A 72089-nucleotide genomic window follows, 5' to 3' on the forward strand; every position below is an offset into this window, starting at 1 on the left:
TCATACCTGATATGCTCAAAGGTAATTGTTTACATTGGCCATGCTACCCTCAGGTACCTAATTGAGAAAAGGGAGTCAAAGCTGCACCTAATTCAATGGGTGCTACTGCTAAAAGAGTTCGACTTGGAAATCCGGGACCAAAAGGGAACAGAAAACCAAGTTGTTGATCATTTGTCCATGCTTAAAGGAGCGGAAAAGAAGGTTGAGGTGGAAGAGATCATGGAGACTTTCCCAGATGAACAACTCTTAGCAATGAGCCTCGAGGCTACACCATGGTATGCAGATATTGCAAATTACCTGGCAAGCGATATTGTTCCTTATGACTTGTCTTCCGTGCAAAAGAAAAAGTTTTTTCGTGATTGTCGCATGTATTTCTGGGATGAACCATATTTGTTCAGGATTTGTCTTGATAACATGATCCGGAGATGCATTCCCGAGATAGATCAATCTTCTGTTTTGCAATCATGTCATGCTTCACCATATGAAGGACATTTTGGAGGTGTAAGGACAACGACTAAAGTGTTGGAGTTAGGTTTTTATTGGTCGACGTTGTTTAAAGATGCACACTTCTGGGTGAAAAGTTGTGATGAGTGCCAACGGACAGGGAATATTTCCCGTCGACATGAGATGCACATGTACCCAATTCAAGAGGTGGAAGTATTCGATGTATGGGGAATAGACTTTATGGGACCATTTGTCAGCTCATATAATAACAAGTACATACTTGTAGCGGTGGACTATGTCTCGAAATGGGTAGAAGCCGTGGCACTTCCAACAAATGACGCGAAGGCAGTTATTGGTTTCCTGAGAAAGAACATCTTCACCCGATTTGGAACTTCAAGAGCTATCATCAGTGATGGGGGCACCTACTTCTGCAATCGAGTCTTTGCAAAGTTGTTGGAGAAATATGGTGTTCGCCATAAAGTTGCTACTCCGTATCACCCACAAAAAAGTGGGCAAGTCGAGGTGTCAAACAGAGAAATCAAGAGTGTTTTGACCAAAATTATAAATGCTACTTGGACTGATTGGGCGAGAAAATTGGATGATGCGCTATGGGCTTACCGCACTGCATTCAAAACTCTGATTGGTATGTCGCTGTATAAATTGGTGTTTGGAAAGGCATGTCACTTGCCGGTGGAGTTAGAGCATAAAGCCTTCTGGGTGTTGCAACAATTAAATCTGGTTGTGGAGGCCGCTGGAACTAGTAGAGTCACAGTGCTGTATGAACTTGACGAGTTTCGGTACCATGCTTTTGAGAGTACGAGGTTATACAAGGAAAGAATGAAGCTGGTGCACGATAAAAACATTCTTGAGTGAAATTTTAAGCCGGGAGACAGGGTATTATTATTCAATTCGAGATTGAGGTTGTTTCCGGGAAAATTGAAGTCAAGATGGTCAAGACCATTTCGTGTGCTAGAGATTCATCCCACCAGAGTCGTAGAGATTGCTTCAGAAGATGGCTCTCACAAGTTCAGAGTCAATGGGCACATGTTAAAATATTATTTAGGCATGGATAACATGAAAGTAGTGTCGGTGACTCATTTGCTAGAGCCACCAATGTTGAGCGATCCTTAAGTCGATTGCTTGCGTCATGCCACAATGTTAAATCAGGCTCTTCATGGGAGGTAACCCATTGTAATGTTGTATTCGTCATGCCGTGACATTAACTAAAGCGCTTGTTGGGAGGCAACCCAAGTCGTAGTTGATTTTTAGTATAGTTAGAATTCTTCTTTTCGTTTTTAGGTACTAACATGTTTGCAGGTAATTTCAGCAAGTCGTACAGTGCACTGCGCGTCGCCTGGTCCCCAGCGAGTTGGGCCAGACATTAGGTCTCGCGTCGCCTGATAGAAAGCTCACGTTGGAGCTCGCCTCGCGAGGGAAAAAACGAGGTGCGTCTAGCATGGGATCTCACCTCGCGAGGGATAAAGCGAGGGGCATCTGGCGTTAGGTCTCGCGCCGCAAGCCCAAGAGCTCGCGTTGGAGCTCGCCTCGCGAGGGGTAAAGCGAGGAAGCAACCTCGCGTCATCAGGTAAGTGCATTTTTCGATTATTTTAATTATTTTTTCCCTTATTTCTTTTAACCCCCTCCCTTAAAAATCTAACCTAAACTCCCAAACCTCATTGCTCACAAAACACACTCAAGAACTCTGCCAAAACCCTTCCCTCACAACCCCATTGAAGACAAGTAGTCTCCTGCTATTTCCTTCACTTGCAACAACAATTCAAAGGCAAATCCCTCCTCTTAAATATCTAAGGTATGATTTCTATCTCCTTTCTTTGGGCAATTTCGAATTGGGTGAATGCATGACATTAGACACAAAATTTGGGGTTGTTCTTCATTGTAACAATGTGTTTGTGTGCCCCAACCCCATGAACCCCATATGAATAATGTTGTTATTGTGTGAACAAGTAGTAGTACGGAACTCCCAAGCGGATTTGGGAGGGTGAGGCAATCCCTCACCCCTATAAGCACTCCCGTGGCACTAGTGCATGCTAAGTGTTTGTTATAATGCCTCAAAGGCATTCTTTGTCCCCATTGGAGCCCGAATCTCCGGGATTATCAGACTAGTGCTATGTAGTCATGCACCACTTTAAAATCTTAAGTGTGGGGTGGCTCACCGATAGCCTGATGCTTCAAAATTGGAGGAAGCATCCATGTGTCATTGCTTGATTCTCATGCTAAGAAAATATGAGGTGACGTATGAGTAACCTCGGAAATTGTTGAAAATCATGTGTTAAACTCTTAAGTGTGGGGTGGCAAGACCATGTTGTGACATGTTGCAATGAAACTTAAATTGATTCATGCTCACTTGTGTAGGTACGAATATGCCTCCAAGAAAAGACAACGGTAAAGGCAAAGCCACATCCACGGCTCCGTCTAAATCTAAGGCTACCTCCGTACCTCCCCCGAAGAAGAGAAAAGGGGGGGGAAGCTACTTCCAGTCAAGGTGAAGGACTTCAAGTCGTGGAAGCTATAGCAGCCACTCATCCACAACCTCAAGGACAACGGGATTTTGGACTCAAAAGCATACCCCCACACACTAAGGATTGGTACATGCGTTGTAGGCCAAACACATGTACATCCAGAAGCTGTTATTCATGAGCGTCGCATGCAAGCCAAGTACCAAGAGATTTGGAGAGACATCTATGAGTTGGGGTTTAGTTATGTGTTCAAAAATTCAGGGGATATAAATCTCAATCTGGTTCGGAAATTCTATGCCGGGTTTGATCCAAAGGATCCTGAACAGCTGGTGCCGATTCGTGGACAATTGATAGATTTTCCAACCACGGAAATATGTAATTTCTTAGGTGCTATGGATGTTCCTCAGGAGCCACTGGACTACTTCATCGCCCGTCCTACATATCGAGAGCTGATACATACTCTTTGTGGTGTCAATTCTGTGGCAGCTTGGGTTCGAGAAAAGAAAACAAATCGGCACAGGAAATTCCCCAAGAAAAAGATGAGGGCAAAGGCTCAAGTATGGCTAAAATTGATTAATACACGGTTATTACCTTGAAATCATGACACGCTTATTAGTCGTGAGAGGACGTGTGTGCTATATTTCCTCATGACGAGTCAGAGGGTGAATGTGGGTCATTTGATCCGCTACCAGATGTCTCTAGTAAGAACTAGTAAGAGGATCAATCGAATGCCATTTGTAAATATGTTAACTCAGTTCTTGAGACACGAAGAGGTTGAGGAGGAAAAAGCTTTCGATCACATCATTGATCATCCCCTACGACTAATGGACATTACAAGTATTCGATTTAAGGAAGAGACTGTGATGCCAACACTGACAGGTGTCGAGCGCAATGCTCGCAATGACAGCTTTATGGCCCATTTATATGGGATGATGGACTTGCAACTTCGAATTGGGGGACGGACGGCCACTACAGAGGAGAGGGCCATATTGGATCAAGGATTCCCGCTCAATGCTCATGCTCAGCAGCTGGTTGAGCTTGGTGATGGATACATACTCCCAGACGATGAGGATATCAGCACACCTTAGCAGTCCGAGGCCGAGTCGGAGCAGTCAGATAATGAGGATGATGAGGAGGATGAGGAGGAAGCACAAGATGAGGAGCGGGAAGCCTCAAAGGAGGAAGGCAATGACACGGCTTGATCAAGGAGTTTTCCTACACCCTACTCATTTTTTTCTTATTTTGTCAGTTTATGTACGTACTGAGGACATTGCATAAAAAATAAGTGTGGGGTGGTAACTTATAAATATTAGTCTTGTTTTAGTTAATTTTTGTTGTTGTTATAATGTACTAATTTTGTTTTAGTTAGTGTCGTCTTAGCCTTTTTAAAAAAATAAAAAATGATAAAAATGTGTAGTGTCGTCTTGCTAAGTAAAAAAGAAAATTGGACTCTTCCTGACGATGGATCTCTTAGACAGTTTTCTTGAGGGAATTAAGTCTAAAAAAAAAGATTTTCTTGTAGGTAGTGTAGTAATTCCCCCTTGGTTTTTCTTTGGGCCGCGGTTCTTTTCCAAGGGTTTTTAGTTGAACCGGGTGTAATTAGTTTTAATTTTTAGGAGTAGAAACTACTGGGCTATGAATTGAATTGCAGCAATATCTCTTGACTGTGTTATGCCTTGAGAATAGTGAGTACTCTGGTTGTGACGCTTAGGCTCAGTTTTTGACCCTAGTATAAGTACCTTAAATCGTAGATTCTTAAATTTGCTTAACTGCTTTGACTGGAGTGTCATGATAAAATCAATCATGAGTGAGTTGTGTTCCATGTGCGTGTGGGGTTTGTATGTATTCTGTGCATTGCATTTGATATCTAGAACTTGTCCCGTGTGTGTGCAAAGCGAAATAGTAGTCTTGTTCAGTCTGGAAAATGATATAGGCGTTTCTTTGTTGAGCCAAATATATATATAGTTTACCCGCCTAAATATTATGTAACGTAGTTAACCCCTTTGAGCCTATAATCCTGCTTCTTTGGTAACCACATTACAAGCTTTACCCCTTTATTTGAATCGACTATATATTTGAACCTTATCACCTCTCATGAGCACTTGAATTGTGATGAATTATGTAAAAGTTAAAGTGTGGGGTGGTGGTTTGACTTTTGAGTGGAACAAATGAAATAAGGATAAAGGTGCACCGTTTGAAAAAAAAATTATCAATAAAAAAATAATATATATATATAGTTGTATTGTATAAAAAATAATTCTTGATGGTGGTGGCTAGTGATGTACTTGTGCTTAAAGAAGTATGGGGTATTATACTTGGATGTGAAGGTGTAATTTTGGTTTGACATAAGTATAGGCTGTAGTATTAGAGTATATGTATTAAAGTGCTTAAGAGAGGTATAGTCACTCATATCCAAATGTATCCTACCCGACCCGCAGCCTACATTACAACCAATTAAAGTCCTATTTGATCCTAGACTGAATGAGATCGATTAGTAGAGTATTACACTGCGAGCAAGCCTATGGTGCATCATTTGTGGCATATGAATGTTATTTCTGAGAGCGAGTGAATTTTTCCTATCTTGAGTTCCTACGTTCTTAAAATTCATTGTGTGTGGAACTAAGCTATTTGTTGGGTGAGGGCACGTGATTCATAAAGGAAAGGTAATGTCATTGACCTCCATGTTAGAGTACGTAAGTGAATTGTGAATAAGACATGGTATTTATGAGTCAAATCCTGAGGTGAGGATGTTACACCTTTGTGCTTAGTCTATTTGAAAGATTCATAGTGTGATGAGTTAAGGGAATTGCTTAAAAAGGTCGTGTCTATAAGTGTAGTTTGATTGCTCGAGGACGAGCAATGTTTAAGTGGGGGGTATTGATGTGTGGCTATAATTTCATATTTTAGTACATTAAATACTTTGCATTTTATGTGCTTTAATGTTAAACTATACTTTATTTGCGTGTAATGGAGTCTATTTTATGTGTATGTTAATTGGAGATGAAATTATAGCAAAAAGAATATTTAAAGAATAAAGTGTGCTCGAAAACTGTGGAAAGAAGAAAGAATGCATTAAGCGGTGAAAAGATGAAGAAGCTCGCGAGGCGACCCTTTGATCTCGCGTGGAAGCTGGCGACGCAAGCCTCTGAGCTCGCATAGGAGCATGCGTCACGAAGGGTGAGGCGAGCTCGAGCTCGCGTGGGAGCTGGCACCGCACAATGTTAGGCGAGGTTCATGTCGCGTGGAGCCTCGGGAGGCATGGTCTGAGGCGCGCTTACTCTAGATTTTGAAGGCTTATTTCGTCTCCTGGTTTGACTAGGACTTGACCTATGTCGTTTAAGTCTTTTCCTACACATACAAATAGACATAAAACACCACTTTTGAAGTAGTTCTTGCGACCAGAGGCAAGAATAACTCGTGGAACACCAGTTAGGAGATAGAATCATCAATTTCTACATTCCTTCATCTTTATTTTGTAATTTATTTATGAAAAATACTTGGGATGTTATTACTATGAGTATGAGTAGCTAAACTCCTAATCTAGGGTTTTGATGGAACTTATTGGAGGATAATTTTCCTGTTACGTTAATATAGATTTGCCGTATTTCACTCAGGTGAAAGCTAGACCACCAACTTTTATTGCATTTATGGGCGGAAAAACCCAGCTCTCAAAGACAGATATGAGGTTCCTAACTAGATCTTTGAAGGAAAACTTCGACTTGGGTGGGATACCAGTCCGGATATTGCAACGAACTGTTGAAAGAAATGGTAGGACTAAAGCCAGAAGCAAGAACGAGCAATCAACTAATAGAGCGGTGGAAAGGGTGGTCTCCGACAAAAGAACCATCCTTGTTGTGGAAAACAGCAACATCACTTGAATTATGTAAACTTTAGCTTGTAGATGATCATAACTTAATTCGGAAGAAGATAGAAATATAGTATTTTTGGTCTTTGCGAAGGTAGGTATCTATCCATTTGGGTTGGGTGCCCGACAGTGGGCTTCTGAATTGCCTTTTAATTCACTCTTCTGCATGTCTCAATTCTTTCTCTTCATTTTATTCTATCATAGATGATAACTACCTTTATTTTATACTTCTGTAAATATGTCTAGGAAGTCAAGTTTTCTTTTTATTTGGAAAAAGGGGAATATGCAAACATGTACATAAGTGTGTTTCTCTACTTGGTCCATATTTTAGCGAATACATTTTATGTTACACTCATGTGTGTGAGTAATGAACTTAAAATGAGTGAAGACAGATCATGACATTTTGCTGATTCTCAGCTTTGTCAATCCTGAAATAAGGAGTACTATTAGTTTTTTCAATTCCATTGACCTGCCAAATCAATCTACTAGCTTGTGAAACGTAGTCCCAAATCATATTGGATCCAACACTCACGTCATTAATGTACTACAATGAGTAGCGAATGTAATGTTACTGTGCATCTTTTGACTTTAAAATTTTAGATCTGTCTGGTCAGAGGCCAGAGTTGCATAAGAAACAGAAGAAATTTCGTGTGATTGTTTCATTCATATCTTTAGCTCTTTTCATCTCCAGTACTCCCTTTAGATCTCAAAAAAATGACATGCATCTGACATCCAGAAAAGAGTAAATTTTATGTACAAGTAAATATTATTTTATAAATAAACTTGTGTTAGACCCCATTTGATTGAAATTTTAAGAAAAAAGAATTTTTGAAGTTGAAGTTGTTTCCCGTAAGTGTTTGGACATGGAAAAAAAGTTGAAGTTTGTGAATGAAAACTTGAAATAGTGGACCATGAGAGCATTGGAATTATATACATTATGCATTTTACACCAAAATGACATGTACATTTTACGCATACACATTCTATAACTTCAGTTTTCCTTCTAAACATCTACTGTCATTTCTCTCCAAATGGCCAGTAGGAACTGTATCTCTGCATATTGGAAAAACTTCTAAACCAGATTCCACTTAACCATGCCTGAGATCTTTGTTCTGCCTCATGGAGGTTGAAGAGCTCTCAATCGACTGTGTCTATTTAGTGTATATTACTCGGAAGAGAGTACATATTTAGGTAATTGTTGAACAACATCACTCCTAAAGTATATGAGGGATCAATACGGAGGGTTTAAAGGTGGGATTAGGAATAACGAAACCTTGATGCTATCCGAGTGAGCCGTAACTTAGTGCTAGCTAGCGTAATTCAAAAGAATATGTCTAGTAAATTGTGGTAGTTACTCGGGAGAGAATTACGACACTCAGAGAGCTCATTATCAGTAGAGAAAACTTAGGCAAATTTATAGGAAATGTAGCGGAAATGCTTCCGACAATAAGGGAAATCAGAACCTTAGATCATTCCAATTCTTGTCTACAACCTGTTCATAGTTAGTTATTAAGTATTGTATTTTTATTACGTGTTATTTAGTTAGTAAACATCCAACTTGTTATTTTAATATTTCTGAATATTGATTGCGTGAATTTGTGTGAGTCTAGTAGCTGTGCTTAATAGGTTAATTCCCTGTGGGATTCGACTCCGGACTTGTTAACCGGAATATATTTGCAACGACCGCTTAATTCTTTTTATAAGTCATAGTTGGGCGTGATCAGCTATTACACGACAAATTAAATTTAAGACATTTGAACACATGTATCTTGCTGAAATTTTCATGAAACCTGAGACTACTATGGAACTATGCCCTGATAAATATTTTATGGAGAATGTGAATGGCATTCCAACAAATGAAATTCTTCCAGAAGAAATGATGCCTGATGATAAGCATGAGAAATCTAATGTGGAATTTAATGATCACCATAAACCGAGACAGTTTTCATTTGATCTTGGTGCTAATTTTCTTAATGTCACCATTTCCTTAACTACAACGGATCTTTGTGTATGGGATCCGGGAATCAGTCCCGAGTTCATGGCTCTAACAGGTTCTATAGAGAACATGAAGGCCCATGCACTTTTTGAAGAAGTTCGAAAAGGGAGTTGTTTGTTTGAAAAGCTGTATGATTGGGAGCATGTAGGTAGAGCTGAAATGAGTGTTGAATGCAGTTGTAGTTTTAAAAATTCTTGTGCATCATACAAGCTACTGGGTGAGTCGATAGCACATTCATTTATGTATTCTTTTGATGGTGCTCCAACTCACCTTGAGGCGCAATACATGATTACTCAGTTGAGGTATTTTAGAAGTGGAAGGATGTGGTGTCACTATGAGATTGCTTATATAGTTGTGGTGATGCATTGACTACTAATGGAACTCATTTGTTATGAAGAAGACACAACTCGCTACAGGTGCATAGACTTCGTCTATAAGATTTTAGTTCGGATTCACTGTTATGTCGGTTTTGCTAATTTTGCAGTACTAAAGTTGTACGAACCTAGTATTGTCTTGGCTTTATATACTAATAAAAAAGGAAGGAACAACAAAGTTCAAGCAAAATTTTTAAAACTTGAGAAAGGACTGCAGTTTCTTAACTTAATGGAAGAGTCTAAGTTTGCACACATCAATGCACAATATGTCATCATTGTAGATATGCTTGGTCGATCAAGCCAATTTGTTCATGCTGGAAAGTATATGTCTGAAGTTGCAGAATTCAAGGACTTGGACTTACTGGATGTTGGGCTTAACATGAATCCACCTAGAGGACTTGCCTAGGTGGTGTTCCATATCGCCATAAATTTTGTGCAATGTTATTCCTCTTTCGAAGAAGATTAGTTGTTTATCTCGAGTTTGCAAATCTTCCTTTTGATCTGGGTATACATGATATCCCGATAACCTGTGTTATCAACCTAAATACGTTTACAAACAGTAGTATTTTTCTTCTTATAATCCAATAGCTACAATATGGGGTGATTGGATTTATAGTGAGGGGAAGTCGACATCATGTGTTGGCTTTATTCTTGCAATGTGTCAAGATGCAGGAATGTTTGGGTAGGTTGTTGCGACCTAACACTTCGACCTTTACCCCTATGATCCAGAATCCATGTTCTGTGACCTAATGCCTACAATCCTATATGTATGGAGAGAGTTGTTGCCAATTTTCTGTTTGGTGGTGGTTGCACTAATGCAGGAGTAATGAGCCAGTACTTTAAGCTTGTTGTTATTGCTTTTTTGGTTACCCTAAGGTATGGCATAAGGTATAAGGTTGAGGATCCCTTTGATTGTTATCGCTCTTATTGATGACAGCTGGTTATTCTCATCGCTATGTTATTATGCCTCAAAATAGTTGCGAAGATATTGCTCTATATTGCTTGCTCTCTGTTGACAATGTCAAGCAGATATTGCTACAACTTCTGCTATGCTCGAATCTTGAGGACAATATTCTTTTTGAGGCGAGAGGTATTGTTGTGAACTCTGTGAGTGACTCGGTGGAGGGCATATTTGGGAATTTGAATAATTATGTGTGGGACCCAGGTTGATTGCAGGCATGTGCTAAGTTCGTGAAAGGGCAGCGTAGAAAAAGACGGTTATAAATATAGCAAAGGGCGTAGAGTATTCTTTATGCTAAAATTGTCAAGTGTTAACTCTATTTTCCCATCTATGTTCTTCTTCTGATACTTCTCATCCCTTTCTGGTTATCCCTCATTTATCCCTTTACTTTCCAGCTGATTGTTGTTCTTCTTTCCGTAAATATTTTCCATTTTGTGTAATTCAGTTTAGTGAGTATATAATATATAAGTCTGTTTGTGTTGAGAATTTGTTTTGTTTCAAATCGCGATTCGCGAATAACAAACTTTACTTTAAAAAAAAATGCCTTATTTTATCAAATATTCTTATTGCATTGTTTTGACTGATTCAAATTTGTTTCGAGTAATTTCAAGCAGAGCCGACGCCGAGCTACTTCTACCTTTTTCATTCAAACAGGAATGACTCCACTCCTAGTCCAGTGTGGCTTAGACTATTAGAAGGTGTAAGGATGCTAGACCGCGTATAATATTGTAAATCAAATTTGCTGCAATAAAAATTTTAATTCAAACTCATCTCGTGCTTCCTCACAAAAAGTTGCCTATTTCCAAGTTTCACACCCAACACCTCCGTTTAGAGATGGAGTCTGTGGAAAAAATTTTACTTATCACCTCCGCGTAGAGATGGAGTCTGTGGAAAAAATGTCACTTATCATAACACTCGGTGATATTTAATCAAGTATATAGATTTAGATAGCTTTTTTTTTTGGTAAGAGGGGAAACTCGCAGCCGCTACAACCTCTGCCCTTCGGGTGAGCACTATGTGGTGAGTACTGGGTAAACTTCGCTCTATGTAATAGCCCGCAAACCACACAGAGGATGAAAACCACTAGGCAAACCCTGTGCAACAGGCTCAACCCAGACGACATTGAGGGGGGAATCGATCCCAGGTCACCTGTGCGACAAGCTCAACTCATAAGTCATTGAGGGAGGAATCGATCCAGGTCATCCGTATAGATAACCACCCTCCAAACCAACTGGACATCCCGAAGGTTAGATAGCTATATAATCACTTATATAGAGTTATGGATTCAATTAATACGAAAAATAATTTAAACCAAATCCAATAAACAGGCATTAAGATTTAGGAGTACTTCACATCTTTTTCTTCCAATAGGAGAACTTTGAGAAGTAAAAACAAGCCCTCCTTTTTCCTTTACTTGACATAAACACCCCCTTCCCTCCCAAACTTATAATTTTTTTTCTTCTCCTCCTAAAACCTCTCCTCTCCTCTTCCCCTTTTTTTCTCATGGCTTCCGTTACCGTCGATTCTTCCTCCGTCACCGTCACCGACGGCCCACTTCATGCAGAATCAATCCCCACCGTCGATCTACGCCTCCTTTCTCAATCTGAACTCTACTCCCTCTCCCTCTGTACCCCTTCCGCTTTCAACCCTCGCCGTGATGACGACGTCATTGTCCCTAAAATCGACCGTTCTGTTTTCAACGAATCCGCTGGGTCCCGCAAACAAACTTATTCCCGTCTCCGCCTTGCCCCCGCCTCCTCTTCCTCCTCCTCCGCCCTCCGTAGCCGTACCCCTCACCTCCGTAATTCTCTTCACAACCCATCATCTTTTAACAACGACCCGGAGAATTCCCAAATCGTTTCCCTTCTTAAACAGCTATTCGGGTCGGGTACCAAAACGAATCCCAATCCCTCCGATTTGATACATATTCGGGTCGATTATTCGGATTCGTTATCCGTGCCCTTACCCTTGACCGTGCGCGTGCCCGAGTCGTCCAATGTGGGTTCAATTGGGCAGAAAAGAAAACGGGGTCGGCCTAGGAAGAATGAGAATGAGAACGAGAAGGTTGGGGTGGGTGGAGGTGGGGGTGGGGTTGATAAAGGGACTGATGTGGCAATAAAGGACATTGTAGTTTATCAAAATGTGGATGATAATAGGGATAGGGATGATAAGGAGATGTTGAATAAGGATGGTGAACCGGTTGATTTGGCGGTTCTGGGGACGTTGGAGGATCCATTTGGCGAAGAGCTGAGGCGGAGGACGGAGGGATTGGGGAGTTCAGAGGAGCTGTTAAGGTTTCTGGGGAGATTGAATGGGCAATGGGGGAGTACTAGGAAGAAGAGAAGGATTGTGGATGCAGGTGAGTTTGGGAATGTGCTGCCAAAAGGTTGGAAGCTTTTGCTTTCTATTAAGAGGAAAGAAGGTCGTGTATGGTTGCATTGTCGACGCTACATAAGGTTTTTTTGTTGGAATGTTGTTTCTCTTATTGCTTATTGTTGTTACCTTGTTGATTTTCTTGCCAAGATTGTTTTGGTAGATAGAATCAACGCTTGTAAGGAGTCCTATTAAAACCAAGAAATATATGCCTGCCTGCCATCCACACCAGAATAAATAGAGTTTTCCGAAAAAACCTGCTAGTGGAGGAAGACCTCCTAGGGATAAGAGACATAGGTGTTAAAGAGTGAGCCAAAGAAGGATCTTTTGTGTTAATCATGCATAATCTCGAATGTTAACAATTCCGGTACACAGACCAAATAATAATGGTTAGGGATATTAGAGAACCCTAATTTGCCTTAACCATAATCTTTTAATATTGAGTAAATGCACTTGAATAAAATGGAAGGAATATAGAAGATTTCATAGAGCCGAATCTAACTAATTTAAGATTGAGGCATAGTTGATTGATTGATCATTTATGGTAGGCTATTGGATCTTGATTTCTCTAGGGGGATGATTCCCATCAAAGCTTAACATAAATGATATGAAAATAAATGATATGAAAATAAATGAAGTGGTCCGGTAGTGACTTTTCATCGGGAGGTTGAGTTATACAACTAGCATTTGTTTCTGATCATATTTATCTGGGTAATATGTTTCTCGATGATAGAATTCATTGGTTTGTGTATAGACTCCTTCACTTGTGCCTAGTGCTACTTTACGAAAGTTACTCCCTCCATTTCATTTAATGCGTTTTAGTTTGACTGGGCACGAAGCGCAAGAATGTAAAGAAAACATCTGAATCTTATTAAAGATATATATAACATACCAAAAAAACCCTTTGAATTTTGTTTTCTTACACATGCCACATCATTTCTACAAATTGTCATTAAGGATAAGATGAGAATGTTGGAATTATAAACTTATTTGATATAGAAAGGTTGCATTCTTTTTTAAACAGACTTAAAGGGAAAGTAAGACATATAAATAGAAAGAAAGGGAGTATTTGCTTTGAGATAGGATCATGATACTATTTTGTGTACAAATTTAAAAACTGAAATTTCTACATATGAAATGAAAACAAATCGTAAATTCCATCCCTGCAAATAAGAGGAAATATTTGTCTAACCAGCAGGTAGAACATTGTCCATTTATCTGCACTTCTTGAATATTAATTATTTTCTCTAACAGTCCAAAATTTATCATTTGCCAATAAGCTCACATAACTTTATTTTTTTTACTAAGGCATGCCTCTTTTGTTGGTGGTCTAACTGGTATCATCGATGTTCTGTTTAGTTTTGCTTAGCTCTCAATTTAAACAACAAGTTTGTCAATATAGGCTGAGTATATGTTTAGTGCTCTTAGTGCCCATATCCCCGATGCTGGATGTATCTCTTATGCATGTGACTTTCCCTTTTTTTCAACAATAACCTTGTTAAGTTTGTTCTCTTTGATATCTGCAAGGACATTTAGTTATACTAGTCTTTAGGATACGCGTGTTGCGCGACCTTAGGTTAATGAGTACAAAATTTACAAAGAATTACATAAATTGAAAATTGAAAATTGTGTTTGAGTTTTTATTAAAAGAGTTAAAGAAAATAGTACAAGTTTCTGAAAATAATGATCTTTCAGTATTTTCCTATGCATATGCGGTATTTCCTTATTTTTAATTTGTGCACGAGTATACTTTTAGTTTAGGACCCCTATATTAAATATATTTTAGCTACAATTTTTATTTATGTTTCCTCATTTAATTATATAAGTATTATGTATCATTTAACGATTATTATCGTTTCATTTGGTTTTATGTATCTAATTAGGGTAACTTGTGTAAAAGTTCATATATTTAGTTAATGTTCAATTATATGTGTTCATTCCACAATTGAACAGGTAAAATCTAAATTTTAGGATTTTTTATTTACTTCAAATAAGGAAGGGTTCAAAAATAAATTTTAGTTGATCTCAAATTCCTAAAAATTAGGCAAACAATTAAATGACTATTTTGTCCAATGTGAACTCTATTTTAAAGGGTAAGAAAGACGGACGATATTTCGCTAAGGGGCTTCGTACTTTTAATATAGTATAGATTATAGACATGTTCTGTTGAGCGAAAAATAGACTGTTCATGAAGGTTAACTGTATTTGACGTCGCATATTGATCCTAACTGTTCTTGGTTCGGGTTTCAAGTTGTTTGGAGGTTTTTCGGAATAGTGTGACCGATTGGAACTTGGAAAAGTTTCTGGGCTTTATTAGGAAATAATTTACTTATTTCTTTATGAAGGTTTGAGCTCATGAAATTTGCAACAAGAATTTAAATGTTCAAAATGTGACACAATTTGTTTGGCCTACTAGACGTTTTTGTGTAATTTAAATATTTAGTAAGGAGAAGAATGGAGAGTAAAGGGACTATGCTCTTGAGATTTCACATCGGTAGATCTCATGCTGCTGTTTAGGCGTGGATCATATAAGGGTATCCAACTAGAATTCAGGATCATCTAGGTTACCGGGAAAAGTTTATTATTACAGGAATCTTGTTTAAGAAAAATTTAAACCCTATGAGGATCAGCTTTTTGTATTAAGTTAGATTCATCTTTCAAGATAATGTTGGTTTCCTTTGTAAGTAAAGTCTACTAGAAGTTACTTGATCTAGTCACTCCCATGACATGGCTTTCTCTCTCTTTTTATTCCTTGAAAACCAAGAACTACCCTAGAAGACCAGCTTGAAACCACGTTAAATATGTGTGCAGGGCGTGCGTGTACTATATATATGTATTATATGCACATACATTGGCTTCCTTTCAGGATCTTCTTGACCTGCATCATGTTACTGGATTTACTTATAACATCTTAAAGATTCTTTTCCCGTGATCATCCTGGCCTTCATTTTCTCTAATGGGGTCTTATTATCACAGTTTGCAATTGCTGAATTTGTAGCTTGAAAAAAAGTCGAGCTTATCTAATGGTTTACCATATGATTTTGAATTATTACTATGATGTTTGTATGCTCCTCTGCCTGTGTTATATGTGTCCAATTTAGATGGCTTAAGACTCAATTGATTTTCTCAGCCCTAGTGGACGGCAATTTGAGACATGCAAGGAAGTCTCTTCATATTTGCTCTTTCTTCATGGTGAACGAAATGAAAATCTTCCAACATATGCTAAGAGTAGTGGAACTGTTGAGATCACTAATACATGTGCTTTAGTTAGTGTAAGTTTAAAACCCTTTTTTTTGGCTATATTTTTTCTCTTCCTCCTTTTTTCCCCCTTCTAGACAGAGATTTGATTCATCAAATATGTTTCAGACTTCAGACCTTCAGGATGGCAGCAACAATGAAGGCCCTCTTTTTCACAACTCATCCCCTGCTGTTGATCATGGGGAGTTGCAAGTTTTATTGAATTTTGGGGAACTGTCAGAGGTCCAAGTAGGAGATCTTTTGCACTGTGACAAATGCAATGTGACCTTTAATGATAAGGATGATTTATTGCAGCACCAGTTATCTCATCGGCGAAGGAGATCTAGAAATGGTCAATCCATTACTGATGGGGTAATAATTAAAGACGGAAAGTTTGAATGTCAGTTCTGCCATAAGACATTTGAAGAAAGGCATCGGTACAATGGTCATGTTGGGGCCCATGTTAAGAACCAGGTAAAGACTGCAGATGGATCTGTTTCAGTCAATGCGGGAGAGTTTGTTGAACCTGTGGCGTCTAGTGGAGCCATGCTGAGGGAGTCCATGATGCTTGATTCAGTTGTTTCACTGAGGAACCTGTCAGAAATTGCTGATGTAAGTGCAGATTATGGTAGGAAATTTGCACCTCCTGGTAAAATCCAGGAGGATGATCACATGGAGATTGACGATAAACTAGAAGGTTTGAGTGAGGCTTTGAATACTGCCCCAAATAAAACTAACATGTGTTTAAGTTCTGAAGCGATTACATGTAATAACATGGGTAGTATTTATTGTGAAACACCTTGTGACTCACTGATTGCTGACGTTGTAGCTGAAGGAACCAATAAGGGTTGTCATAACCAGGAAGGGAATTCTGAGAGCTGTTCCCCTATTTCATTGAATGAACAAACATGTGTGAATACAAGCAAAGTCATTGACTGTTCCACCATAGAAGAGCCTGAACAGGAAGGTTTACTTTGTTCAAATGGCATTGTTGATTCGTGTGGTGTTAGTGTGGAAGATGGCAAGTTTTCCCCTGCGGTGGAAGAGAGCAAAGTAGAGAGTGATAGGTTTGTGGATAATGAGTCAACAACTGCTTTATGCAGTAATGTCAGTGTGCTGGATGAGAACAGTTTGACAAATGCCAAACAAGTTCCATGCACCGAAGATCACTCAGGGAAAAACATTGATGTTCTGAATCGTGTACCCTTTTGGGCAGAAACATCTAAAGAAAACAGAGGTTTGAGCAGCACAGGTACCCCATCTTGTGACGAGGAAGGATCCACAGTAGATTATGTAAAAAGAGTTTTTCCTGGTTGCATAGGTGAGCAAAAACCTAGTAGCATGATGTGTAATATAGAAAATGATGAGTGTGGCAGTCTTGTTGATTCAAATGACAATAAGCTGATTATGAAGGAGGATAGTTGTTCATTTGTTCCCCATCCAGATAAACATGTAAATACTGCTGAAAAAGATGTAAGTGATGGTTCAGCTTGCTTTCTAGAGGAGCCTGAACAGCAGAAAGTTGACAAGAACGGTCTGTTTTCTTCAGCATGTGACAAGAACAGTGAGGTTGAAGCTCAACTTCTTAATGATTCGAAGACAACTACAGATGAGCCTAAGGTTAGTGAACTGCAGGGTGTTAGTAGTAATATAACGGGATTTCCTTGTAACAATCATGCTGTGCAAAAAGCTGATACCAGTGATATAGAGAAGGAAAAAAGTCTTGCATTCTGCTCACTTTTTCCGGCCATGAATTTGAGAGCACCTTGTGCTGAAGATCATGATACCAAAGTTTACCGAAGCACAATTGAGGTTAATGATCAGCAAAGGGCTGCAAACACATTGTTTTCTTCAACCAATGTACCAGAAGCTTCTACCAAGGAAAATACCATGAACAGGAGCTATAACAACCCTTTGAATGGATCTAAATTTGATGGTCTTGAAAACTCTAGGCATCATGATCTAAATGTTGTTTTCGGCAACTCTCATGTGGATCTAGATGCAAATTTGAACTGTACAACCTTCCAACTTGGCATGGAGGAAACATATGGAGTTCAGGCTAATCTCCTCGGAAGATTAGAGTCCGATAAACAAGGAGAAGTTGGGATTGATTTAAGTGATTCGGCTTTCAAGGGAAAAACAGGAGATTTTGAAAGTAACTTCGACACGGTTTTTCATAGTCAATTGTGGGATGAACAGAAAGTAGATGAAGTTGGTGACTCTGGAAAGAAGATTATTACTGGGTTTGGTTGTGGAGGTGCCAAACCTAATGAGGATGTCATGGCTGGCAGCATTTGGAGAACGGGTGTAGAAAATGTCATGCAAGGTGACTCAGCAGACAATTCAACCTCGGTAGTGCAGTCATCGAACTGTTTCCAGACCTATGATGTTTTGTCAGATAAGGTACGTATTAAAATAATTGGACTACTTTAGCATGAGAAATATACCATTTCTGCCATGCACTTGGCAAAATATGCTATTGTGTATTAGTTTCTTAGTCGTCGCATTTCTCTTTTCCAATACTTTTACATTAAATTTCCATTTTTCCCGTTAGAACGAGATCGTAAAAACTTGCAGATATTTCTAGTGATGAATATTGTGTTTGTGAATCTATTAGTTCAAAGCTGTTTATTGATCTATCAACAATTAAATTTTGCTATATGGCTTCTGACTTTGATTTATACTGGAGGCCAACAATAATTAAAAATGGTTATATTTGACAATCTTATCATTATTTCTCAACATGCTACTTTGGACAGGTTCAAAGTCTCTTCGGAGAAAATGAGAAGTATGATGGCAACACAGGCTTTGATGGGTTGAGATCAGACAGAACTGGACCAGTAGAATATAGTTTCATGAGCACACAGAGTTTAAATTCTCTTCAAGAAGAGCCTAGAGCTTTACCTTACGATGTGGATATAGAACAAGGATTTAATTCGTCATTTTGGCTTGGAAAAGATGATTTAATGCCAAATTTAGCTGGCAGGAATCAGGTAATGTTGGTATGCGTTTGGTGCAGAAATGAGTTTTATCAAGAGCCTAACCAGTTAGGAGCAGAAGCAGGTTCAATTGGTTCCATGTGTCCAACCTGCAGTGGAAGGATCTCAGGGCAGTTTAGCTTTTTGTAGAATGACACCATTCAATGATCCGCCTTCAACGTAATTTTCAGACAGAAGATTAGGTCAATGGAAGGTATTTATTCATCCCAAGCTGACAAATAAAAAAAGAAAGTCTAGACTATGACTTGGATCTTGATTGATGTTAGTTAAGCAGCATCTAACCTTCCTATTCGTTTGACTGAAATAAGTCTAACTACTGACTTTGTTTTAGAAAGATAATGAGATCTTTAGCTTCTTTAGCCCTTTTTTTAAATCAATGCAGTGCCAAATGTCTGCCTATTTACCTCTCTAGTCATACAGGATATGGTAGGATCCATCAATAGGACCAAAAGATTTTCCTGGATTATTAGATTGGTGCCGTCATGTATTTACACCACATTCTGCTGAATCTGTTTTCCGTTTGAGTTGTGGATGGAGGATGAAGAAGCAACGTAGATTGGTTGGCAGTGGGATGGAGGATGGATGAAGAAGCAACTGAGATCAGTTTGCAGAGGTGACAATTTGACATTGATATCCTCCTGCTGCTGTGGTCTCACTTAGATTCTTCTTTCAAATGATTCTGTTTTTATTTCATTTGGATATTTCTGTCTCTGGCAGATGTTGATTTTGTAGCTGTCTTCTTTTTGCTTTTTGTTTACTGATGTGACTTTTAAAACATCCAAACACAACTAATTATTTAAGTAATGAAGTGACGAGTAGGGTAGAAAAGAGTCTAATGAGCATTAGCAGCTTAGCAGATAATTTGATTACACTATTAACATTACCTGATTTCTCAAATTAAAATGTTCTCTTGACTGCCTAGTGCCTACCTCTACCTGGATATTCTTAGTTTCTAATTTCCATTTTGGTTTGGTTTTTAGTTCAATCAATTCAAAAAACATTAGTTGTGTCAAGTTTTTTGGGCTTTTACTCGAGCTGATCACTTGAGTAACTTGTCTGTTGCTATTGATCTTTAGGACTTGTCTGACATTCCATATGCAAAGGGAGAAGTAATATTTTGCAAACTGTTTTTGTATAGCAAAGAGAAACTAAAAATGCCCTCCAAGTTGACATAGTGTTGGGGCCGCACTTTTGATTTTGGCAATCTGCTCTACCTGGAATGCAACTGTCATCCCTAGTGGCACCTAAAGCATCAACAAATAATAATATCGAATGTATTTATGTGTTCTATAGAATAATCGAGATGCGTATAAACTGAAACTGACTCGGTCACGAAAAATATCAAAACTAGCTGTGCTCATTAAGGATCACAACTACCAATCATAGTCGTAGGCCAATAAATTAGCTGTGAATAATGTGGTTCCTTTGGGTATCATTTTCTTATTTTGGGAATTTGAGTTTTAAATTATTTATTCATTCTGATTCAAGTTGCATGACCTCAAGATTGAGCTGGTGGCAATAAGCATTTTGTTTTTTTGCATTTGATTTACGGGACAGAGAACATAGTTGGTGTAAGAGTTTAATTATTACTTTTGTATTATATTATTCTTTCTTTTTGTTGCTGAATAGATTATACCAAGATAACCTAGAACTACTAATGCTCATAAAGCTATGATACGATTAATTGACGAAGGGACCCAAGTACAGCTATACGTTAAGAAAATAAAAACTGTTCTTTTGGCCATAATTTACTCTTAGAGTTTAGAGGAGATCTGAATACTATCTGGTACGAACACTAGGATATTATCGTTGTATAGAAATAGTGTTTTTATTCTTTAATTATATTAATTCGTAGCACTCGATAGCGATTTTGCTTTAGGCTACTGTTGGAGCAAAATTAATTTACACTTCAAACATTTTCAGATTTTGGAGTAAATTAAGTTGATGTAAAGGAAAAAACTTTTTCGTACGTTCTTCGGACATTACTTTAACGCAAAGCTATTGTTTCTCCCACTATAACTTGATATGATATATATATATATATATATATATATATATATATATATATATATATATATATATATATATATATATATAGAGAGAGAGAGAACTCAAGTTAGAATTGCATTTTAGAGATTTTGTTTTCCCACTATAGATGCAGAACACTAAACAATGTATTGAATGATAAGGATACAGTAAACGTGTCATCTCTAACCATTTAAGTTTATATATAAGATGATCAGTATTTACAGGTTTATGATTTATCACTCATAACCAATCTAATGTGCTTGCCTATCTATTTGTGAGAAAAAAACTAAGTTGAAAGGGTTATCGAATAAGGAAATTGAAATACTAGTTTATATTCTCACATATCCGTACCGTTGATTTTATTTTTATTTATCAATGAATTTGTAACTTCTTTTTTGAGATGTAATTAAAATTTTAATGACACTGTCATATAAAACTATTTTACAGTGACATGAAATTTAATTTAAGGTTTTAATATAAGAATTTAAATTATTGCTAAAGTTCAGTTCGGTACAAAAGTTTAATCTTACCATTTATTTCTTTGAATTTATTTATGTCCTTACCGATTTAACCTAATCTTCTATATAATCAAATGGATTAAAATTCTTAATATAAACTATTGCTTCTTATATTGTTTCTTGATCAATCAATCTACATGTATATAATTATTCTTAAAGAGTACATAAAGGGGTTGGTTTTTCCCTTTTGGAATTAGTTATACCTGTTTTCCAATGATACTAGACAAGTGAGTCTTGCTCAATTGGTAAAGCACCTCCAACCACAATCGTTAGATCCTGGGTTCGAGTCACGCTGAAGGGTAAGTCTAAAAACACTATAGATCCTCCTAAAATTTAGGACTTTATTAAAATAAATAGAAAATCATATGATATACATGAATTGTATTTCTGTTTATTTGTCTTTTTAATCATTCAATTTCGTAATTCACAAATTAGATTAATTCGAATTCATGCCACATAACTCATCTAAGAAGGTAAAAAGTTGTTTATCAAAAAATTGTCTATTCCTAAAAGAAAAACAGAATCTCAATTATTTCACCACATTCCAAATTATTGTTTTATTTGATTTTACTTTTGATAGAACACCTGTGGACTGTGGTTAAACTTAAAGGTAACCAAAATTCTAAAAGGGTGTCAAAAAAAATAGTAGGACTCACATGTCATTATCGGTAGCAAAAAAGAAAATCTAGTAAAGCTTTAGCAAAATCAGCAAAAAATATACAAACCGCACGATCACTTTATACACTGGTCCATATTACATAGTGGATCTTGATCCAACACACAGCAAAATATACTGTTTTTTATTTTTATCGTTTAACCAAAAGAATAATAATTCTATCCTCCTCTCACTCCTCTCAAATAATATCTGTGAGCCTTAACGCTAACATGCGCCGGGCTCTCTCCTCCACCACCGCCACAACCACCGGCACCGCCACCGCCACCGCCAACGTCGATTTATTGCTCTAGGGTTTTCTTTTGGTGGGCCCACAATATTCTGATCCAATTCATTTTAAGGAATAATAAAGCAAACCCTTAGTCCTTCAAAAAATGGGTCTTTTAAGTGTTTGGGCAGCTGGGTTTGTGGTTTTAATGATGGCCTTTGATGGGCTGGCCTCGCCGGAGACTAGTACGATGTCGTTTCGTTCAGTTTGCCCGTTGAAATCCCTTAAAGATTCGATCTTTATGGGGTTTCATCAAGATTTGACATGCCCATTAGATGGGATCCAATCTTCTCATATGGCTGGAGTTATTCAGGTATATAAACAATTTGCCTTGTATTGTATAATTTTTTCAGCTTTTTGTATCAATCTGTTAGATTTTTGGGTGTTTTACCTTGTTAGCTAGGTGCAAAGATAATTTTTTTTTGGGGTATGTAGTGATGAATTGGTGATGATTCTTGTCTTTATGAGTTAAATTTTTGTGAAGTGATTATAATTTTTACTCCATGATTTTGGATGATTTTATCTGCTTTTAGAGAGTGAATATTGTCTTTGAGATAATTAGTGAAGAATTTTGATATACTTTTGACTTTGTTGCATACTTTTTAGGCTTGGACCTTGGTTCTAAAGTGAAAGCATCATGTAAGTTACACCAATATATGGAGAGGCAAGTGTAGGATAGAATGCCTATACTATACTTTTATCTATTGAGTTTGAGCTCTTAGATATTTCTCATCGCTTGGAGTATTTGAGTATTCGTGCCATATATGTAACAAACTGGAAATTAGCTACGTATTTTGTAAGCTTCTGTTATTTTTATTTGTCAATTTCCAGGAAATAGTGAATACTGCATTGGGCCGTGGATCTGAGCTTCAAATGCTTTTCAATTGTTGTTGCTAGTCCAAATTGAGGTGGTTTATGCAGCTAAATCCGTATGATGTGTAACAAATGCACTGTATTTACGAAATGACCCTACCACTTTGAGAAACTAAAGATTTGCAGAATCTGTGGATATGTTTCAGTCCCATGGCATCTTGGGCTAGCCAAATCAAAACGCTTTGAAGATTATTTTGCATAGTCATGTTGATTCCTGCTAGTTGGGAATATGTTTTAGACTTAGTAGAGAACTTCTGTTATCATCATCATAGTATTATTTTTTGTATATATATATTGCACTTCTATTTTATTGTGGTAATTATGATGATATGAGTTGAGCTTAATGAAATGAGTTGAACTCGATGAAAGGAATGAGGATTCATACCACCGACCCAACTTTTTTGGGACTGAGGCGTAGTTGTTGTTGTTGTAGTCATGTTGAATATCTTCCGCCTTCACCTGATTTATTAGTTGGTTTTATCTAGTAATGGTGGTTGATGTGGTTCTAATGCTTTACATTTTCGTAGAGTAGTATGCATGGTTCTCCTCAAGTGAATCTGCAATGGTAATGTGTCATGGTTGCTTTCTTAGAGATGAGAACCAAAGATACATAAGAGCTAGTCTAGGTCATTAATTTTCCCCGGAGGGTCCGTAGCAAGTGCATGATACATGACATGTAATGGGGCCTAGGTCTTCATTCATTCATTGTAGGAGGAACAAACACCATTGGATCACCATGCACTTGCTCTAAGGAGAAGGAATAAACACAATTTGTATTCACTTATCAAAAAAAAAAAAAAACAATATGGAGCCTTTGTATTCACTTATCAAAAAAAAAAATAAAAAATGGCGAAACAAGAAAAGGGAAAAAAAGAAGGAATGAAGAGCGACATAGCTCATGATCTCTCCTTCCAATTATCAAATAATACAGTTCTTTATCTATGTGCCCCTCCCCATGAATCTAGGGTTACAATATGTAGCCTTTCAGATGTAAGAGTACATAAGTGCTGTGTCAAAACATTATATGTTTGATGACTGGCAATTATCAAATTCTACATAGTGGGAAAAGTTAGAGCACTCCGAGTTGAATCACGTTGGCTGTTGAATGTGCATTACCAGTGGGTACACCCTCACCCTGTGTCATATGTTTTAATCCAAACTTTTGATGTGGTATCGTATTGCTGCCTCCTCCATCTTCATTAAACTGGTTTCGTATCTTCTTATGATGTATGATGACAACATGTATTTATTATGTTATGTTATGTTATGTTATTTATTTATTTATTTATTTTCTTGAGGAGTTCTAATGTTTCGTTTTCCTTTTTTTACTTTGAAGGGAGATGAACTGTCATTGCAGAGGGCACTAAATATGATCCACCGGAATACACATGATTATGTTGCTTTGCTTTTCTATGCATCCTGGTGTCCTTTCTCTGGAAGTTTTAGGCCAAAATTTTCTGTCCTGTCTTCTTTGTTTCCTTCAATTCCCCATTTCGCAATTGAAGAGTCAGCTGTTAAGCCAAGGTTAGTGTGAAATTAATGTTTTACATTGATGTGCTTTCTCTACATTGTGCTGACAACTAAGAATGTCTTTTCAGCACTCTCTCAAAGTATGGAGTTCATGGGTTTCCCACTCTCTTCCTTTTAAACTCAACAATGCGCGTACGGTATCATGGCTCTCGCACCCTTGATTCAGTGATTGAATTCTACAGTGGCACTACTGGTAAGCATGTTTGTTAAACTGTATTATTGCGTTTTGGACTTGGTGCCCCTAAAAGGGGAATCTGTATAGAATTAGTAACATTATCCAACAACCCCTCTTCCCACCCCAAAAAAGAAAGTACTAAAAAAAGGAAAATTGCTGGATGGGTTCTGAGTGTTAAATACAAATTAATCGAAATTGTTGGTGATTTCGCTTTTGCTAAGGTGATTTTACATTTTCGGGCAGAAGGTGATTTTGCATCTTGAAAATGCAGCATTTCGGCAATTTCTACACCTCACTTTTTCTTTTCAAAACTTCCATTTCCCTCTTTTAGTACTTTACTTTCAAATTATTGACGAGTCATGTTGCCTGTCTAATTTGGTATACATGCGAATACATCATTAAATATGTTTTCTAGCTGCAAGTAGGTTTCAAGCTAATGCATGTTACTTCAGAAGTGTAAAATATGCCGTTCGTTTATTCTTTTAGGATTGCAGCTTATTAAGTGCAGCCATCATTCCTACTTTCTTTATCTTAAGCCCTCTCTCTAAATATGAAACAGGTTTTCAGATTGCTTCAGTGGATGACACTTCTCTTGGCAAGACTAGATGCTCCTTGAATCATTTGAAATTGCACGGCAGTGACCAGGAAAACTGTCCATTCTCCTGGGCCAGATCTCCTGAAAACCTTCTTCAGCAGGAAACTTATTTGGCCTTGGCCACTGCATTTGTGCTAATGAGACTGCTTTATAAGTTATTTCCAGCTTTACGAAAGATTGCTCATTTCAGCTGGGAAAGGTCCAATTTACATATAAGAATAAGAAGCTTGTGGGAGCTTCCTCTGCTCTATATGAATCGAGCAATACAATTATGTAATTCACTGCAGGAGCCATGCAAAAGAAGCAACTTGCAGGAAGGAGCTATGAACGCCAAGGCATGGGCTTCCAAGTCTTTAGCTTCTGTTTCATTTGGAGAGTCGAGCACTAGCCGGGTGGTACCGGTAAGCTCTACTAACTGATTCATTTGATGGCCAATATCTAAAATCATAATGCTCTTTGAGAATTATTTTAGCCACCGTCATTGTGGTTGGTGTTATCTGATTGGGGCAGCGCTGTGCAACGTCGAGCATTCGAAACAATCTGCTTCAATTTCATGTAATGTAGATTAGGATTTTTTCCCTCACTGTCAGGAAAATAATGTATCAAATTTGTATATAGCTTTAACTAATAGGCAGAACTTTTGAATTCAGATCTGTGTTTGTGTAGTCCAGACGCTGTCTAGTTCCATTTGTATGCTAATTTTGACTTGAATTAGATCCTTTGCGAACAAAAGTCGGGTAACCGATCTAAGTTCACAACATGGTTTTGCTTTCTATCTCTAAACACTCTGCATGCAAGACACTGATGAGAAGAAGTGCAGAAGCGAGAAAACTATTTTGAAGAACTTGCTTGAAACAATATGCCATCGAGGAAGAATTAAGTTTGGTTGGTCTGAAGAAATGATGAGCTTGAGATGCTTAAACTTTATAAGTTGTTATTAAAGGAAGTTCTGAAGTTTGCCGCATACTAGAGGAAATTCCTATTTGCTATTTTTTACTAAGTTTATTTCATGGTATTTTTTTATATGATACTCGTTGCCTATTATACCCGAGTGTTGAAGCTTTTATGTGATATGAATCATATGATTAGCCTCCGCCCCATCTTTTACCTCTTCTATTAGTATCATTTTAACTCTAGGACACGAAAGTTATATTACAATTTGTATAAGTTAAAATAAAATAAAAATTATTTCATAAGGCATAAAATAAGTAGACCTTCCTTCCCCCTTTTCCTATTTTAGGCATTCAAAGTGGTTGTCAACTGACAGTTGGTAAATTGTCTTATTGTAAGGTAAGTCCTTTTGGTTGTTGCTTTACTGTGTCACTTTTGAGTTATTGACACACTAACTACACAATGTGTCAAACTCAATAATGTGATTTTTGTTTGCTTTTGGTTTTTGCTCTATTGAATTACTAATCTGTACTATTCCCTCTTTGCACCAAAGTATTCAAGAAAATGAGAAAAAAGAGGTCCTTATCCAAAGGGAAAAAAGGAGAAAAATGAGGTAAGCTAAAATATGAAAAAGGAAGTGGTGCATGCATTCCTTGAGCCGAGGGTGTATCGGAAGCAACCTTTCTACCTTCATAAGATAGGGGTAATGTTTGCGTACACATTACCCTTCTCAGATCCCACCTGTGGGATTACACTGGGGGTTTTGTTGTTGTTGTTGAAGTGGTGCATGCATCTTATTCATGAATAACGGATAACTACTTTTAAACTTGTTTGGTTTGTGGGGTTAGGTTAAGGTTGTGTTTACTTTTATTTGGCTTAAATCAATTGATTAAGATAGAAAAGGAGCTGATACTACAGTCTGAAGTTTGAAACAACCAAAGCCCTTGAAGAGTTGAGGTATGTACTGTAAAAAGCTGTTAAATTATCTTCTATCATTTACTTATAGTTGCTTGCCGTGGTCCTTCATCCTCGTCTTTGCTTCACAATCTGATCGTATTGGGAAGCATTTTCTTTTTAATCTCTATTTCCAAAGCTCGTTCAGCAAGCTTGTAAAATTGTGTTCACTTTCTAGTCTCTTTGTGGCCTGCTGTTAGCATCGATCAGAATTGCTATATTATATATGGGGAAAACCATTTACAAAAATGGCCTATTCTATGAGTCCTAAATGCGCTGCACGAGTGAGTTTTACACCAAACAGCCTTGCTTGTTGTTTCCAGAGAAGGGGATGACAACTCTTTTCTGGGTGCAATCCAATTCAATATCCGAATGTTGATCCCAAAAGTTTCCTGTGATATTTACAGTGGATGTGGCTCTGCTCTGGCAATGTGAATAGATTGTGATAGAGTCTTGTTTTAGATAATGTTTCTGTTTCAAGAAAGAAAGAAAGAACGAACTTAGGTGTTTATTTCGGTAAGTTTGTGAAGCTTGCTTAATTCTGTCTCCAGGCAGACGTATAATCTGGTCTTAAAATCCAGTATATTGGAATAGTCGAGGTATACATCTGATCTAGTTGGCTTTTGGTGGAAGCGGATTTCTCTATTTTAAATCCATTTGGAAGGGAATACATGCATATGGTTAACCGTTTAGAACCGAAGTTCATTAACTACAATTTTAAAATATTAATTTAACTTGTATTATACTATGTTCTCCCTCAACTTAGGTATTCTGATTTGTCTTTGAATGTTGCGGCAAAATGGTTAAAATTTACTCATAAGTATTATTCATTAAAAAATGGGTTGGATAATAAATTATTTAAAAATGGGTCAAATATTGTTAAGAACCAATACATTTTTGTAAATGGATAACTAAGGACTTTAACTTTACATTTGTAAAGCTTTAAATTGGGGGTTCCTTAAGTTTGAAAAACTAGGAATTTTTTCAAAAGTAATTATATTTAAGAAGTCATGGATAATTCATATTATTCGGCGGTTAACATATTTTTTATTTGTATTAAATATGGGTCGGGTCAAATAATTTATTCGTTTTTGCATCATCTGTTTTCAACGTTAGAAATCAACTTTCAGGTATTATTACCTACTCGCAAGGACAGAATACTATCGGAATGATAAATTCTCAGTTCAAAGAAGTTGCATACACTAATATAAAATGGATTAGGATGATGAGAAAATTAGATCGCAGTTTAAATTTGATTATCTTAATAATTTTTAATTCTTGAAATATGTGAAAGCCGAAAGGTATAGATTAGAAACAAGATTATCAAAGGAAAAAGAAAGTTAAAAAAAGTACTCTCGTCATCTTTAGTAAAACTAACCTACTTCTCATTTTGGTCTGTCTAGTCAGGTTAAGCTTTTCTCTTAAGTGGAACCATTTCCCTCAACATCCAAGTTAATGTATAATGACATCATTATACATTATAAACTTGATGTGATATCGAACCAACTCAATTTCTTACATTTCAAACTTAGTTATTCATAACACTTCTCTATCAGATGAATAAATTGGCCACTACTTTTCAGGAATTAATAAGTAGCAAAGAAGGTTCGGGCATGATTTTCCACCTATAGCAAAATGATATACTAAATGTTGAGAAAATCAAGATTTTTTTCACTCAAAGTTAATTAGTGTCATATATAAGACAATAATAACAATGCTGTTATAAGAGAAATCAAATTATGTTGGATGTCTACTCTTCCTCCATGATCTTCTCAAATGCTTAATGACATATTCAATGACATATTTCTATGCTTAATGACATAATCAATGACATATTTTTATTCACTTTTCATGCCTATATAAAGGCCTTGTAATAGATAGGAAAAACACACAATTGAAGAAGAAATAAGAATCTCTCTTTCTCTCTTTCTCTCTATATCTCTTAGCTTGTTTTTCCTTGTTCGATATTGTTATTTTGAGTTATATTTATAACACGTTATCAGCACGATTGTCACCTTCATTTTTACAATCAGATCCTAATTGTGTTCAATTCTCCTTCAGGTATATCACTATATATTCTTTTAGTTTATGGTAATATATATGCACCAATATGCTATTTATTAACAAATTCATATACTGTTAAGCATTTATTTTAGTTGATCATGTTACTGAAGTTCTCTTACCTTACTTATTGTTAAAGAAAATATAAGATATAGATCTTAAGTGTGTTAAACTAACAAAAAATAATTTAATAAATATGTGTGGACTTGCGTAGAGCAAAACTTATCTTCAAGACATTCTACAAAAATAAAATAGTGATAACCAAGGTGACAAAGTAATTATTGTACATACTAGTTTAAATTACTTTACAATTGGTGGAAAGTAATATTTGAATACATTCACTCTTATCACCGTATATGGTTATTCCTCAAATCCACGTTTATAATAAATTATTTTTCTTTTACCATACTAAATATATCTCTTTGTGTTTATTCACATACTCCATAATTCTTGTTTATTTGGCATATATATTATATGTTACTTTTTATACTACATGTTTGAAGTGATCAACTTCTTAATTAGTTGTCTGATTTATTTTTACAAGTATATTTTCATTGAAAATTATTTTTATTTGTTCTAACCCATTTACTTTTGTGATTAGTTTCAATATGTCAAACTTGTCAAAGCTTGAATTTGTGGCACTAGACATTACCGGGAAGAATTATTTATCATGGGTCCTTGATGCTGAAATTCACCTTGACGCTAAAGGTTTTGGAAATACTATTATACAAGAAAATGAAGCATCAAATCAGGATAAAGCGAAGGCCATGATTTTCCTTCGTCATCATCTACATGAAGGGTTAAAAATTGAATATTTAACTGTAAAAGATCCACTTGAGTTATGGATTAGTTTGCAAGATCGATATGACCACCTAAAACTTACGGTATTACCGAAAGCTCGGTATGAATGGATACATTTAAGGTTGTAAGACTTTAAAACTGTAAGTGAGTATAATTCGGCTATCTTTAAAGTAAGTTCTCTATTAAAACTATGTGAAGACACTATCACAGATGAGGACTTATTAGAAAAAATATTTTCTACTTTTCACGCTTCAAATGTGGTGCTACAACAGCAATACCGTGAAAAGGGTTTTAAGAAATATTCTGAGTTAATCACATGCCTACTTGTGGCAGAGCAGAATAATACTCTATTAATGAAAAATCATGAAGCCCGTCCCACTGGGTCAGCACCATTCCCGGAAGTGAATGTTGTAGCAGCATATGCTAAGTCTGAAAGAAAACAAAATAATTACCGTGGTCGTGGACATAGTCGTAGACGTGGACGTGGCAGGGGACGAAACAATTATCGTCATTATGGTAGAAGTAAACAGGAGAACAATAAGAGTTCTCAAATTAATCCTTCAAAAGGTAAAATTAGTATGTGTCACCGATGTGGTATGAAAGGTCATTGGGCACGCATTTGTCATACGCCAGATTATTTTGTCAAACTTTATCAAGCCTCCCTTAGAAAGAAAGAAAATAATGTGAAGGCACACTTGACCTTTCAAAATAATGATGATGAAGCAGGTCCCTCAAACAAATATGATTCTGAGGCACATCTTGCATATAAAGATGATGATTTTGGAGGCCTAGCAAATATTACTCATTTAGAAGCTGGAGACTTCTTTGAGGATATTGACTGAAGAACTAATCGTCTTACTGGGAATGAAACTATAATAAAAGTTATCATTTTGTTATGTTTGCAACTAGTTTATTTTTCTTAAGTGTATTTTCCTAATGTATCATGTGTTGCTAGTTTCTATATTCCTAATTTATTTCTTAATATATATTTTGTTTGTCTTTCGTATTTCTTATAATGTACTTTGTGATTTTTTTTTATGAAGAATATGAAAATTTTTCGGTCTTCAATTGGACTCAAGATTAATAAAGATGATATATGTCTTCTGGATAGTGCTACAACACACACTATTTTAAGAGATAAGAGATATTTCTCTTATTTGGTAATCAAAGAAGCCAATGTTAATACAATATCCGATAGTACAAAATTAATTGAAGGTTCTGGAAGAGCCAATTTATTACTACCATGAGGAACAAATTTGGCTATTAATGAAGCACTATATTGTAGTAAATCTCAAAGAAACTTATTAAGTTTCAAAGATATTCGCCAAAATGGCTACCATATTGAGACTACAAATGAGGAAAAGATTGAATATCTTTATATTACTACAATAATGTCTGGTAAGAAATATGTGCTTGAAATGTTACCTGCTCTTTCCTCCGGTTTATACTACACAAGTATTAGTAAGATTGAAACGCATGCCATAGTAAATGAAAAGTTTACTAATCAAGATAATTTTATTATTTGGCATGACCGGTTGGGTCATCCTGGTTCTACTATGATGCGTAAAATAATTGAGAATTCACATGGACATTCAATAAAGAACCATAAGATTCTTCAATTTAAAGAATTCTCTTGTGCTGCATGTTCTCAAGGAAAATTAATTATTAAACCATCAGCTATTAAAGTTAGGATGGAATCCCCTATATTTCTGGAACGTATATATGGTGATATATGTGGGCCCATTCACCCTCCATGTGGACCATTAAGATATTATATGGTTTTGGTAGATGCATCTACAAGATGGTCACATGTGTGCTTACTATCAACTCGCAATATGGCATTTGCGAGATTGTTGGTTCAAATAATAAAGCTAAGAGCATAATTTCCAGATTATGCAATTAAGACAATTCGTCTTAATAATGCTGGTGAGTTTACATCCCAAGCCTTTAATGATTATTGTATATCAAGTGGGATAACAATTGAACATCCGGTTGCTCATGTTCATACACAAAATGGTCTAGCGGAATTATTGATCAAACGCCTCCAATTAATTGCTAGACCAATACTTATGAGAACAAAACTTCCCATTTCAATATGGGGTCATGCTATTTTACATGCAGCAGCACTTGTACGGATAAGGCCCACAAGTTATCATAAAGTCTCCCCGTTGCAATTAGCTTTTGGTCAGGAGCCATATATTTCTCATCTTAGAATCTTTGGTTGTGCGATATATGTTCCAATTGCTCCACCACAACGCACAAAGATGGGTCCCCAAAGAAGGTTGGGAGTATATGTTGGGTATGAATCTCCTTCTATTATAAAATATCTGGAGCCTATGACTGGAGATTTATTTACAGCAAGATTTTCTGATTGTCATTTTGATGAATCAGTATACACAATATTAGGAGGAGAAAATAAGCAGCTGAGAAAGGAGATAGATTGGAATGTATTATCAATATCTCATTTAGATCCTCGAACAAATCAATGTGAACAAGAGGTTCAAAAGATAATTCATTTGCAAAATATTGCAAATCAACTGCCAGATGCATTCACTGACCTACCAAGGGTGACTAAGTCACATATTCCAGCTGCTAATGCTCCAATTCGAGTGGATATCCCGGTAGGACAATTAATTAAAGAAAATAATTTTAAACCACGCTTGAAACGTGGTAGACCTATCGGTTCTAAGGATAAAAATCCTCGAAAAAGAAAAGGAGCAAATGATCAAAGTGATCATAATACGGAGGTAGTGACTCAAGAAGAGCACAAAGACATAACAAATGATAAAACCTCAAGGGAGGTTCAGGTACCTGAAAATGATAAGAATGAAGAGATCTCAATAAGTTATGTCTTAACGGGAAAAAGATGAAACCGAAAAAATATTGTTATCGATAACGTTTTTGCTTATAATGTCGCTATTGAAATAATGCAACAAGATGAGGATCTTGAACCAAAATCTGTTGATGAATGTAGACAGAGAAATGATTGGCCAAAATGGGAAGATGCTATCCAGGCAGAATTAACTTCACTTGCGAAACGTGAAGTTTTTGGGTATGTAGTCCAAACACTAAATGGTGTTAAGCCTGTTGGCTATAAATGGGTTTTTGTACGTAAAAGGAATGAGAAAAATGAGGTACAAAGATATAAGGCACGCCTTGTTGCACAAGGATTTTCACAAAGGCCTGGTATCGATTATGAAGAGACATATTCTCCTATTATGGATGCTATAACGTTCCGTTATCTCATTAGTTTTGCTGTCCATGAAAAACTTGACATGCATTTAATGGATGTGGTTACATCCTACCTTTACGGCTCACTTGATAATGAGATATACATGAAAATTTCCCAGGGATTTAAAATGCCTGATGCACATAATTCGAAGTCCCGAAAAATATTTTCAATCAAACTGCAAAGATCTTTGTATGGTCTAAAGCAATCAGGTAGAATGTGGTATAACCGCCTTAATGAGTATTTATTAAAGGAAGGTTATATAAATAATACCATTTGTCCGTGTATTTTTATAAAGAAAACAACATCAGAGTTTGTTGTACTTGCTGTATATGTTGATGACATAAATCTTATTGGAACTCCTACAGAACTCCAAAAGGCAATTGATTATTTAAAGAAGGAATTTGAGATGAAAGAACTCGGAAAAATAAAATTATGTCTTGGTTTGCAAATTGAACATTTGGCAAACGGGACTTTTGTTCATTAATCTGCCTACATAGAAAAGGTATTGAAATGGTTTTATATGGATGAAGCACATCCATTAAGTACTCCGATGATTGTTCGATCACTTGATGTGAATAAGGACCCGTTCCGACCTCAAGAAAAGAATGAAGAACTTCTTGGTCCTGAAGTACCATATCTTAGTACAATTGGTGCACTTATGTATCTTGCTAACACTACAAGGCCTGACATAACTTTTTCAGTTAATGTATTAGCAAGATATAGCTCTGTTCCTACAATGAGACATTGGAATGGAATCAAACACATATTGCGGTATCTAAAAGAGACTATCGATATAGGGTTATTTTATGACAATGATTGCAGTCCCGATCTTGTTGGTTATGCCGATGCTGGGTATTTATCTGACCCACACAAGGCTCGATCTCAAACAGGCTATGTGTTTACATATGGAGGCACTGCCATATCTTAGCGATTGACTAAGCAATCAATAGTGGCTACTTCATCTAATCATGCTGAGATAATTGCTATTCATGAAGCAAGTCGAGAATGTGTATGGTTGAGGTCTATAATACACCTTATTCGAGACAAGTGTAGTTTGAAGTGTGATAAATTACCCACAATTTTGTATGAAGACAATGCAGCATGCATAACCTAATTGAAAGGAGGATTCATAAAAGGGGATAGGACAAAGCACATTTCACCAAAGTTATTTTACACACATGATCTTCAAAAGAATGGTGATATCAATGTGCAACAGATCCGTTTAAGTGATAATATGGCTGATTTGTTCACCAAATCTCTACCGACGTCAACCTTCAAGAAACTAGTGTACAAGATTGGGATGCGAAAGCTCAAGGATGTGAATTGATGCTCTCATCAGGGGGAGTTAATACGCGTTGTACTCTTTTTCCCTTACAAGGTTTTGTCCCACTGGGTTTTCATTGCAAGATTTTTAATGAGGCAACCAAAAGACGTATTTCTAAACATGTGTACTCTTTTTCCTTCACTATGATTTTTTTTTTCAATAGGATTTTTTTCTAATAAGGTTTTAGCGAGGCACATTATCTATGGACATCCAAGGGGGAGTGTTATAAGAGAAATCAAATTATGTTGGATGTCTACTCTTCCTCCATGATCTTCTCAAATGCTTAATGACATATTCAATGACATATTTCTATGCTTAATGACATATTCAATGACATATTTTTATTCACTTTTCATGCTTATATAAAGGCCTTGTAATAGATAGGAAAAACACACAATTGAAGAAGAAATAAGAATCTCTCTTCCTCTCTTTCTCTCTATATCTCTTAGCTTGTTTTTCCTTGTTCGATATTATTATTTTGAGTTATATTTATAACAAATGCCAATTATTAGAGTTCAAAATGCGATTACATCTTTTAGAGATACATTCCAAAGAATACAGGAGAAGTGTGCACATAGTTTAACATAATCTAGTACTAAATACGTATGTCATTCATTAACTTACTTTGATTAGGACATATACGAATCTTTTAGAATAAAAGAATTCACATACGTCCTAATCAAAGTTAGCAAGTAAGGACGTATACGGATTTCAAAGAACATTTTATTATAATTCGGAATCAGTTATATAAGGTAGAAGTTTAACATTCCAACAACGTAAAGAGATAATCAACATATATCTTATAGTACTGTATTAGAAGTTAATTCATTATAGTAATAGAATTGTGGCGTGGCTAACCATCGAATTGTATGGTGTGAGAAAAAAGAACTTTTTTAAATCACCATGGTGTTAGAGTATATTTTTGGTAAATCTATTTTTCATTTGGCTTTCACCACCCTATTACAAAATATTTTTACGTGCTTGACCAAAAGCGTACAAGGAAAAAACACTGCAAACTTTAAATCAATAAGGAAGAATTTAAATTTAAAACAGTTTAAACGTTTAGACGTAACGATTCATGTAATTCAACACTTCCTTTAATTTCCCTTTTTGCACCAGATTACTAAAAGAAGACGAGATAAAAGAGGTAAGCTGAAATATGTAAATGATATGATGAATGAACTAAAATAATTTTAGGATAAAAATTTAATATCATTTTATCCCTTGTTTGGTTATTATTCCCGGTATAAGTTATTTCAAGATTAAAAATAGTACCGGGATAACTTATACCTGCCAGAGAGTGGAATAGTAATCCTAGGATAAATTATCCCATGATAAAACAGTAAAATTAACAATCACATGATTAATACAACATTCCAAACATTCAATAAGAATAATCTCAGAATAACTAATCACAGTATAACTAATTCCAATATAAATAATCGCACCATAACATAACTTTAAACCAAACGACCCCTAGTCCAGAGAGATCAAAAACTTAATTGAAGAAGAAGAGAAGTTAGACTTTGACAAAAGAGGCAAAAGACTTTTCGGTGGCACAAAACATACTATGACTGCCCCCACACCCCGTGCTTTGATTAATTATCTTTGAGAGAAATGGTCAAGGTCATGACTCATGATTGATTGCTAGTTGGGACCATGATTGCTCAATTCAATCAAGTTGTTGCGATCAACTTGATTTCTTTTTTCTATTTTTAGTGCCTAATCCCAACATGGTAGATCTAGACTAGACGTAGGGACGGCGAGTTGGTGAAGCCGCTAAATACAATCTTTAGGCCCAGAATTTTAGGGACCCCAATTGTTTTTCCAATTCTACTGGATGTTTGGTATTTGATTCGGGACCTTGACTAATTCGAATTTATAAAGTTTATTAAAGTAAAAATTGTTTCTTAAAAAGAATTTTTTTCATGTTAAGAATCAAACTGAATACCTCTTATCAAGGAAAGAAAGATGCTATCCATCCCACTAACCTCTTCCGGTGAGGCCATAATTTTTTTTAGAAAATATTAAGTATTTTAAAGTAGAAAAGTAAAATATTTTATATAAAGAAAATATTACAATTATCATTAGAAAATGAGCAATACACTTTTAAACCCCATTTTTAATTTGTTTTTTTTTTTTTTTAGCTTTTTCTCAGGTTTCCATCATTGCAACAAGTACACTAAAATATCAAAATATTATTTTGATACAACGTTATCAACTTCTTGAATGGGTTCTATTATTTTTTTTAGTGACAAAGTAAGGAGTTACAAATATTAGTTAAGCTATTAACTCTGCTAGGTGTTGGGTTTTTTAAGCTTTAATGTAGCTTAAAAGAGGGTGAATGGGAAATAGAGAGAAATTGAAAATATTTGAGTTTCCCTCCTTGACAAAGGGATATTGTCCCATATTGAAAGAGGAAAAGATTTTGATGGGTATATATACAATTGCACTTCTTCTAGCTCTTAAAGAGTTAAGAAGAATGCAAGCCTCGCACCGTCGTCGTCGCTCGCTCGCTCAGCTCGGCTTCGGTCAAATAATTAATTGATTAATTTTTTGGACCAAAATTATTTGTTAATAGTAAATATTAACAGAATTGTTATTAAATATCCGATTTTTTGTAAACGGAATATTAATATTAAATCCAAAACGTAATAGTATATGCACTTTGCTTTTTGTAAAAGACATTTACAAAACAGTTTGCACCTCTTCAGAAGAACAGTTTGCACCTCTTCAAATCTGAAGAGTTGAAGAACAGTTTGCACCTCTTCAGATTTGAAGAAACAGTTGGCACCTCTTCAGATTGAGCTCAACATTGGCTATAAATATCAGTCCATTCTCTCAGATTTTTCATACGAATTTCTGACTTCTCCTCCTTTCTTTTGCATTATTTTAACTACAAACAAAGCATCAGTAAGTGTGATTTACTACCGATCTTTGTGTTCGCTGAAACATTAGTGATTTACTACCCGTATAACAAGAAAATATATACCCGTATAACAAGAAATGTGAGTCGATTGGTGAAGGATCTAAACGACCTTGGGAAGAAATAAAAGAAAGTATATTTAATGAGGAGGATCCAAGACGTATTAAACGTTAAAGAACGTCTACTTCATTTGGACCAGATTTTGTGACTTTCTTATTGGAAAATGAGCCTCGAACATTTAAAGAAGCTATGCTTTCTTCGGAATCATTGTTTTGGAAAGAGGCAGTCAATAGTGAAATAGAATCCATATTGAATAACCACACATGGGAATTGGTTGATCTTACTCCTGGAAATAAACATTTGGGTTCTAAATGGATTTTTAAGAGAAAAATGAAAGATGATGGCACTATTGATAAATATAAGGCAAGACTTGTAGTCAAAGGGTATAGACAGCGAGAAGGTCTTGATTATTTTGATACATACTCTCCGGTTACAAGAATTACTTCTATACAAATGTTAGTGGCATTAGCTGCAGTTTATGGCCTTGAAATTCATCAAATGGACGTTAAGGCAGCCTTCTTAAATGGAGACTTGGAGGAAGAAATCTACATGGAACAACCTGAAGTGTTTGTGGTTCCTGGTAAAGAAAAGAAGGTATGTAGACTTGTTAAGTCTCTTTACGGACTAAAACAAGCACCCAAACAATGGCATGCGAAATTTGACCAAACAATATTGTCAAATGGTTTTAAGATAAATGAATGTGATAAATGTGTGTACATTAAAAATGTTCCAAATCACATAGTCATTATTTGCTTATATGTGGATGATATGCTGATAATGAGTAATGACATTGCCAACATAAATGCGACTAAGCGTATGCTAACTAGCAAGTTTGATATGAAGGACTTGGGAGTTGCTGATTTAATTCTGGGGATTAAGATCAATAAGACTTCTCAAGGTCTGGCATTGTCACAATCTCATTGTCACAATCTCATTATATTAAGACAGTACTTGGAAAATTCAAGCACTTAGGGTTTAAAGTTGCAAAGACTCCAATTGACGTGAATCTTGCATTAGCAAAGAACAAAGGCCAAAGCATATCACAATTGGATTATGCTCGTGTGTTGGGATGTTTAATGTATATCATGAATTGTACACGACCAGATATAGCTTGTGCTATAAGCAAATTGAGTCGATACACGAGCAATCTAGGTCAATTTCATTGGATGGCGATGAAACGAGTTTTAGGATATTTAGAACATACCCAGGACTTTGCTTTGCACTACAGTAAATATCCTGCGGTGATTGAGGGATATTGTGATGCAAATTAGATCACCGGTTCAACTGATTCTATGTCCACAAGTGGATATGTATTCACTATTGGTGGAGGAGCGGTATCTTGGAAGTCGTCCAAGCAAACTTGTATTGCCCGCTATACAATGGAAGCTGAATTCATAGCCTTAGATAAAGCCCGTGAAGAAGCTGAATGGCTCCGGAATTTTTTAGAAGACATTCCATTTTGGCCCAAACCGTTGGCACCAATATGCATACATTGTGATAGTCAAGCTGCAATTGTAAGGGATGAGAGCGTGATGTATAACGGCAAATCTCGTCATATACGACGAAGACATAAAACCGTTAGGCAATTACTCTCTAGAGGAATTATCACGATTGACTATGTAAAGTCAAGCGATAATGTATCGGATCCACTTACAAAAGGCCTAACTAGAGAGGTAGTTGAGAAATCATCGAGGGGAATGGGACTATAGCCGAGAACAAGCCATTGTGGCGGTAACTCTACCTAGAAGACTAGAGATCCCAAGATCTAGGTTCAAGGAGATCAAACAAAGTCATTAATAACGGTTCAACATTGTCAACTAAAAATTTGGTCCATTCTCGTGATGAGATAATGTTCAGTACCAAGGATAAAGCATTAAGGCTTTTTAATGATTTCTAAATTTGATACGGGGTATATCAAATAGTGTATCTACGGGATGACACGTTTAGGAATCACCTATGTAAGTGTGAAGTATTAGCCGCTTCAAGGAGAATTTTGTAAGGCCAATTCTCTACACACTTATTAAACCAGGCGGTGTCCATGGCTGAAATGAATACAACAATGAGAGACAAAGACGGTTAAGGGTTGGTTGTGTGACTTATGGTTGTCTATGTATACACCAAAGTTCGACGGTTCAAAGATATCAAATCTACCAATTAACCGAGTATATCCGACATAAGTTCACTACGGAAAGTTCAAAGGGAAACCTACTTATCCTGATACAATTAATCCTTGCTTGCGAATCACATAGTTTTTCATGCATATTTCCGTGATATAGTCATTCCCCATTCATGTGGGGGATTGTTGGATTTTTTAAGCTTAAATATAGCTTAAAAGAGGGTGAATGGGAAATGGAGGGAAATTAAAATATTTGAGTTTTTCTCCTTGACAAAGGGATATTGTCCCATATTGGAAGAGGAAAAAATTTTGATGGGTATATATACAATTGCACTTTTTCTAGCTCTTAAAGAGTTAAGAAGAAGACAAGCCTCGCGCCGTCGTCGTCGCTCGCTCGCTCGGCTCGGCTTCGGTCAAATGATTGATTGATTAATTTTTTGGACCAAATTTATTTGTTAATATTAAATATTAACAGAATTGTTATTAAATATCCCGATTTTTGTAAACGGAATATTAATATTAAATTCAAACGTAATAGTATATGCCCTTCGCTTTTTGTAAAAGACATTTACAAAATAATTTGCACCTCTTCAGAGGAACAGTTTACACCTCTTCAAATCTGAAGAGTTGAAGAACAGTTTGCACCTCTTCAGATTTGAAGAAACAGTTGGCACCTCTTCGGATTTGAAGAGTTGCATCTCTTCAGATTGAGCTCAACATTGGCTATAAATACCAGTCCATTTTCTCAGATTTTCCATACAAATTTCTGACTTCTCCTCCTTTCTTCTGCATTATTTTAACTACAAACAAAGCATTAGTAAGTGTGATTTGCTACTGATCTTTATGTTCGCTGAAACATTGGTGTTTGAAGTATCGCTACACCAATGTGTAATTCGTTCTATCCTGGGAGGAAATAATCCACAACTTTGGGTACTAGGAGGGGATTAAATTCCTTAAGGAAACACTGTGAATTCAGTGAGCTCAGATTAAATTTTATTTCTTTTATATTTATATTATTTTATCTTCTCCATAATTATTTTACAAATATAACTAAATAACACTAGCTATTGTCGGAAGACAGAACACGATGACTAATCATGGCAGTAATCTTTGGTCTAAGGGTGAAGACACACACCCCCTAGAGATTTTTATTCTCAAAAAACTAGAAAAATTTACTTCAAATAAAAATATATAAGAATTTTAAAAAAATGAGGTCTCCCATTAAAGTTTAGCTTTAAGCCACCAAATTTATTGAGCCGTCCGTGACAATACGTAACGAGCTTGACAAAATTAACTGCGTTTAGTTCGAACTATATATGTTTGCATGAGAAAAAAAAGTTGGCACCTATATAAAAAGTAGAATTCATCTGACTTAAATTCTCGTATTCGTCGATTGATTCAAAGCAAAAACGATTTAGAAAGAAAAAGTGTTTTGTCTAGTCAAAAGAACAAGTTCGTCTTAGGGGCTTATGATTAACTTGGATGAAATACTAAACAGTGCACAAATGAAAGTAACTATATAAAGAGAGAAAAAAATATGCGGATTTTGTGAAAGCGGTCGTTGTAATTTTGGATAATAACTGCTGAAATCAAAAAATTGGTTGAGACAACTATGCGATGATGTGACCTATACAAGGCTATACAAACTTTTTTTTGGAAGTGGTGTCAATTGACATGGAGAATTATACTATGTAACTAGATAATTATTTATTCATGTATATATATACTATATATTAAATTTTCCGGAATTTTTTCAATTATTTATTTCTTTATATTTTAATTTTCTTTTATGAAAATTTTCACTCCGCCATTTAACAATCAATACATCAACAAACAGAGGGGCCGATGTACCTAAGAATTGGGCGCTCGGTGCAGCCCTTGAAGATTAAATCAAAAGTGCAATGGAGTATTAAGGATTACGTGGAATAAGGAATAATAATCTCGAGATTAGTACAAAATTATTTATTCTACATTTGGTTGAATTTTTTAATTTGAATTTAGTAATCCCGAGATTAAATAATCCTATAATTGGGTATTATCATTACTAGACAACTGTCAAAAACCGTTCAAGAAAATCGACCAAAATCGATCGCAAACATAGAAAAACTGACCGATTTTCGACCGATTTTAATTCGTCGAAAAAACAGTGGTCGCTAACGTGTGACGACCGAAGACGGTCGCAATTTTCGACCAAAGTCGGTCGGTTAATTCAACCAAAGTTTGACCACTTTATCTAAAAATATTTGTTGGAAAAATAAATATACACACCGAAATCGGTTGGTAATATGTAAATTATTTTTTATTTATTTTTTAAAATAGCGACTGATTTCGGTTGGAAATATAATTATTTGATAATTTTACATTTTTTTTTTAAGTTTTAACATACTGACCGAAATTAGTTGGAATCATTAAAAAATATACTAAAAAGGTTATTTCCGACCGATGTCGGTCGGAAATTTTAAATTTATGCAGACTGCGCATTGAAACTATCGACCGAAGTCGATCGGAAATTATAAATTTCTGGGCTTTTAATATGAGCATTCGGGCCAAAATTAGTGGAAAATTTATCGTTTTTTTTGGGTAAAAACCTGGCAGAATATGGTTATTTTTCTGCCACACCACCTATCAATTACAACCAATAATCATCCTATAATGGCAGCATTACATTGCTGTCATTCAATCACAATTAACCAACAACAACAATAATTAACCAACGCCTACTACAACAACAATGCTAATAACAACAATAATTAAACAACGCCAACCACAACAACGACGTCAACCACAACAACAACAATACAAATGATCAATAACAAAATAATATAAACAAAAGCATACCAACAATACAATTATCATTCAAAACTATTCCAACTAAATATTCACAAGTTCAAGATTTTGTTTAGCAATACACACCATTCAAGGAGTGTTTTGTACAATATCATCTCCATCTCCACTAATAGAAGTTTCATCGTTAGCAAGAAGATTGGTCAACTAACCTTGAAGGACATTAAATTGCTGGTCCCTCTTTTCTAGCTGACCTCGAAGGCTATCAAATTGTTTATCTCTATTTTCTTCTCTAGCCTTTGCCTCTTCAAGCTCTGTTGACAGCTTTGCGATCTTTTTCTCCATAGCCGAGGGAGTCGACCTATCAAGTGCCTCGTCGGGGGCGAAAGTCCCTATACCTTGCAATCTAGTCCCGTAGCACCGAATTGATCTCTCTAGAAGGCCGTATGCTATCCCCTTTTTAGGACCACGGATAACATCCAACCAAATCTTATGTGCTTCTTCGTCTGAAATGGAAGATGGGTCGCCTTGCTCATTCGGTGGCAATCTCTGACTGTACTCCTCCATAATAGTCTATTAGCGGCCCTTTATTTAGGAGATAGAAAATTATTAACTATATAATATTATAAACATTAATTTTAAGTTATAGTAGTTATGAAACTTACATATGTAGTCTTCGCCTGGTCCTCGACCCATCTACTTGGATCTGTCAGTGCCTTCTTCTTCCGGATATGAGTCTCCATGAAGAACTCATCGGTAGTCAGCTTTCTCCCATATTGTTTTCTACAAATATAATAAAATATGTTAACTAAATTAAAATAACTATAGTTCAATAAAATTAAATTTAAATACTTTAAGGAACTACCAGTAGTCTCCTCGCAGTCCCCATGCTCCTTGTACCCACACAGTGCAACGAGTCACCCTTCTAAGCTGATTGGGCCTTCTTTCCCAGACCACTCATCTTCTCGAAATCCTCAGTGGCCCATTGCCTCATACGATCCTCCCATAAATACGGTAGAGCCCATGAAGGCTTCTTATTTTTCTTTCGAGCAGAACAGAAGGAATCGGATAGTCTCTTACGACATTTGAACTCAAAATTTATAAGAATGACACTGTTATGCCGGTCCTCCCATGCACACTTAGTCTGCAAATGAAGTGTGTAAATTTATATGAAAATATTATTAATATAATGCTTAAACAGATAAGAATTGTATTAAAATCTTAAATTGGTTGAAAATTTGCTTCACGAGCTCCGGTGAAAAATCACTCCAAGTCACATAGGGTGCATCATACAATCGACCAAGAGCTTCAGTGATTATCTTTGTAGTATGATGACTAGGTATGAACCTGCAACATAACAATTATATTAAATAAACAAGACTACCTATTATAATTCAGCAAAAATAAAAAAGTAATAAATAAATTTTACACATTGCCTCAGGTTTGATGATCATCCTTTGATAACGATCATACCACATTGTATCTGGATCATCATCCTCCAGTGTATCTGAAGCATGCGTAAGAGGGGAGGCATTTGGCTCAGCTCTACTATCCCAAAGGCAAAGTCTAAAAATACTAGGAGACGAACTCCGTGGAGAGGGAGACGGGGTCGCTGATGAAGATGGATGCAATCTAGATCTCTGTTGCGATCCAGACCACTGTTGCGATCCAGACCACTACTGCGATCCGGGTGGTTGTAATCTAGATGGATGCGATCCAGCTGGTGGTGAAGCAAATAGAGCAGATGACGGGCATATCACCACATGGCCCTGTGACTGCTGATCCAGTGTAGCCATGTAACTATATGTAGGATTATGTAGAGGAAACAGGTATAGTCCTTGGTACATTCTGTGCGACCCAAGGTGACGTAATGAATATGAGACTTGTTAATCATGATTTAAATGATTTTAAAATCATAATATGGCTATATATTATATTTGGATAGAAAATATGAAGTTTGAGAAAAATCGGATTAAAGTTGCGGAAACACCGACTAAGGATTTACCATGTAATAAAGCTTTTTGAGAAATAGATTTAGTGTGCTATATAAGGTCTTTTTGGTATATATTATATATCAAATTGAAGGTCTTGGAATTTAGTTTCCAACGTACTTAACCGTTCATTCATATGATACCCGGATAAAAAGTTATAAGCGTTTGAAGAAGGGCCAATCAAAGGGTGCCAAGTATCACCTTTATGACTTTTAAAACAATTGGGATATTTGCATCCCATCTCATCTCTTTCTCTAATTTTTCAGAGATCTCACCCAAATAACACCCCTAACTTTACTCTTAAGCTTTCTATAAGAGCTTCAAACAATATTATCATCCCGGGCACGGAATCAAGAAGCAATAACATTAAAATGATCCCTACGATGTAAGTATCGCTATATCGTCTCTCTATTTCTTTGTGGTTTCTGTTTTGGAAGGTACTTCATAGCTAAGAAAACGTGTACTTTATGTATTTAAGTGTTTAAATATCAAGGAAGGTTGATAAATTCATTTTCTAATAGTTAGAACTCACGGGACGGTGATCGGAAGCCGTGAGTTCGAGTTATTTGACTTGTAGTGGATTGTTTTGTGGGATGTTTCGTGTTGCCTTTGGGCTGTATATTTTTCTACTATTTAATGGAGTTTTGGAGGATAAATGGTGTGTAGAAACACCACATAATGACTGAATGGTGGGCTGGTCGTTCATCGTTACATTATTTTAAGTTGTTTGACACTACTTTGGTTGTCGTTTTACGTATGTAGTGATTAGGGTGTGTGAGCTGTTTTGTGGTATATTATGATGGAGATAAGGTTGGAAAATGATACTCACATATTGTTATTGTCGTGTTCTTATTGTTGTTGGTATATGGTATTGGAGGAGGGCCTAGTTACAGGGGAGATGCTGCCCAAATTTACGTAAACGAACTACTAGTTTAAGTTGCGGACTTAGCCTTTACTCAGCACTGATTTTGAATCTCCTAATGATGTGGTAAATTGAATTTAGTTGTTTGAAGAATTTTTTGGAATGTATTAAGGACTCAACGGAGTTAAGGTATGTTAAGGCTATCCCTTCTTTCTTTTTGGTATGATCCAAATAATACAAACGAAACGAGCAAAATACGCAACTTTCATAAATGACTCTATTCATAGAAATACTAGAGATGTCTATATTATTGATTCCCAATGTAAACTATTATTATATCCTCTGTTCATGGGTCTCAGAAAAATACGCATTTGATAAAGTTTGTCCGAAAGGCATATTGATTTTATGATATTCGAGAAATCTTATTAACGTATTTCTTATGCATTTCATGCATTTATACATGTACATTGACCCATGACCAGAAGGTGTTATATACGCGTATATTATATGTATATGGGATATGGGAAAATGTTAAGGCGTTATATACGCATCACTACCTGATCAGCTGGTATACGTTGATGATTTTGCCCACAATGGCCGAGATGATATGTTGGGATGCCCTCAGAGGATTGATGATATTATGTACACATATATCTATGCATGAGGTAAGGCATTTATATGCACATGCATGACATTATAAATTTTCATGATTCACAAAGCTATTCAGAATTTCAGGTTGAGTTCTTTACTCCATGTTTCTTTCATATCTTTTAAATACTATTGTCATGCCTTACATACTCGGTACTTTATTTGTACTGACGTCCCTTTTGCCTGGAGACGCTGCGTTTCATGCCCGCAGGTCCCGATAGATAGGTTGAGAGTTCTCCTAGTAAGCTATCAGCTTAGCAGAAGGTGTTTGTGCACTCCACTTGATGCGGAGTTTCCTATTTGGTCAGTATGATTTGAATATGTATTGTCTGGTATGGCGGGGCTCTGTCCTGACCTTTATGATATTTATGTACTCTTAGAGGCTTGTAGACACATGTCATGTATAGGGATACTGGTATGGCCTTATAGGCCAGTACGTAATATGTATAAGTCGGTATATCAAGTTGGGTCACCCTATAATGAGTATTTCCTCATGTTTTATTCTACTTCTCTCACGACAGCCTCTCCGACTCAATTACCTATGATAGTATGATACGAAAGATACGTTATATTGATACTCGGTTGAGTAAGGTGTCGGGTGCCCATGGTGGCCCATCGGTTTGGGTCGTGACAGCCCTGTGGTGGAGAATGGTAAGAATATTGTTAGGAGGGCGAATGGTAGGTAGTCTAATGAGTAGATGGATGTGTTGGAAAAGATGTGTGCCTAGAATATTGTTGTCGGCCATCAATAGTGGAGGGATGAAAGTGTGGAGTGGAAGAAAGTGAGGGTGTAGCACTATCCTCATGATCAATATGCCTTTTATCCTTCCTAGACCTACCTTGACCCATATCGGTCATCTGCATAAATTAAAGAAAATGTTAGAATTGAGAATATAAATCTGTATAAGCTGAGAGCTCTTGAAAAAACTAACATGCTAGTTGTCTTTGAAATATCCTTCCTCGTCTGAAAATTCTTCTCTTCACTTATTTCATTTTCATCAGGTGATTCTTCGTCCTTATTTTCTATGGTTATTATTTCCTCCATATCAACTTATTATAATATGCGTTGAGGATGCTCCAAGTCATTTTCTAACTGATCGTCCACCATTTGGTTAACACTTGAGGTATCGTTTTGGTAAGCAACATCTAGCATATTCTCAACTTTCACCCTACCAACAGGCTTAGTTTTGATTACAACCAACCAATCAGACTTATCCCTCCGCAATGGATATAGAGCATAATACACTTGCCTAATATTTTCTCATTTTCTTAAATTATCCTGATTCGTCTGAATGGAATGACTATTGATAGAGGGCATGACATGGAATTTTAGTTTTTTTTTTTCCTGTGATCTTATTGTTTATATAATTATTATATGGAACTTTAAAGGTGGACTTGCCAGTGCTTACTAATCATGCAAGCCACGTTCGAGAAGTATAAACTTCTTTGGTTACATGCACAAATAGTGTAAATAATATTGCACAATTAAATTATTTAAAATATAATTATACGTAATTTTCACATGCATGTATATATACTCTCTATTTAAATTTAGATGACAAACTTTCTTTATTATAGCATGTTTGGCCAAGCTGCAAAAATAAACTTATTTTGATAAGTGATTTTTTTCAAAAGTACTTTTAGTGAGAATCAATTTGTGTTTGACTAATTAATTTTAAAAGCACTTCTGAGCAACAATTAGTGTTTGACCAAGCTTTTAAAAACTGTTTCTAAGTATATTTTTCAAAAAAATGCTTTTATAGAGAAACTACTTTTTCTGCTTCTCCAAAACTGCTTCTGCTTTTCCTCAAAAGCGTTTTTTTTTTCTTCCAAAAGCTTGCCAAACACAATTAACTTTGAAAAATATATACTTTTTTTGAAAAAAATAGTGCTTCTAAGATTAGAGAAACTTGACCAAATAGGCTATTAATTTGTTCAAAAAAAAAAAATATTTCTACAATTGAAAATAATTTAACTTTAAACTCTTTATTTTATCCATTTTATCCTTAATGAAAAACTTTTATAACCACACAAATGTCATGACCCCACAAAATTTTTACCGCTTAAGCTTTTAAGACCACAAGTTTCAAAAGTCTTTTTTTCTTCTTAAACTCTGTGCCGAATCAAACTATATCATTTAAATTGAAACGGAGGGAGTAATTGTTAATAAATAGTAGCAAGTAAGTTATTATAACAAGTTAAATCGTTTTAATAATATAAAGTTTTTTAATTTATATAACATAATTTGTTTTTTTATGGAGAAAGTTCTTAAAAAAAATTGCCTCAAAATTATACTCCTTCCGTATCAATTTATGTGATTTATTTGATTGGGTATGAAATTTAAGATTTTTTTTTGTTTTTATAAACTTATGTGGTAAAATGAGATATATATATTTTGTGTGATTATAATAAAAATAAATTGTTTCCAAATAAAATTTTTGGCACGGAGAAAGAAGAAAATATAAAGGAGAGTATTATAATGTCCGACAATGTTGAAAGCAGTTACTGTAAAATCTTAGTCAATTCGACACCCATGTGACCGACAGCTTCCTGTTAAGCGTTATCCTCTGCAGGCTGCATCCAACGGCTGACATTTTCTCTAACCTCGAAATCCACGGTCCAGATTTCACCGCCGGCGATGGGCGGAATCCAAGGCAGATTTAACAGCCCATTGTTCCCTCTATAAACCAGTATCAGTACATCCCCCTTGAAAGCAGTTACCAAATGCCGCATATATGAAAATAAAAAATAAAAAATAAAAAATAAAAAATAAAAAATAGGAGCTTTACTTTAATCATTTTCTTGCTAAACAAAACTAAAAAGAAAAAGAAAAAGAAAAAGAAAAAGGAAAAAGAGTATAAGAAAGGTAAAAGTTTCATATATAGAATCATATAATTCAAAGAAAATACCCAAATAGAGAGAGAGCGGAGAAATGGACAAGGAAAGAGAGAAACAGGTTTACTTGGCTAGGCTGGCTGAACAAGCTGAGAGATATGATGGTATTCATTTTAATTACTTTAATTTGTTTGATTTTTTTAATACTGATGTACTGATGTAGTTGTGTGTTTGTTTGCGTATGTGAGTAGATGTTTAGTGTCAGTTCTCTGCTTTTGATTTGATGTTTGAGGGTGAAAATTGAAATCTTTTTGGTTGCAAAATCTTGAGAGAAATACTGGGTGTTCTCTAGTTTTTTGTCTTTTGAGTTTCTTAAAGTTGTCAATTTTTTTGTTCATTTGCTTCACTTCTCTCATTTTTGTGCGTCTGAGGAGGGTTTCATTAATCTTTACTTGCAAAATCTTGAGAGAAATACTGGTTTTTTATGTCTCTGGATTTTGTACTTTTGACTTTTCCTAAAGTTGTGAACTTTTTTGTTCAATTTGCTTTCTTCTCACTCTTTACGCGCTTTTAACACGAGGTTGTTGATTGTGGTGCTGATTTCTGCCCTTTAATTTGTAATGTATAATCGAGTATCTTTTCTTTTTAATTCCTATTTTTTTTTTTAAAATTTATCATTTTCTTTAACAAATTAGACTGGAAATGGCCTTAAATAGTTCTTGACGTTCTATTATAGATGGGGTTTTATACTTCATGAAGACTGAATTAAGAAGGTTTAAATTTCTACCAGAATTGTTGTCTCTGAGCGTACTGGTTACTTCTTAAGATTAATTAAGAGAGCTTTTACCTAGGTATGGCGAACATGAAAACTATTGGTGAAAGATTTGGCTTTTATTTGAGATGAATACTAAAATGTAAAATCTATGAGTGCAGATGTCAACTAAAATGAATCTGGGAATGAAGTTTGTCTATTTAATTTGTTTTCTAGTTTTTTTAATTTTATACATAGTAAGGTATGTTTTGTGTGTAGCTATAGGTGGACTGTACCATCAAAGCCTTTTGAATCCATATTTCGACCCAAGAAAAAAAAAGCTAAGTACTTGCATTACACTTTCACCACATCTTGTGAAGGATATACGGCAACGTAACAGAAATCAAAGTTTTAAGGTACCTGATGTCAATGTTGAAATGTGAAAGCCTTTCTGATTATGGTCTAGGATAACATATAGTGCCGAGGCCAGAGGGAATGTAGAGTCATTTGAGCATTAAAGGTAGAGTTTTGGCTTGATCATGTTGGTCTAAGTCTATCTTACAAAATCTTTCTTATAGAGGAGAACGAGGTGGGGAGAAAGTGCTATTATCCTTAGAGGCCAAGAGTGCGAAAGAGAGCAGACTTGAAGCTTTTCATGCTAATCTCATGCCATCTGTTATTTACTATTTGATTTCTTCAAAATTCTGATATTCATGCTTCTGTGCACTCTGCCTTTTGTACCAGAAATGGTAGAAGCAATGAAGACGGTTGCTAAGATGGATGTCGAACTGACTGTTGAGGAGAGGAATTTGGTGTCAGTTGGGTATAAGAATGTTATTGGAGCAAGAAGGGCTTCATGGCGGATATTGTCTTCAATTGAACAAAAGGAGGAGAGTAAGGGTCATGACCAGAATGTTAAGAGAATAAAGACTTACCAACAGAGGGTTGAAGATGAGCTTACAAAAATATGCATTGACATTTTGTCCGTGATAGATGAGCACGTTGTTCCTTCGTCCACTACTGGAGAATCTACTGTCTTCTACTATAAGATGTGAGTTGCTGATTTTTTCACTTGCTTTCTTTTCTTATATTTCCTTCCCCTTTTATTGTCTTTTCTTTTGTCTTTGCGTGGCTCGTTGATGTTTGTGATGGAGTTGAATACATATTTGCTTCCATGTGACCACTTTTTAATTTATTTAAGTTAATTGTCTTTCTTTCGCTTTTATCCCCGAAAAATTGATTGCTGAACTTACAAGTTTAAATCCTTTTACTTCACCTCTAGGAAGGGAGACTACTATCGCTATTTAGCAGAGTTCAAATCAGGGGATGATCGTAAAGAGGCAGCTGATCAGTCACTTAAAGCTTATGAGGTTTCTTTTGTTCCATGCTATCAGATTTGACTCAATCTTCTTCTATGTCTATCTGCAGCATTTGTTTCCTTGTTGTGATTGCAAATAATTTTTATATTTTATTTGGTTGTTTGTCTTGTTCTTAATTAAGCTTATTGTTCTATTTTTGTAGGCTGCTACTGCCACAGCTAGCGCAGATCTTGCTCCTACTCACCCAATTAGACTTGGACTTGCATTGAACTTCTCAGTCTTCTACTATGAGATTCTAAATTCACCTGAGAGGTTAGACAACCTTCTGAACAGAAAAGCTATAGATGTTATGAACAGAGAGAAGCTGTTAACTTACTGTTCCGCCTTCATTTATATCCCCTTGCTCCTCATTCCTCGTCTCATAATGAAGCTAGCTTGGAGATAGTAACTGGCAAGTTTTTGAAAATGGTTTTCTCATTAATTTTTGACATTGTGAATCAGTAACCTTTTTGATGATATTGAGCTGTAGCCTTTTCGAATAAAAGTATAGTGTAAATCTACCTCAGTAAGGCGATTTAACTAGTAATTTGATTTCATTGTGTATGCTTCTCACATCTTGTTTCATTTCCCTCTTTTATCTTCTAAAAATATCCACCTCATACCAGGGCATGTCACTTGGCCAAGCAAGCATTTGACGAAGCTATTGCCGAGCTTGATAGCCTTAGTGAAGAATCCTACAAGGACAGTACCCTTATCATGCAGCTCCTAAGGGATAATCTCACTTTGTGGACCTCAGACCTTGAAGAGGGAGGTATGTCTAATGCGATGCTTCATTTGTTTCTAAGTTAATTCCCTTCATTATGGTTCGATGATGATTATGCTCTAGATTTAAATGCTTGTTGCATTTGGAAAATAGGGGAGAACCTGTCGCCTTGGCAGTTAAAACTATCATCTCTTATGCTACCTATTAATTTCTAGAATGCAATATATTGATTCGACTTAAAGGGATATATGATGGCGGAATAAACAAAATGAGTGCTTCTTTTGCAACAAATACGATTTACTGACTCATCCTTTTCCAGAACAAATTAAACATAAAGATGTAAAAGATTTACCTGATATGAAAAAGATGTTGACCTGTGATTATTTTGACAGGTGAACATTCTAAGGGTGATGAGCGTCAAGGGGAGGTATGATTTCTAACAGTTAACTTAATATCTCTCTTAAGCTTTTCCATGTGGAGATGATTACTAGTTGTGTGCTAACTTATGGGTCATGGGCGTAACTCTAAGTAGTAGAATTCTCAGGTGAGTGAGGTTCCGAGGTCAAAATGCTGAAGCGTGGCTTCTTAATTGTGCTGTACAATTGTGTACCTTCTGGCTGTAATTTTGCATAGGCTTTCAGGCATGAAGCATAAGACAGAACCAACTGACCAATTCATTAGTCTGGATTCTGGAAATATGTAGATTCAGAGTGTCTTTAACAATGTGATCTTTATGAAAGTATTTTACAATTTTTTCTATGCTATGCTAAAATATTCCACATACGATTAAGGTAGTGTGTACAGTTGAAGCCTGCCATGTCACATTAATACACCCTTTTTTTGGTATGTCTTTGCAGAACTAGCTGAAGTTTTAAAGGAGAGAAATCTTTGTGAAGCTGGCTCCTTGTGGAAAGTCTGTTTTTCATTTAATGTTTCAGGGATTCATGCCTATTGGCTTGTATCTACATAAACATTACCAGAGTGCTTGAAAACCTTTTTTATTCTTATATTTTAAATTATTAAGTCAACTTTTTTATGGATGGTTTTTTACACCGTGAATATCAAAAGTTAAAAATTTTCATAGGATGGTGGCTCTCAATGAGAGCTACAAGAATTACATACCAAAAATTGAGATAATACATTATGGCTTTTCACCAGTAATAGAAAAATTTCCCCAAATTACAGGCAGCAGTGAATCATGTTTGGTGTTGAGAAGGAATTTTTGTGGAACCCAAGAGAAAGGATTTCAAAGGCTTATGAAATTTTCTGGGTTTCTCATAAAGGAAAGCATGACCTGCATTCTTGATCACCACCAGCTCAGCATTCTCACCTAAATTCCTGCCACCAATAATTTTTACATCTCAGTCACAACCCCAACGAAACATATTATAATATAATATGTCGATAAACGATTATGTAAATAAATTTCAACTAACCCAGACCCAGTAGGGGAAATGAACCTTTTCAATCTGTGACCTAGTTCTAAAGGAAATATTTTGTCTTGATCTCCCCACACTATTAACGTCGGCTGGAAAAAATATAGCAATGTTAATTAATGTATTAGGGGTTCTGAGACCATTATTGAAGACAAATAAAAGGGAAATACCTGAGTTATCTTAGGTAGATCGGAAAGCTTCCTGTCTTTCGCAATTGCAAGAAGCAGTTCTTTCTTCTCCTTTACATAATCTGTAAACATTTCCTGCTCATGACACCAAAATTATCATTCACCATTTCTCTACAAGATGAGGCAGAAGAAGAAACGAAGAAAAGTGCTTTCCAAATTTTGGTTTTTGTATACTCCTTCCGTTCAGGGGCGGCCCAACCCTAAAGCAAGTGCCCCAAATATTTAAAGGCCCCAAAATTACTAATATTGTTTTATATATAGTAGTATATTATTTATATAATTATCTTTTATTATTGATAAATTTATTTCTTTATTGTCATATTAATTTTTAATAACTCGATTTCTTCCTCTAATTAATATAACTAAAATAGTTTTCTGTCAATCTTATTTTATTTTTTTTACTTAATTATATTTCTCTATTCATTAGTTGGTCACGTAACTATATCTAATAATCTAACTTATTATTTATTTTCCTAACATAAATTATACTCTCTCCGTCCCAATTTGTATGAAAGTATTTGACTGGATATGGATTTTATGAAATAAAGGAAGGCTTTTGAAACTTGTAATTTTAAATAAATCATAAAAGTTTTTGGGCTAGAAATCATCTCATTAATGGTAAAAAGAAAAATCTAAAGTTGAATTGTTACCAAATATAGAAAGGGACTTACTAAAAAAAAGGAGTCACTTATATTTTCTGGGTTCTCCCATTTCAGTTGTGATGCAATTAACGTTAAATTCATTTAATTTTCTGTATTTATAAAATTAAGTTCTCATTTTTTTTAATTCCACATCCTCACTTGTCTAATTTTTTTTAAAAATATATATATATATATATATATATATATATATATATATATTAAGGCCTCTTATTAAGATTTTGCTTTAGGCCTCCGATGAGGTTGGGCCGCCCCTGCTTAGGAGTTAGGGTCGGTTGGTTGGTCGTCCGTTCCAAAAAGAATGACCCCTTTCTAAATTTGGAAACAATTTACTTTAAACTTCCAATTCTACCCTTAATGAGAAGCTTTTCTAACAACACAAATATTCTGGACCCCCTTTTGACTTGTTTAGGACCACAAATTTCAAAAGTCTTCATTTTTTCTTAAACTCCGTGTCCAGTCAAACAAGTTTATATAAATTGGAACGGGGGGAGTACGTGTTAGGGGAGGGAATGTTGTACTACTCCCTCTTGTCACAAATATTAGCCTTTTTTGCCAAATTGAATTTGTTTTGATAAATTTAAAGTTTTCATTACTTCTTTTCAAAGTTAACCCTTATTGTTTCAATTAGTAGAATTTTAATTAACAGAGGTAATTAACGGAGAGATATCATGTTATTTATACAAATACTATATGATTAAGGATATTAAGTATCTTTTTATGGATCTCACATAAACTTTAAAAGATAAATAATATGGATCGAAGAACACATTATTTGTATGAAATTTATGAATTGTTAGTATTATATAACTAACCTACATTAATTTCATTTTCGAGGTTATAGAGGTTATTTCTCATTCCTTTTTACACATATAGAGGATGTCAAAGTCTTGACCTCATTTGATTTCCGTGTCTCATAAAGTAAGACATTCCTTATGACAAAGAAGATCATGTCCATTTATTTAGTTTTATTTTTGTAAATATAAATGGATTCAAGCAATGATCTAATCAAAATTGGTTTAGGTAAGCAACACATGAAACGTTGCACTGGCCATTGGGGGCATCGAGTCGGCCAAGCGCTGCATAGCAATTTGGCAATGGTAGTCTTTTTTTTTAAAATTTTCAAGCAATGGTAAGCTAGGATTCGATAAAAATTTATTCGCATATAATGTTACACTAAATTATATTAATATATCATGATTAAGTCATAAATTAAGATAAAAATATATATCAATTAACTACTATAACCTAGTAATAAGAGTGTATAAAATATGTGTAGTATTTATTGAATTAATGTAAACGCGTACAGAGTAGTTTATTTTCTACCATCGGATCTAATAACAACAACCCAGTATAATCCCACTAGTGGGGTCTGGGGAGGGTAGTATGTACACAGACCTTACCCCTACCCTGGGGTAGAAAGGCTGTTTCCGATAGACCCTCGACTTCCTCCCTCAAAGAACTCCCCACCTTGCTCTTGGGGTGACTCGAACTTACAACCTTTTAGTTGAAAGTGGAGGGTGCTCACCACCAGAGCAACCCTTGTCAAGTGGATTAAAGATAATAATTAAGTGGAGATTTGGCATTTTGTACAAGTGGTTGATTCACTTTATTTTGGTCGAGGTAAATGCAAGAAGAATCTAGGGCTTTTTCCTTTATCTACCACTAAATTCAATCCAAACCAACCATTAAACCACTCGTTTGGAGTTTTATATTAAATAAATTATAATAGGTACGATCCTAAATCGTCTGTCATATTCAATTTCTTTCACGTTCAACTAATTAATTTTCAAATGGGGCCGGAGTAGTTTGTCATTTAAGAATTGATATTTTGAGATTTTACAAATATTAAAAGTGATTAAGATCCTTATGTGGTTTATCTTAAGGAAAAGAAGTTATTTATTCGATACTTTTATTCCACGCTAGCATAACATGTGTTTTTATTCATGTTGCAAATTCCGAACGTGGAACAACAATTGATTCTGTGAGGTATTATAATTTCTTTTTAGTTTGTTTTAGACATGTAAATATCTGAAAATAAAACACACTCTAAAGAGGTTTATTTTTTTCTATTCAAATTTTAAAGAGTTATATGAGCCGTTTGGACATAAGAAAATTTTTCTTTTTTTCAATTTTTTTTTTGAAAATAATATTTGGTTATCAAAATCTTACAGTTTTTCCAATCTCACTTGAAAATGCATTTTCAAATTTGAAAAACTAATGAAAATGGGAAGGTTGCTTGGAGAGAAGTTCATCTTCAATTCAAATTTTAGTGAAATTTCAAATTTGATTTTTTTTTTTTTTTTAATTCAGGTCCAAACGCATACTAAATCTTTTCCTTGTTTCTTATTCTAAGTTGTCGTCTATTATAAATTTAAAATTCTTTTATTTTGAAAGATCAAAAAAATACCGAAACATTAAATTGGTAGACCTGCATCTTCAACTGCCCGTGAGAACGCATTCAATGTCTTTGCTTCAACTGTATATAGTTGAATTAAATAAAAATTATCTCCCTCTCTTTAATCTTTTGTACTAGCATTGATTGGAATACAAGAATTCTATATGTTTTTAAAATAAAATTGATGTATTTAAAAACTATAAAAAATATTAGACGTCACTATAATTAATAATTTAAAATATTTTAACCACACATTAAATTGGAAAGCAATACTTAAAAGAAAAATCTCTTTTTTCCCCATGGTAACAGTGTTAAATAAGTAGAATAGAAAGTTTATTTATACTGAGTCCACCTGAGTTTCAGCTAAAAATCCTTGATCAAGTGGCAGTGTTACACCACATCATTTTTAAAATTAATTAGTTAATTCATCAAACTAAAAGTAAAATGATAAAATAGTTGACTGTTTTCTGATAAAAAAAATTAACTTATGCTCCATATAATCATTGCAAAATAAAATTTTATATTTACTGTGATTTAACTTGTTATAGCATATTGTCAATTTTATTTTCAGATTAATTAACTAATAAGTGTAATTGTTTTTTTACTAAGTCGATATGTAAAAGTAAACGCGTCTGAAAATTAAGGTGCCTAATCATGAGACAAAGATGTAAGAAGAAATAATTGAAAAATAAGACACTTACATCAATGAAGTCAGTAAGCAAGCAAGAAGGCAAAACTTTCGCCGGAGCTTTAACGAACGTGTAACCCATCAACTCTCTCATTTGCTCCGCCGTCTGCGGCAGCAGAATGTTGGCCGCGTCCTCCACACTGTTTACCGCAAACAACCCTTCTTGTAAATCCTTCTCCTCCAAACAAACTCCGGCACAGCAAATCACCACTTTCTCCACACAATCCTTAAACTGCGCCGCCATATTATACGCCACGAAACCACCGTAGCTCAGCCCAACAACGCTCATCTTCACCACCGAGTTCGCCTCCATCACGCGCTTCACGCACTCAGCTTGAAATGACTCGGACCGGTCGGGTCGGGTCGTGTAGGAGTCTCCGAAGAATACTAAGTCGGGGACGTAGACGTTAAAGTGCCGTGAGAGGATTCGTACCGTTTCGCTCCATTGCCACATGGAGGTGGCTCCGAACCCATGGATCAGGACCAAGTCGGGTCGGGTTGATTTTCTTGTTTTGGGTACCCAACAGTGCATGATTGTGCCATCTTTGAGGTCAGTAACAGTAGATCGGAGACCACGACTGCTGAAACTGGATTTGAGGCATCTGTTCTTTGTAGCCGTTAAGCTAAAACACTTGGGCATCACTGATATAGGATTTCAGAACATGCACAGTATGTGTGTGTATTTTATGGGTGTCGGGAAATTTGTGAAGGAAAGGTTAATTATGGAAAATTGTACTTAGAAAGGGAGAAAGTGGAAAGTGGAAAGTGCAATAAGAATTCTCCATATTTATAGATTATTTGCAGACTGTAGACGTCAAGGGTCAAAGAAAATATTTAAATAATGAATAAGGAAATGTCCATTGCTGTTGGCTCCTCCCCACGTCTTAACCATGAATATTATATTTTGGGAAAACAAGAAGAAAAGCTTAGCTTTATACTGTATATTTCCATTTTTACCAAATCGTACTTCTCTTGTTTTCAGCGGTTGAACTCGTAGCTGCCCTTTTTTCTTATTATGTAGTAGGAGAATTGAGAATGGAAAGGAGCTAGGACAGTAAAAAATGAATCCACACTAATTATTCTGTTATAAATTTCCACCCATATCATTAAACTATATCCTTTTGTAGTAATATTCTTTATTTCAGCTCTAGATTCTTGAGATGAGGTTTTACCCCATGCTAGAAAATGGATTTGAATTGTGAACTCCATTTCAAGTTAGATCACCAGTTTTTTCTTGAATTTAAAGTTGTGTACAGAAGTATATAAATTTTTACACCTTTATCTACAATAGGTATCTATTCATAACAAGTCTAAACTTATAACCTAAACAAAGAATAATAACCTGTTATAGTCGGCTAAATTAGACGGACAATAAAATTATTTGACATTATTAGTTTATGTAACTTGAACAAAAATAAATAAATCCTTTTTCCTTAGATAAAACTGTGGAGGCCGGAGTTTAGACAGCTTTTCGTAACGTTTCTAAATAAGTAGTCTAGATATCTTTCCGGAGAAATAATTTGATAGGTAGTTGTCATCTTAAGAATCTTCTTTTTTTCCCCTCAAATTTCTTTCATTGCTTTAAGTGTTGTATTATTTTAAAAAAATAATCGAAAAGCTATTACTAGAGTACTTACTATCTAAATAAGCACCATGCAAAGTGGTTTGAGTATACCATGTGATATATACTTAAATATTAAAAAAGGGAAGGAATCTAGATCCGAAAATGTTAATACTTCTTTGTTGGATATTCTTAAGACCATTAATCATGTGATAATCAATGTCTTGGGAAAAATAGGATGAGCTTTTCAAAGATAAAAATAAGTTTGACCAAAGCTATCCAATTGACGTCGAAATGATTATAAACCTGAGAAATGTAACCTCAGTCGGGCATAAATAAATTAAAATGTATTTTACATGTTTAAAATTTTGGATTATTATATATTAAACGTTTTTGAGCTAATTTGCCTTTCCAAAAGCATGAGAATAAAGGCGTTTAGCATCCGAAACTTCTTAACGACTGGACAAGCCAGTAAAATGATAAAGGACAAAAAGAAAAGAGGAAGAATTAGAGCATCATATACTCGACCTTTTAATGTGGAAATTATAAGAAATAATATTTTCGTATTTTAGTTTCATTTTCACGAATATTAAAAATTTTCTCGAACTTTTCAATTGTAGTCTAACATCTAAAAAAGAAGATTCCTGAGTTTTGAATTCTTTTAGGAGACTTTTACTTCTTTCTTTTCCCAAATTTGCTTGTCTTATCTAGAAACCTAAAATTAGAAAGTTCAATTTAAGGAGAGTATTTGTAAGACAAGTCTATCTATCACATGTGTGGATATCCTCAGCAGTGAATGTGAGTTTATTCACTCGATATTGTAATATTGTTATACTCCTTTTAGTATTCTTTTTGGAAGAACGGATTGTTCATCTACACGTGGATGTAGGTTGGCTAACTAAATCACGTTAAATTGTATACTTGTTTGATATTTTTATTTTATTGTCTTTTATAATTTGCTTTGTTAACTTCACAAACTATTTAAATCCTAGACGTGTAAGAACAAGGAGACTTTTCAAGCATTAGAGCCTGGGCAGCCACATAATTTTCATCTTTACATGTTTTGGTTGCTTTATATAATTCATTAAATTATTCAGCACAAAGTTTTACCACCTTGGACAATGGACAGCTGCGCCAAGTTGGAATAAGAACAGTTTAGTGTCAATTTGTCATCATGTCAATATATTTGTTCTCAGAATTTTCAATATATTTTAATGCAAGAAAGAAACAAAAAGAAAGGGAAAGAGAAAAAACCAATTAAGGATTTAGATTGGAGTTGATGAGTGGTTGTCGTTCAAGGGGCGTGAAGGAGAAGGATTGGTTGTTGAACAAAACTAGATCTACAATTTTCTATAACGTTTTGTGACTTTTCTCATAATTTCGTTTTTCAAATTAAAGAAGCATGCTAAATTAATGTGAACTGTGTACTCGTCAAGCTCCATGTTTTTTATCCGAACACAATAATATCCAAAACACGATAAAAGCCAAACAAGAATTAATATACAAAGCTCAAATTCTTAATAGTCTTCTCCACCGGAGTCGTCAGAGGTGTCACACCCTTTTTTATCCCAAAAAGATAATATATGTTATGCATATTATGGATTGTGGTTTAAAGAGTTTTTTCAATTAAAGTGACAAACTTGAGTAGGGATTATTTTATTTACAGAGTCGCCACTTGGAATTGATTTTTTGTCGATGTTCCAAGTCATCTTTTATTTGAATTCATATTCAAAGGAAGATTTGACTCTTTTATTATTGGTCTGCGAAAACAAAGTGCGGGTAAGGAATTCTGTTGACCGGAGAGAAGGTAAGACATTCTCCGAGTCCCGTGGTTCTAGCACGGTCACTTTATTGACTACAACTTGTCTTGAATTAATTTTGGATAAATTATGATTTATTGGTTTCCATGTTTTATCTATCTGCTTTTAATCATTAAAATATGAGATTATTCTTGAAACAAATCACGTGTGTGAATCCGTTTTGTTTATTGTGCCAAAATCATGTCACGCGTACGTGTACACAATTAACAATATTTTATTATACTAAGATTGTTTTGCCCAAAGTTGCGCGAACGCATACTTCAATTTTAATTTTGGAAATCATAACTATGCCACACGAATGTGTATATAATCATGATAATTTATTTATTAATACGCGCCTAAAGCATACTAGCGAATTAATACGCGCCTAAAGCATACTAACGATTATTAAGAATTATTTTTTTCTAAACTAATTTTGAGATTATTGCAAGATCATTGATTATGGATAAATAATTATTGTGGAAGACGTTATGTACTCTAGTTATTAAGCTAATGGGTCAATGAATATTTCAAAGGAAATTAAAGTTCAAATGTACCCTTTTTAAGAAATCTACCGGGTCCAATTAGTTCTAACTGCTTCTACAGTCTAATTATTATCATGACAAATGTTAGCTCAACACCAACCCTTTAACAACATATCCAACAATCCCAATGGCTCAATGATCTTGTCTAACAAACCACTTGCCGGCTATAAAATCTTCATTATTCAATCTTTCTAAGAAGATTAAATCTTACTACAGTTTATAAAAAATCTTATCTAAGTAATTTATCAATCAGTTGGCTTGAATCAGACAAAAAGAAATCTAAAACATTAATCTAAAGCATGAAGAAATTACATAAATAATATAATAACTCGTGGCATGAAAACACAGATCATTCGCACAGAAGAACTAAACAAGAGCTTAAAATATTTATTTAAACAGAAAATGAAAGATGTAGCGAACCTTTAGTGGAGTAAAACTTTCTTCACTATATTAATAAAAAATTTCAAGCGTTGAATTATAGAGAGAACGTACCAACCAATCTTGAAGGCTGAAAACTACAAACAAGTACCTTTGACCGGAAACCTCGATGACGACCTCAATAGCAATCTCCTGTTGGTGGTGTTTGGGGTAAGTTTCAGCTGCTATTTTGTTGATTTCATGGTTATTTTTTGGTAAGTTTGGTGGTTGTTTTGTAGCTGGTTTTGCAGTTGATTTTTGCTACTCTTTTCGGCTGTTTTACTGATTTTGCTATGATTTTTGGGGTGGGTTTTAGGTGCTAGTTTTTGAGAAGCTAAGGCCGCTCATCTTTTTTTTTGAGAAGGAGCCGTCCGTTTTCTTTTTTTCTTCCACTGCTTTAAGAAGAAGAAAAAGGGGCTGCTATTTCTTTCTTTTTCTTTTTTAATGAGCAACAATGCTCTTTTTATTCTCTCCTTCTTTCTCTTTTTACTCCCATTTTTTCGTGTTATTCCCCTCTTTCCTCCTCCCCTTTTTGACTTTCCTACTCCCCTTTGTGACTTTTTGTTGTATTTATTTGGGGTGGAGATGAAGCTTCCTTTTTTTGTGACTATCAGTGTATGTTGTTAAAGGGATTATGTGGGGGAATTGCATGAAAAAAGTGAGAGTGTGAGTGGAAAAAGTGAGAAATGATGTATTGGTGATATGAGTAGGAAAAATAAAATATACGCATAGTCAAAAATTAGGTGCTCACAGCATGCCCCTCTTTGCTTGGAAAACTAAAGAGTTTTCAAGCAAAGACAAGGTGAGCCATGTGATTTTTGACCAAATCATTATTTAAAAAGGAAAAATAAATAAAAGAAAAGGGTACAACCGAGTCCTGATTTTGGACAACCTACATATTTCGGGTTATAAGGGAATCATGTCGCGTGTAGTTCAAGGAGGAATAATGGAATAATGGAATGATGAGTTGGAGAGTCGAGTGAGGTTCCGTCGAGACTCCGGTCCGCGGTCCTATTATTACATCAAGATCAAAAGAAACTAAACAAGCCTATCAGCTATCAGTTATAAGATTCTTATTTATAAGTCTTCTAAAACTTGATCTTAAGTCTTGACTGGTTCTTCATGCAGACTCTGATCTGAACCTTGATGCTATCTCGATGTAGGTGCTATTTCATTCCTCTACGGCTTCTTCTGATCAAAATGGGAAATGTAAAGCTTGTAACTTCAGTCATGTCTTGAGCAGTCCATATCCTTTCCATCTGCTTCTGCATTTGGATTCACTTCTTTTCCTTTTCTTTTCTTTATTCTGCATTGAGAATTCTTCTTTTGGTCATCTCGAACCCTGTGCCTCGAGGTAAAACCTGCTCAAACACCAAAACAAACAAACAAGCGAAATTTTTCCGCCCCAATTTTTACTAGAAAAATTTCGTGAGTTATTGTAACAAAATTCTAAACTACTTCTTTATTAAAAGCACTAAAGTATCGGGAATGGTGTATCCTTCTTGTAAAAATAATGTCTCAACTAAGGATTGGTGTATCTTATATTGGAAAAATGCGACTAAGGAATGGTGTACCCTATATTAACTAAGATATTAGGGAGTGATGTATCCTGCATTTAAGCTCAAATCAACTAGGGAGTGGCGTACCCTATATTACTAAAAGGAAATGTAACCAGGGGTTGACACCCTGTATTATTGAGAAGGAATGTAACTAGGGGTTGATACCCTATATTACTGAAAAGAAATGTAACTAGGGGTTGGTACCCTGTATTACTGATATGAAATGTAACCAGGGGTTGACGCCCTATATTACTGAAAGGGGATGTAATCAGGGGTTAATACCCTGTATTACTGAGAAGGAATGTAACCAAAGGTTGGTACCCTGTATTACTGAGAAAGAAATTAACCAGGGGTTGGCACCCTATATTACGGAGAAGTGCTGGATCCCCCTAAGCGAAAAGGTTCTACCCGGGTTAAGCTACGAAAATCAAGCCTGGGTGAATAGTACTTCTACCTAAAAATATGAGCTGGATCCCCCTAGGCGAAAAAGGTTCTACCTGGGTTAAGCTACAAAAAGCGAGTCTGGGCAAAAAGTTGTCACGACACAAAATCCAACTAGTCGTGATGGCACCTAACCCAACCCGCTAGGTAAGCCAACTTTCAATTATCCAATTCCAATAATAATTATTAAAGCAATTTAAGTAAATAATTATTTTAAACTTATACATTCTCCAAGAACTGGTAGTACAAATCATGAGCTTCTAAGAATAGAGTATACAAAGCGGAAATGAAATAAATACATAGTCTGTTTGAATAATACATAAACAGAGCTTTTATAAATCTAAGGCTACCAAGAACAAGAGGCAGTTACAACAGGAACGCAGGTACATCTTCAAATCCGGCAACCATCGAGCACAGAAACAACAACAACCAATATCTGCACGCAATGTGCAGAAGTGTAGTATCAGTACAATCGGCCCCATGTACTGAGTAAGTAATAAACCTAACCTTAGGTTGAAAGCAGTGACGAGCTTTTACCAAGGTCGGGTCCAAAACCAATAGTACACCGCAATCCATAACAACGTAAAGCCAATAATATAAGAAGTAACTCAGAAATAAAATACTCAGCTAAATCATGATTTCTAAAAATAGTTCTTCCTTTTCAAGTACATTAGTGAAAAAACCCAAATCGTTTACCGAAATTTCCAAAAATATGAATAAGTTTGAAAGTAATAATTTTTCCAAAATTCTTTCAATAATAAATGATATATTTCATTTTCCTTTCAGATTATCCGTGTAAAACAAATACATCACTATGCCCATCTATCAACATGTGTGAGAAATCATGAATGATGTGATACTGTACAATATGAGAAAAAATACATCTTTATGCCTATATGTCATGCGTGCATGTCAATGCGATGCAACTCAGTGATAAAATCATATACATACTCCTAGAGTATCATTTCACTTGGTCCTCCTCGTCACTCAGCACTCGCACTCAGTAGGTACCTGTGCTCACTGGGGGTGTGTACAGACTCCGGAGGGGCTCCTTCAGCCCAAGCGCTATAATCTGCACGGACAACTCACGTGTTGCATGGACAACTCATGTGCTATAATAATATTTGGATCCTCACGGCCAACTCACGTGCTGCACGGACAACTCACGTGCTATAATAATATCTGGATCCGTACGGCCAACTCAAGTACTACACGGACAACTCACGTGCTATAATAATATCTGGATCCGCGCGACCAACTCACGTGCTATAATAAAGCGTATAAGGCCTGCTGCAGGCGGGCAGCCCCGATCCACATAATAATCCTCACAATCAGGCCCTCGGCCTCACTCAGTTATCAACCTCTCCAGTCTCTCTCTCATGGGCTCACAATGTCATGAAAATAGCCCAAAAAATGATGATATGATGTATCAATAAATAATAACAGAGACTGAGATATGATATGTAATGACATGACTATGACTCAGTATAATTTTCAATTTAAAACAAATAATTCACAGCAATATGACCTCTGTGGGTCCCAATAATACTGACACATAGCCTCAACATGATTTTTAATAAGCTTTTCAACTCAATTTATTTAACTACAAAATTTCGCAAAAACAATTATGTCACAATTTCTATAGTGCACGCCTACACGCCCGTCTCCTGGCATGTGCGTCACTTCCCAACAATTCACATAATACATATATTCAGGGTTCATACCCTCAGCTCCAAAATTAGAGGAGTTACTTAACTCGAACAAGCCAAATCCAATGTCGAACAAGCTAAGGAATGCTCCATAAATTCCATTCTACACGTATCAACTTCCAAACGGCTCGAATCTAGTCACAATTAATTTGATTCAGCTCACAAAAATTATAAGGATTAACTCCATATCAAAATATTAATATTTTCTAAAAATCCGAAATTACGCCCCAAAAATTACCCGTGGGGCCCACGTCTTGGAATTCGATAAAACTCATAAAATCCGAATCCCCATTCAACCACGAGTCCAACCATACCAAAATTACTCAAATTTGACCATAACTCGGCCTTCAAATCCTTAATTAAAGTCTATGAACTTTTCTACTATTTTCAACCAAAAATACTAATTTGTTGATAAAAACAACAATAGATTCGTGTAATTTAACCAAAACTGACTTAGAATCACTTACCCCAATCCATATGGTAAAAATCGCCTCAAAAATTGCTTCAATCCGAGCTCCATAGCTCCAAATGTGTTAAAATGGCCGAAACCTCAAAATATAACTTTTGTCCAGGCATTTACTCTTCGCGATCGCGAAGCACAAAAATTCCAGCCCAAAATTTTCCCTTCGCGATCGTGGAAAACCACTCGCGATCGCGAAGAACAAACTCCCCTACTCTTCCAGATAGCCTCTAGTATAATGGTTATAACCTTTTGTAGAAAACTCCAAATTGCAAATGGTTTAACTTTCTGTAACCTAGACACCAAGAACTATAACTTTCATTTGTTGCTCATCTCCCAATTCTTTATATATTTCGATATATAAGCTTCCAAAGTCAGCCCTATGCAACAGAGATTTCCAAACTCTTCCCGGATAGCCTATAGTGTATCCAGCATAACGTTTTGTACACAATTCCAAATGACAAATGGTTTACATTTCTGAAAGCTAGACACAAAGGGCTGCAACTTTAATTTTTGGATCATCTCCAAATTCCTTATAGATTGCGAGATATAAGCTTTTAAAGTCGGGTCCGTGCAGCAGGATGTTCCTCTACGCGATCGCGAAAAGGCTTCCGCGATCGCGATCCACAGTGCCCAAACAGCAAAATTGCCCTTCGCGATCGCGACCATTTGTCCGCGATCGCGATGCATACCTCTGTGGCCAAAAACCAGCAACTAAGAATGGCCTAGAAATGGTCCGAAATCACTTCGAAACTCACCCGAGCCCCTCGGAACCTCAACCAAATATACCAACAAGTCCTAAAACATCATACGAACTTAGCCGAAGCCTAGAATCACATCAAACAACGTTAAAACCACGAATCGCACCTCAATTCAAGCCTAATGAACTTTGAACTTTCAAATTCTATATCTTGTGCCTAAATACATCAAATCTATCCGGAATGACTTCAAATTTTGCACACAAGTCATAAATGAAATAACGAAGCTATTCCAATTTCCAGAATCGGATTCCGACCTTGATATCAACCGCCGGGTCAAACTTTCCAAAAATTCAACTTTCGGCATTTCAAGCCTAATTCCACTACGGACCTCCAAATAATTTTTCGGACACGCTCCTAAGTCCAAAATCACCATACGGAGCTTTTGGAATCATCAGAATTAAATTGCGAGGCCGTTTACACATAATTAAAGCTATTGGAATCATTATTTTAACTTAAGCTTTAAACCTTGGTACTAAGTGTTCCAATTCATTCCAAAACCTCACCGGACCTGAACCAATTACCCCAAAAATTCACACAACAACTGTAAAGTATAATGTTAGTAGTAAATGGGGAAACGAGGTTGTAATACTCAAAACGACCGGCCGGGTCGCTATAAAAGTACTTATACCCAGAAATATGAGCTGGATCCCCCCTAGGCGAAAAGATTCTACCTGGGTTAAGCTACGAAAAACAAGCCTGGGCGAAGATTACTTCTACACTGAAATATGAGTTGGATCCCCTAGGAGAAACGGTTCTACCTGAGTTAAGCTACGTAAAACAACCTGAGCGAAGAGTACTTCTACTCGGAACTATGAGCTGGACCCCCTAGGAAAAACTGTTCCACCTGAGTTAAGCTATGTAAAACAACCTGAGCGAAGAGTACTTCTACCCAGAAATATGAGCTGGATCCCCCTAGGCGAAAAGATTCTACCTGGGTTAAGCTACGAAAAACAAGCCTGGGCGAAGAGTACTTCTAACCGGAACTATGAGCTAGATCCCCCTAGGTGAAAAGGTTCTACCTGTGTTAAGCTACGTAAAACATCCTGAGCGAAGAGTACTTCTACCCGGAACTATGAGCTGGATCCCCCTAGGCAAAAAGGTTCTACCTGGGTTAAGCTACGTAAAACAACCTAGGTGAATAGTACCTCTACCCGAAAATATGAGCTGGATCCCCCTTGGTGAAAAAAGGTTCTACCTGGGTTCTACCTGCTTCAAACAAAGAAAATTTGTGAGTTTTCAATATGGTGGTTGGTTTGTGGCTTTGATGCCCTGAGTGGCTTGAATTTACGGCTACTGTTGTCGAAGAACCGATTCTGTCAATGTGGTATCGAGATGCTCAGACACTCTATGTCCATGGTACCGCTAATCCTTGTCCCTAAAGCAAGGCAATTTTCCTTTAAAATCGAACTTAGTTGTCTTGCACCTAGTACCAGTTTGTGTCTATAGTGCTTATCAACTTTTCCCATGAAGAAAGTTTTGCTTAGGCAACCTTTTCGGTTTCTTTGAGACACTTTGTTCGGCTTATCAAAAGAGATCACATATGGATTCGTGCCTTTGTCGATGCCGTATATGCCCCAAATTATGCTCGGTAGTAAGGGAAAATTGTAGCCAGTTTTGTAGCCATTTCTTTGCTTCGCTTTTGATGCAAGATTAGACCGAAAGGGACTCAAAGAAAAATTATGGAAAAAATATAAGAGCAATTGAAAGTAAAAAAGGAATTGTGTCTAAACAAAAGGTGTCTCTTTCAGGGAGAGGAATAGGGAGAATTATCTGTAGGTGTGTGCCGATTTCAATGAATCATGAAATGCATTTTGGACCAGACGCCTGATTCGTCTGAGCTGCCTAATTCTCAAAATCCATCGCAAATGTTCATCTTGAAATTGTCTTGGTTGTGCTCATGCTGGAGTATCAAAGACCCTCATTTGGTTAGTAGCACCCTTTGCGGGTTTTTGCTAACTGACCTCTCTTATTTCTCTACTCACTGTCGCCTTATGGTGCCCATATGGGTTTTCACCAATAAGACTCTCTCATTTCTCTACTCACTGTCGCCTTACTGTGCCCATACGGGGTTTCACCGATAAGGCTCTCTCATTTTTTTGGCTAAGATACTACATGCGGAAGGTTGCCAAACGCCCTTGGCATGTGGAATTCAAACATTCTCAAAGATCGATCAGAAGTTCCTAAGAGGGAAAAGGCAAAAAGAACCTTGAATTGAATTACAACTTTTGGAACCGTTTTTACAGGAAATAAAACGTAAAATAAAAGAAACTTCTGCCCTAGTTTTGGAGTATTAGGAATATGGATTTTTTGTTGTGATGGGACCGAACCCAAGGTAAGGCTGCCTACGTATCCTTTCGGAATCAAGTCGGACGTAGTTCAATGACTCAAAAGATTTGTTATTTTTTTACAAGTACAAAGGTTCCAAAAAGAGGGGAAACAAAGAAGACAAATACGGCTCAAAAGGGTGACACCTATTTGGGATATTGAGTAATAATAGCCTTCGTTATCTCGATATGAGAAAATCATGCGTAAAAGTTCCGTAATGGGTATATATCAAACATAATATCTTTTGACTGCATCTGCGTTAATAGTCATGTCTGGCACCCGTCCTTCTTCATCTACTAAGTGCAAGGCCCCTTTTGGTAACACTTTCTTGATGATGTAGGGTCCTTTCCAGTTCGGGGCAAACTTTCCTTTAGCTTCTACCTGGTGTGGAAGGATGCATTCCAAAACGAGCTGGCCTACCTCAAAGTGCCTTCGACACACTTTCTTATTATAAATGCGTGCCATTGTTTGTTGGTATAGCTGGCCAAAACACACTGATGCTAGCTGTTTTCATCAATCAGCATTAGCTATTCTAATCGGGTCTTGACCCACTCAGTGTCTTCAATCTTCAATTCCACAATGATTCAGAGAGAGGGAATTTCGACTTTAGCTGGTATTACAGCTTAAGTTCCATATACCAACAAATAAGGAGTTGCACGCACTGATGTGCAAGCAGTCGTGCAGTATCCCAAAAGAGCGAAAGGCAACTTTTCATGCCATTTCCTGGACCTTTGGATCATCTTCCTAAGAATCTTCTTGATGTTCTTGTTAGCCGCTTCAACGGCTCCATTGGATTTTAGCCGGTAAGGGGTAGAATGACGATGCACAATTTTAAATTGCTCGCATACCTCCTTCAGCCAAAGCTTGTGCTTTCATTGCGGTCCGAGTGACATAGACGATGTCGAACTCTGTGAGCAGAATTTGCCACTTTGCGAGCCTGCCAGTAGGCATTGACTTTTGGAAGATATACTTCAAGGGATCCATTATGGATATGAGGTAAGTAGTGTAGGCCAAAAGATAATGCCTCAACTTCTGAGCGACCCAAGTCAAATCACAACAAGTCCTTTCTAAAAGGGTATACTTAACCCTCATAATTGGTGAACTTCTTGCTCAAATAATAGATTGCCTGTTCCTTGTTGCCTATCGCATCGTGTTGCCCCAGGACGCATCCAAAGGAATTATCCATCACCGATAGATATAAAAACAAAGGCCTACCCGGTTCAGGTGGGACCAGTACATGGGGTTTCGACAGATAGTCTTTGATCATGTCGAATGCTTGTTGGCAGTCGCTTGTCCATTTAACAACAATATCCCTTTTTAACAACTTAAAGATGGGCTCGCAAGTGGTTGTGAGTTTGAGCAATGAACCTACTGATGTAGTTTAACCTCCCGAGCAAACTCATGACTTCAGTTTTGTTCTTCGGGGTTGGCACATCTCGAATGGACTTTATCTTAGACGGATCAAATTCAATGCCTCTCCGGCTGACTATAAAACTGAGGAGCTTCCAAGACGGAATCCCAAATGCACACTTGGCTGGATTGAGCTTAAGGTCATACCTTTGCAGCCGTTCGAAGAACTTTTTCAAATCGCGCATGTGATCAGCCTTGTCTTTTATTTTATGATGACATCATCGACATATATCAATCTCTTTGTGCATCATGTCGTGAAAAATGGTAGTCATGGCCCTTATGTAAGTTGCCCCTGCATTCTTCAAACTGAATGGCATGACCTTGTAGCAATAAGTACCCCATGGAGTGGTGAAAGCGGTCTTTTCTGCATCATCCTCATCCATTAGAATCTGGTGGTACCCAACATAGTAATCCACGAATGATTGTATCTCATGCTTTGCGCAATTATCTACAAGAATGTGGATATTTGGTAAAGGAAAATTATCCTTTGGACTTACTTTGTTCAGTCTCTGTAGTCAACACAGACTCTGATTTTTCCATCCTTCTTTGGCACAAGCACAACATTTTCCACCCAGGTGGTGTATCGAACAACTCTGACCATATTGGCGCTCAGTTGCTTCATTATTTGCTCTTTGATTTTGTCACTCATATTTGTTTTAAATTTTCGTTGCTTTTGTTGGACTGGTGGAAAATTAGGATACGTGGGAGGCTTATGAACCACTAGATCAGCACTTAAACCCGGCATATCATCATAAGACCAAGCAAACACATCTCTGTATTCAAATAAAAGTTGAATCAAGAATCAAGGCATCTCTGGTTTTTTGTTCAGTGTGAATGCTTATCTTCATTTCTCTAACTTCTTCATGACTTCCGATATTAATTGGCTCAGTTTCATTGAGGTTGGGCTTAGGCTTGTTTTCAAATTGTTCCAACTCTCTTTTTATTTCCTTAACAGCCTCATTTTCATCATATTCGACCTCTTGATGTATTATTTCGAAGTTAGACAACTTTTAAAGATCAGGGCGTGAATTCCGCATGCATGTCATGTTATTAAAGCCGACATTAACAAAACAGAAATGGAAACAAAATGACATGAATTAGGAAAAGGAAAAAATACAAAACTTAATACGAAATTGAACTGCATTTCCTTGAATTTGAAAGGATAGAAGGGTTAACATTAAAACAAAACAATCGCCATGACTACTGCCTTCACCAGCCTGGATCATATTCACTTCAGAAAACATCTGGCTGAGGCCATGGCAAATTTCATCAATGTTTGCGTGCGCCACAGAATTTTGATCCTCTTGGAGTCGTGGCTTGAAAAAAATGTAGAAACTATGAGGGATAGTTTGCTGCAAGACCCACACATGCTTTTTGCAGTGCTTGGCTATGTCTTCGTCTTCTTGTCTTGGCCTGAAGCCTAAGCCAAAAGTACCCTTTGTTACTAAAGGGAGAGAGGGGTTCCGAAATTCCTTGCAATGATGCCCCCAAGCCTTTTCCTGGCTCATAATCCTGTCTCAGCATAAGTGCAGCCACCATTACAGATGTGGCGGAAAGACAAGGATGCGGAGGCTTTCCTTCCTCAATATGGTCCACACCAATCACTTCGAAAGCCTGATAAATAATAAACTCGCACCCTTCCTTGGCCTCAATACACGGGATTAACGGGTCTTTATAAATGGATGACTCGTTTTCTCCGTGAACAATAATTTCTTGCCTGTCATGTTCGAACTTGAGCATCTAATGCAAGGTGGATGGCGCAGCTCGAGCCATATGCATCATCATTTGATTTACAAGCATACACAAGTATTTTCTCATAATTTTCCATAATTTTATAAAGACTTTAAATCAATTTATTTCTGTATTTTATTATATAAATATCCAATAATTACCCTACAAATTATTTTTATGATGATTTAATCATCTAAACTTATCATTTATACCAATATTAGGTTTTAAATATTTTCAGGGCATTTCTTATAATTATATTTGCATTTTTAGGGCCAAATTGCATATTTTGCAATAATAG

At 36.0% G+C, this 72089-nt stretch overlaps 4 protein-coding genes across 6 annotated transcripts; 3 read left to right on the plus strand and 1 right to left on the minus strand.

Annotated features, from left to right (window-relative positions):
- The first annotated feature begins 11509 nt into the window (after positions 1-11509).
- LOC107784349 (uncharacterized) lies at positions 11510-19646 on the plus strand. 3 transcript variants are annotated; one of them, XR_001647665.2, is made up of 5 exons: positions 11510-12573; positions 15621-15762; positions 15857-18130; positions 18487-18919; positions 19109-19646. XR_001647665.2 is itself a non-coding variant. In XM_016605477.2 (4 exons), the coding sequence occupies exons 1-4, from the start codon at positions 11621-11623 to the stop codon at positions 18853-18855; spliced, it is 3738 nt and encodes a 1245-aa protein (XP_016460963.1). In that variant the 5' UTR covers positions 11510-11620; the 3' UTR covers positions 18856-19646. The 3 variants fall into 3 exon arrangements, 1 of the variants encoding a protein (XP_016460963.1); XR_001647664.2 differs by having other exon boundaries at positions 19147-19646; XM_016605477.2 differs by having other exon boundaries at positions 18487-19646.
- A 2361-nt stretch (positions 19647-22007) lies between these two features.
- On the plus strand, positions 22008-26142 carry LOC107784348 (5'-adenylylsulfate reductase-like 4). Its single transcript, XM_016605476.2, has 4 exons — positions 22008-22526; positions 24423-24610; positions 24685-24809; positions 25351-26142. Exons 1-4 carry the CDS (start codon positions 22320-22322, stop codon positions 25803-25805), a joined length of 975 nt encoding a protein of 324 aa, XP_016460962.1. The 5' UTR covers positions 22008-22319; the 3' UTR covers positions 25806-26142.
- A 22802-nt stretch (positions 26143-48944) lies between these two features.
- Positions 48945-52865, plus strand: LOC107784347 (14-3-3 protein 7). The gene is given in 9 exon segments (NM_001325377.1): positions 48945-49035; positions 50367-50587; positions 50589-50602; positions 50605-50673; positions 50905-50992; positions 51144-51253; positions 51607-51752; positions 52097-52131; positions 52562-52865. Coding segments are annotated over 9 exon segments (756 nt in total). The 5' UTR covers positions 48945-48968; the 3' UTR covers positions 52568-52865.
- Positions 52766-57851, minus strand: LOC107784346 (uncharacterized). The gene is made up of 4 exons (XM_016605473.2): positions 57087-57851; positions 53311-53403; positions 53141-53232; positions 52766-53042 (listed from the first exon to the last, which is right to left on the minus strand). Exons 1-4 carry the CDS (start codon positions 57711-57713, stop codon positions 52901-52903), a joined length of 954 nt encoding a protein of 317 aa, XP_016460959.1. The 5' UTR covers positions 57714-57851; the 3' UTR covers positions 52766-52900.
- Positions 57852-72089: the final 14238 nt, after the last annotated feature.

This window comes from Nicotiana tabacum, chromosome 12 (genome assembly GCF_000715075.1).
Source record: "Nicotiana tabacum cultivar K326 chromosome 12, ASM71507v2, whole genome shotgun sequence".
In the NCBI taxonomy this organism is placed as follows: Eukaryota; Viridiplantae; Streptophyta; class Magnoliopsida; order Solanales; family Solanaceae; genus Nicotiana; species Nicotiana tabacum.

Excerpts from the sequence above, each read along its gene's own strand:
- LOC107784349 (XM_016605477.2), top strand. The coding sequence starts at position 11,621 with ATGGCTTCCGTTACCGTCGATTCTTCCTCCGTCACCGTCACCGACGGC. Across the intron at positions 15,763-15,856 it reads ATACATGTGCTTTAGTTAGT|ACTTCAGACCTTCAGGATGG; the intron begins GTAAGTTTAAAA and ends AATATGTTTCAG. Across the intron at positions 18,131-18,486 it reads ATGATGTTTTGTCAGATAAG|GTTCAAAGTCTCTTCGGAGA; the intron begins GTACGTATTAAA and ends TACTTTGGACAG.
- LOC107784348 (XM_016605476.2), top strand. The coding sequence starts at position 22,320 with ATGGGTCTTTTAAGTGTTTGGGCAGCTGGGTTTGTGGTTTTAATGATG. Across the intron at positions 24,611-24,684 it reads GAGTCAGCTGTTAAGCCAAG|CACTCTCTCAAAGTATGGAG; the intron begins GTTAGTGTGAAA and ends ATGTCTTTTCAG. Across the intron at positions 24,810-25,350 it reads ATTCTACAGTGGCACTACTG|GTTTTCAGATTGCTTCAGTG; the intron begins GTAAGCATGTTT and ends AATATGAAACAG.
- LOC107784346 (XM_016605473.2), bottom strand. The coding sequence starts at position 57,713 with ATGCCCAAGTGTTTTAGCTTAACGGCTACAAAGAACAGATGCCTCAAA. Across the intron at positions 53,404-57,086 it reads TGCTTACTGACTTCATTGAT|GAAATGTTTACAGATTATGT; the intron begins GTAAGTGTCTTA and ends TGTCATGAGCAG. Across the intron at positions 53,233-53,310 it reads ATCTACCTAAGATAACTCAG|CCGACGTTAATAGTGTGGGG; the intron begins GTATTTCCCTTT and ends TATTTTTTCCAG.